At 41.1% G+C, this 72,089-nt stretch overlaps 1 protein-coding gene and 1 pseudogene across 2 annotated transcripts; one reads left to right on the top strand and one right to left on the bottom strand.

Annotated features, from left to right (window-relative positions):
* Positions 1 to 23,849: 23,849 nt before the first annotated feature.
* Positions 23,850 to 65,356, top strand: LOC307103791 (uncharacterized protein). Its single transcript, XM_079778316.1, has 6 exons — positions 23,850 to 23,969; positions 29,816 to 29,886; positions 38,155 to 38,251; positions 40,920 to 41,021; positions 45,753 to 45,911; positions 64,944 to 65,356. Exons 1-6 carry the CDS (start codon positions 23,892 to 23,894, stop codon positions 65,079 to 65,081), a joined length of 645 nt encoding a protein of 214 aa, XP_079634442.1. The 5' UTR covers positions 23,850 to 23,891; the 3' UTR covers positions 65,082 to 65,356.
* On the bottom strand, positions 30,746 to 31,429 carry LOC307103804 (ribonuclease H2 subunit C-like; annotated as a pseudogene). Its single transcript has one exon. The product of its transcript is annotated as a ribonuclease H2 subunit C-like (transcript).
* Positions 65,357 to 72,089: the final 6,733 nt, after the last annotated feature.

Below are 72,089 nucleotides of genomic sequence, written 5' to 3'. Positions count from 1 at the left end.
AGATTGATTGGGTTTTCAAATAGAGTCTAAGGTGGAGGGTTGTATGCAGGAGGATATATGGAGTATTCTGGGGAGATATTTCACCTGTAAGGTAGTGAAGACAAGTCTGGGCAGAGGGGGAAGCTGACCACAGTGCAGATACAAATGAGATTGATCTCAGCTGATCGATCCTGTGGGAGCTCTGAAGCTAGGATGGTCCTCCAGAGTTGCTCCCAACTGAAGCAAGGGGGGAAAGGTCTTTGTACACTCACATCAGCCAGGAGGAGGCATAACTTTGGGCAAGGCAGTTCCCTGCAGCAGAGGGTCGATCACAGTGAAGGACGCAGCCATGAGCCTTTGGCATCCCCTATTCCCAGCAGCTGGGGATGGATGTGCCAGCTCTGAAGAGGGGATCAGGGTGAGCTCCACAGCGTGTCAATGTGGTAGAGCACAGTGACGCCCATTCCACTTCCTTTCCAAAAGCATAATCAGCATACATTTTAAATAATTCAAAGATACAGCAGAAAAATAAAATCTAGTGACAAATAAGGGCTGCAAACTCAGACCTACTGGGCTCTGGGATCAGAAACAGGAACGTTGGCTACAGCATGGGGCTAGCGCGAGTAAGTCTGGACCCAGGAGATGGTGGTTCTGAGTACCACTCTATTCATTGGTAAAAAATAACAGAAAACTTAGCTGCCCGATATGTTCAGGACAACCAAAGGCCCACACTCAGTAGGAGTGGCAGTTTGAGTTACCCGCCAGGTAAATACATCACAGCTTGCTGCGGTGCTGGCTGAAAGCAAAGAAAACATGGAATTGGTATATACGCATAACCCATACACACAGACATGTGGTGATGGCCAGAGGGCTGGGTGGAGGTGAGCAAAGGAGGGCAGGGGAATGGGGTTATCTGTAATAGTGTCAACACTAAAGGGGGAAAAAAGCAAAAAAAAAAAAAAAAAGGTTATAAATACCAACTCTAATCTTATTGCCAATTGCATAAAGGAGGACTGTAGTAGTACACATATTTTTTGTATTTATACTTTTTCCCATTCACCACAAGTCCTTTTCTTCCAACCCTTACCCCCACCATGGTTTCACTCACTCATAAATTCATTAATAAAACATTTATGAAGGACCTTCCATGGGTTAGAAATTTTCAGAAGAAAAGATAAAGCAATAGGAACAGAGTTCTTCCCTAATGCCTAGGTTTTCACTGTCAATAACTTTATGCCACTGCCCAGATTATCAAAGTTTTATGGAAAGACTAAAAATAGTCATTTTCTGGGGTTTCTTTGTGTTCTAAAGGCTGTGAATCTATGACTTCAGACATGAGAAATCAAATTAAGAGAATGATTATAAAAAAAAAGAGAGACTCAGCCAGAAGGATGGGAGAGGTTCAGTGATTGAGCATTGACCTATGAACCAGGAGGTCATGTTCCATTCCCTGTCAGGGCACATACCTGGGTTGCGGGCTTGACTCCTAGTAGAGGGCATGCAGGACGCAGCCGATCAATGATTCTCTCTCATCATTGATGTTTCTATCTCTCTCTTCCTCTTCCTTCCTCTCTGAAATCAATAAAAATATATAAAATTTTTCAAAGAAAGAAAGAGAGATCTGTATAAAAAGAAATAATCTATGAAAGGAAAAGACTGAAGCCCTAAGTAACAGCTCAGTCTTTCCCCATTAGTATTTCCTCAGTCACATATAGCAGTTGAGTGCGGTCCAGGTAGAGCCAACACTTCCACAGACCCAAACGTGGCCCCACAATGTTAGCCATGTCTCCCCACAACCCCACTGTGCTCTGCTCAGGAAATCAGTTCCAGAGCTTGATGCTCGGACCACAGTTTGCCTTACATAACCCACCTGGGACCTTGGGTGCAGGCCTACACTGTGCTTTGAAAGCCTAGGTTTCCCAGTGGCAAAGATGGGTGTTTTGACTCCAGAAAGCCACTGTGAAGATTAATGACTTATGTTTTTCCAAGTGTTTGTAAATCCCAGATGAGAGCTGCTCATACAGCTGGCTGCTGCATGATTAGCATTTGCTTTTAAATTGGTTACTCCCACCGTATTTCAAAACCCCAAAAAGACCCAGATTAAAGACAATGCCCGGGAGTCCACTGATAGTTTTTAGATTGCACCTCCCAGAGGCTGATGAGCTGACAGAGACAGAACACTCTGATCCAGCCCCACCTTTACAGAGACATTGCAACTTCACTTTCAGCTGTGGGATCAAGAGCATAGCAGTCACATTTGAACCAACATCTGATGTCTCCCTTGAGGCCCTGCTGCAGACTGCCACCACACTGCTCTGCTTTTGGAATGTTTCCAGGCTAATAGCAAAATGATTTCTTATGGGACTTTCAGAAGGAAAGACTGAGTGGAGATTTATCTTGTGATTTAGAAAAATAATTAGTAAATAAGTTTGAGTGATAATCACAGATAATCCAAACTGGTTTAATATACGTGGCTTCTAATGATGTATAAATTGATTAGAAACTATACTTACAATCTGATTATCCTTAGATGGAGCAAAGGCCAGTTTTGGAATTCTATATTGTTGTCTACTTTAACACTGATTTTTTTTTTTTTGGGTTGAGAATTTGAGCAACTTATACTTTAAAACATAAAGATAAAGTGCATTAATGCGATAAGAAGAAAATAAAATTACTATATTGCTTTTTCCCTGCGCAGTATTTTCCACAGCCTTTCCAGATTTTTAAAGAATATTAAAAGCATCAAAACGAGAAAGAGGTATAATTTATAATGATGTACCGTGCACAACTCTAGAAGGTTCCCACAGCACCAATGGAACATATTTGGAAGCCAGCCTTGAAGTTGTTACAAGTGCAGTAGAAATCTACATTTGAAAAGTTCCACTGGCTTGAGGAGTCAGAGTTTTCACAAAAACAGACAGAGCTAACCTTTGTCCTACAGATAAATTATATTTTAAATGAATAGCTAGTGTGCTCACTTCGGCAGCACATATACTAAAATTGGAATGATACAGAGATTAGCATGGCCCCTGCACAAGGATAACACCCAAATTTGTGAAGCATTCTATATTTTTTTAAAAGAAAAAAATAAATAAATGAATAGCTAGTAATCATGCATGAAGTAGTCACATGAATGTTATTAAACAGTATTGACTATATGCACCAAATATAGAAGTACATTAGGAAAAATGGTGGCTTCATCATAGCTTTTTTTTAATTTGCAATTTTCTCAATATTTGGTTAAGGTCTAAGTGGCTTGAGGAATAACAATAAGTCCTATAGCCTGTGGCTTCCAGGTTTTCTCAGTTCTTGTCATTGAATCTACACTGAAAAAGAAAAAGAAAACCTTAAAGAAGGCCACCCTTTCACAACATCTTCCTGAATAAATTTAACAAATGACTAGAAGTAATATTAAATGGTTTGGCCCTCAATAAATAATTCAAAAATATTCTTTTGATCAGCTAAAATGGAACCAAGGATTGTCTGTTAGTGACATTTCCACCATTTAGAAGTATAGCTACATTCACCAAGATACAGAGGCTTAGAGAGTGAGGGACGAAGCTATGCCTGCTGCAATCTCCATTTTGCTTTCTATTCCCAATTAGAGTGCTGGCCCATAAAATAGGTAGGTAGGTGCCAAGGGAATGACAGATGGAACCAGAATAAGCATACAGTATTAACTAAGAATGTGGCTATTAGGAGACTGGTGGAAGGGACTTGAAACCTAAGAGCCAAATTTCTACTAGCCTAAAAGCCCTGGAAATTAGCCACCTTTTCTTGAGTTTCTACTATATGACAAACACATTGCAAACATTATTATTAACTCCAAGAGATTGGGATGATTAGCCCCATTTTACAGTTGAAAAAATCAAAGGCAAAGATATTAACTAATGTGCCCAAGTTCATGCAGTTACCACAGTGCAAAAAAAAAGCACAATTCAAACACAGGCAATTCTGACTTCCAAGTCCAAGTATCAGACTTCCTCACAAACCCAGTTAACCTGAATGGCATAGCTGCAAACACATCTGTATGCATCCCTATGTGTTTATATTCTTGGTCTGTGTTATGGGCACAGTCTTTACAAACAAAAGCACAGAAATTATATAAAATAGCGACCACATTTTACACAGTACATAGTGAAAGCTGTCATCTGAAAAATCATTTTTGTGTCATTTTCCAGGTGTGATAGTCTGCATGACATAATAGAGAAGATCAAGAATAATATCCCTAAACCAATCATAGGCAAAGGATACTGGATCATGACCAGCTTAGATCAGTGAATCTCAAAGTGTGGTCCTTGTTAGGAATGCCCCACCTAGATATATTGAATCAGATATTCTGGGAGTGGAGCTCAGCAATCTGTCTTAACAAGCCCTTCAGGTGAAGGTGACACATGCTAAAGTTTGAGAACACTGGCTTAGGCTTCAACCAATTCTGATTTGACTTCTAGGATGACAGCATGATCACATCCCTGAGTACACAGGATGGAAAGTGAACACCTAAATGAATTTGGGGCTCTAAGAGCAAGAAAGAGTCTATGACTGCCAGAGAGTCTCTATAAAAAATGATTTAGGAGGCCCTAGCCAGGTGGCCAGTGGCTCAGCTCGTTAGGCATCACCTCGTGCACCAAAAGGTTGTGGGTTTGATCCCTGGTCAGAGCGCATAGAGGCAACCAATCAATGTTTCTCTCTCACATCAATGTTCTCTCTCTCTCTCTCTCTCTCTCTCTCTCTCAATCAATCAATCAATCAATCAATCCATAATATCCTCAGGTGAGGGTTTTTTTTTTTCATGCTTCAGCGGATCAGAGAAGGATTACAGGCCTCACGGGAAGTAACATGTGACTCAGCCAGAAGGATGGGAGAGCTTCATAGGACCAAAAGGAGCATTTCCAAGAGTGAAAACAAAATGAGAGCAGGAAGTCGGTATCATTCCCTTAGCCCAGAACCACTTAAATGATTAGGATTCACAAATGAGATGAAGTAAAAACTCATTTCCCCAAATGTCAATCTAATACATATAAAAAACCCCAACCCCTTCTTTTTCAATTATAAATATGACTACAGGGGAATTGTAATTTTAAAGTATCTCAATGTGAAGAAAGCAAATAATTCCCTTGAGATTATTTTTCATATTTAGATTAACTTAGTGAGACTTTATATTACCCACATCATAGTTCCTCTGTTTACCTAAAGTATTATCACTACTTTTTTCAAATGGCCAGTACAAGTTTTAACAACAATATCTAGGGTCATATTTTTAACTACTGCTTTGGGGTTTTCTGATGTGAACAAAAAATGAACACCAAAATCTAGAAAATAAATAAGTTAAAGACAAGTCACAGGGGTGGGGGAGTGACGGAGGGCATATTTGTAACACATAGAATAGGAAAGGAGTTAATATTCATAATCTATAAAAAAAAAAGCTTCTACCAATAAAAAAAAGAACTCAATATAAAACTGAGCAAAGGAAACAAACCAATCATCATTCATTCAACAATTATTCTTTACTTTTTTAGATTCAGTATAATTTGAATCCATCCTTTCTAGTTGTGGCACCTTGATCAATTTATTTAACCTCTCTCTGTTTTCCCACCAGTCATAGGCAGATAATAATAGTGCCTACTTCATTCTCTGTAAATATTAAGATATATCTAAAGTACAAAAAGGCTCAGAAAATGCTACATATTGCTATTATTATTAATCAATTAAAAGACAAGCACTCTACTAAGCACTAGCAATTCTCAAATAAAGAATAATAAATGGCAAAAACATAGTAAAAGATGCCTACTATCAAATATGCACAAGTTTGTGGGAAAATAGCATTTTCATGCTTTGTCAGTATAAATTGGGGGCAAACAACAATGCGGTACCATCTCACACCTGTCAGAATGGCTACCATCAACAAATCAACAAATGACAAGTACTGGCGAGGATGCAGAGAAAAAGGAACCCTCATGCACTGCTGGTGGGAATGCAGACTGGTGCAGCCACTGTGGAGAACAGTATGGAGTTTCCTCAAAAAACTAAAAATGGAATTCCCATTTGACCCACTTCTAGGAATATATCCCAAGAAACTAGAAACACCAATCAGAAAGGATATATGCACCCCTGTGTTCATAGCAGCACAATTCACCATAGCTAAGATTTGGAAACAGCCTAAGTGCCCATCAGCAGATGAGTGGATTAAAAAACTATGGTACATCTACACAATGGAATACTATGCTGTGGTGAAAAGGAAGGAATTCTTACCATTTGCAACAGCATAGATGGAACTGGAGAGCATTATGCTAAGTGAAATAAGCCAGTCAGAGAAAGATAAATATCACATGATCTCACTCATATGTGGGCTATAATGAACAACATAAACTGATGAGCAAAAATAGAGCCAGAGACTAAGAAACACTGAACAGACAGTGCAACCTCAGAGAGAAGGCATGGGAGGGGGGGGGGGGGTGTAAGAGATCAACCAAAGGACTTGTATGCATACATATAAGCCTAACCAATGGACACAGACACCAAGGGGGTGAGGGCATGAGTGGGGGACAGTGGGGGGATAAGGACACATATGAAATACCTTAATCAATAAAGAAAAAATAATGTTAAAAATAAAATTCGGGGCAAAGACTGGGGAGTAGGTGTATAGTATCTACTTTAAATGCACATAACTTTTAATGTCAGAATTCTACCACTAGGAATTTACCTGAGGGTACTCACAAAAACATGAAAATGTTTATAACAACATTTTTATAATGGAAAAGAACCTGAAGATATCCTGAATATCCACATATGAGGACTGAGTAAAAGAAATCTGATACACTCATATAATGGAAAATCCATTAAAAAGAGTAAGATAGAAGGAACCAAGATGGCGGCGTAGGCCTGTACTCACCACCTCCCACAACCACATCAAAATTACAACTAAAATACAGAACTACCATCAACCATAATTGCTCGAAAGGTGACTGAATGTAAATACTACAACTAGAGAAGTAAAGGAGAAAGCACACTGAGACTGGTAGGATGTACAGAGGTGTAGAATGGGCTGGTCCAAAACCCATATGTGCCGCTTTTTTAATCAGGAGGGGGATCATCTCTGTAGAGACTGCCCATTAGGAGCAAGTGGTTCCAGAGCCCAGCCCAGGGTCCCAGAGCTAGAAAGAGAAGTCCCTGTAACTATGGGCTGTGAAAACCAGTGCAGATTGTGCCTCAGTGACACAGAGGCTCCTCCTCTTAAAAGGCCAGCACCACAAACTGAACTTTCAAGGTCCTGTTTCCTCTGAGCTCCAGCTCCAGGGCAAGGCTTTGGGGGACACAGAAACATATGAGGAGGAACTGGATTGTCTGGCATCAGGGCAGGAACTTGGGGGTAGCTTTCTCCCAGACAGAGGTGCTTGCAGGGATCACTGTTCCTATGTTGGGACCTCCCTGGTCGCAGGGCTGACTGGCAGCCACTTCTGTTTGCTCATCTCTGGTGATTCCCTGAAACCCTGCCTCATCCAATTTACAACCCCACCCAAGCTGAGTACAGTGGATTTTGCATATGAATGGCCTTTCCTTACTCAGGCTAAAATCTCTCAACAAGCTACAGCTGGGTCAGAGAGCCCCAAACCTATCAATAAAAGGCCCAAGACCCAGACCAGCACCAGACTGCCTTGCTTCATAGCTGGGCCTTGTCTGGGTACTTCCAAACCCAATACAAAGAGGAGGAACCTACAGATCTCTCTGTAGCTCCTACTGGGTGGCCCCAGCCAATGGCTGACTTTGCACCTCCCTGGAGACCCAAGAGCCAGTATACACAGTGGTCAGTGTCAGACCATACCAGATTACAACTCTACCCATTCAAAGCAACACACTCAAGGGGCAGACTCAGTGAGCACCAAAGCCCCACTGAAGCAGGTCCTGCTCCATAAAGGTATCTCCTGCATAGTTGCTCTCCCATTATAATCGCAGCTGGTGCTCAGAGCCAATTGGCCTGGAGGTCAATTCCTCCCAGTGACACCAACAGCAATCAAGTCTCAACTACAACAAGACTGTGCTCACAACCCAAAAAGTGTTGCACCAGAGTTCCCAGCTCAGGTGACTGGGGAGTCTGAGCCACTGGGCCCCATAGGACACCTACTACACAAAGCCCCTCTACCAACTCAAGGAGACATAGCAGCTCTACCCAATACATAGAAACAAACACAGGAAAGCAGCCAAAATTCAGAGACAAATAAACATGTCACAAATGAAAGAAATGGAAGAAAGTAAACTACTGGATATAGAGTTCAAAACCACAGTTATAAGGTTATCCAAGAATCCTCACAAGGGACTTGTGAGACTTTAAAGGGTCTTACTGAGAATGCATATAAAACCCCCCAACTCCTTCTTTTTGGAATGGTCCTTTTCAAAACAAACAAACAAACAAACAAAAAACAGCAAAGGACCATTCAGAAATTAAGCATACACTGACTGTAATAAAGAATAATATAGGGATTCATCAGTAGAGTAGAGGATCCTGAGAATCAAATCAATGATTTGAAATATGAGGAAGCAGACCCAGGGAACAGCTGCGAACCCAGGAACACTGGACCTCAAGCAGCACGAATACACGGACTCAGATGAGCTCTGCACCTTCTCACTGAAAGGTCAGATTTTGCCTAGGAAAAGGAGAAAGAAAACTACATAACCAGATAACCGGAGAAGAGAGATCATGGGGAGACAAAGAAACAGCCCGCATATGAAAGAAAAGGAGGCATCACCAGAAAAGGAAGTAAACGAAATGGAGGCAAGCAACCTGTCAGAGAAAAAATTCAGAGAAATGGTCATAAGGTCGCTGAAAAGAATGGAAGACAAATTCAACAATATGTGTAAGAAGCAAGAGGAAATGAAGAAGAACCAAGAAGAAATGAAAAATGACATCCTTGCAATAAAGAACTCAACAGAAAGCATCAAGAGTAGACTAAAAGAAGCAGAGGACCGCATCAGTGAACTAGAAGACAAGGTGGAAAAAAATACCCAAGCAGAGCAGCATCTAGTAAAAAAAAAAACTTTAAAAACAGGAGGAGAGCCTAAGGGAATTTTGGGACAACATGAAACGAAACAACATCCACATAATAAGGGTTACAGAAGGAGAGGAAACTGAGCAAGGAATAGAAAACCTGTTTGAAGAAATAATGACAGAAAACTTCCTTGATACCAGGAAGAAAAAAACTCACACAAATCCAAGAAGCTCACAGAGACCCAAACAAAATGAACCCCAAAAGACCGACGCCAAGGCACATTATAATTAAATTGGCAAACACCAACGACAAAGTAAGAATATTAAAAGCGGCCAGAGAGAGACAGAAAGTTACCTACAAAGGATCCCCCATCAGAATAGCAACTGATTTCTCAACAGAAACACATCAAGCCAGAAGGGAATGGAATGAAATATACAAAGTCATGCAAAGGAAGGGTCTGAATCCAAGAATACTGTACCCAGCAAGGCTATCAATCAAAATTGAAGGTGAAATCAGGAGCTTCACAGACAAAAAAGGACTAAGGGAGTTTATTACCACCAAACCAGCAATGCTAGAAATGCTAAAGGGTTTGTTGTAAAAAGAAGAAATAGGAAGTGAAGAAGGAACACAGGCATAAAGAATAAAAATGGCGACAAACAAGTACCTATCAATAAAAACTTTAAATGTAAATGGATTAAATGCCCCAATTAAAATACATAGGGTAGCTGAGTGGATAAGAAAACATGAACCATATATCTGCTGTCTACAGGAAACCCACCTCAGAAAAAAAGGACTCACACAGACTGATGGTGAAGGGATGGAAATAGGCTTTTCAGGTGAATGAAAATGAAAAAAAATCTGTGGTAGCAATACTTATATCTGACAAATTAGATCTCAAAGTGAAGGACATAACAAGAGATAAGGAAGGCCACTTCATAATACTAAAGGGAGAAATCCAACAAGAAGAAATAACACTGGTAAACATATACGCACCCAATACAGGAGCACACAAATACATAAAAAAAAACTTCTGGAGGATATCAAGGGAGAGATTGACAGCAATACAGTCATAGTAGGGGACTTTAATACCCCACTATCACCATTGGACAAATCCTCTAAACAAAAAATCAGCAAAGAAACTTCAATCCTAAATGACTCACTAGACCAGATGGAATTAATTGACATCTTCAGAACATTTCACCCCAAAGCCACAGAATATACATTCTTCTCAAGTGCACGTGGGTCATTTTCAAAGATAGACCACATATTGGGTCACAGGCAAAGTCTCTTCAAATTCAAGAAGATAGAAGTCATATCAAGCATCTTCTCAGATCACAATGGCATAAAACTAGAAATCAACTACAATAAAAACAAGCAAAAAATAAAAATAAAACACCTGGAGACTAAATAGCATGCTATTAAACAATGACTGGGTTACCAGAGAGATCAAAGAAGAAATAAAAAGCATCATGGCAACAAACGACAATGAAAACACAACAATCCAAAATCTATGGGACACAATAAAAGCAGTCTTGAGAAGAAAATTCAAAGCTCTACAAGCCTACAGCAAAAAAAAAAAAGAAAGAAAGAAACAATGGTAATAAATTACCTAACCCTACAACTCAGAGAGTTAGGAAAAGAGCAACATGAAAAGCCCAGTGTAAGCAGAGGAAGGAAATAATAAAGATCAGTGCAGAGATTAATGAAATAGAGACAAAAAAAAAACACTACATAAGATCAACAAAACGAAGACCTGGTTCTTTGAAAGGATAAACAAGATCGATGAACCTCTAGCCAGGCTCACCAAGAAGCAAAGAGCGAGGACTCAAATAAACAAAATAAGAAATGAAAGAGGTGAAATAACAACCGATCCCACAGAAATACAAATGATTATGAAAAATTACTATGAACAAACTCTATTCCAACAAAATGGACAACCTAGATGAAATGAACATATTCTTAGAAAAATACAACCTCCCAAAACTCAACAAAGAAGAATCAAAAAACCTGAATAGGTGGATAACTACTGAAGAAATTGAAACAGCAATCAAAAATCTTCCAGCAAACAAAAGCCCTGGTCCGGATGGCTTTACAGGGGAGTTCTACCAAGCATTCAAAGAAGAACTAAAACCTATCCTCCTCAGACTATACCAAAAAATTCAAGAGGAAGGCACACTTCCAAGCACTTTCTATGAAGCCAGCATCACCCTAATCCCAAAACCAGATAAATACTCGGCAAAAAAAGAGAACTACAGGCGAATATCCTTGATGAAAATACATGATAAAATTCTCAACAAAATTCTAGCAAATCGGATTCAGCAATACATTAGAAAGATCATACACCATGACCAAGTGGGATTTATACCGGGGATGCAAGGATGGTACAATATCCGCAAATCAATAAATGTGATACATCCCATAAACAAACTGAGAGACAAAAATCACATAATCATATCAATCTATGCAGAAAAAGCATTTGACAAAATCCAACACCCTGTCTTGATAAAAACTATCAGCAAAGTGGGAAAGAGGGATCATACCTCAACATAATAAAAGCCCTATATGACAAACCTACAGCCAACATCATACTCAATGGGCAAAAACTAAACTCATTTCCCCTAAGAACAGGCACAAGACAAGGATGCCCACTTTCACCACTCCTGTTCGACATAGTATTAGAAGTAATAGCCATAGTGATCAGATAAGAAGAAGAAATAAAAGGCATCCAAATTGGAAAAGAAGAAGTAAAACTGTCCTTATTCACAGATGACATGATACTATACATAGAAAACCCCAAACACTCCATCAAATAACTACTAGACCTAATAAAGGAATTTGACAATGTAGCAGGATACAAAATTAACACCCAGAAAACTATGGCCTTCTTATACACCAATAATGAACTCACAGAAAGAGAAATGAAAAAAACAATCCCATTTACCATTGCACCAAAAAAATTAAGATACCTAGAAATAATCTTAACCAAGGACGTAAAAGACCTGTTCTTGGAAAACTACAGGACATTGAAAAAAGAGATAAAGGAAGACATAAACAAATGGAAGAACATACCATGTTCATGGATTGGTAGAATCAACATCATTAAAATGTCCATACTACCTAAAGCAATCTATAGATTCAATGCAATACCTATTAAAATACCAAAGGCATATTTCAAAGATCTAGAACAAACTCTCCAAAAATTCATCTGGAACAAAAAAAATATCCCGAATAGCCACAGCAATCCTGAGAAAGAAGAACAAAGTTGGAGGGATCACAATACCAGACATCAAACTATATTACCAAGCCATAAGAACAGACATATAGGCCAATGGAACAGAATGGAGGACCCAGAAGTGGACCCCAGCCATTATACTCAATTAATATTTGACAAAGGAGACAAGAGCATACAATGGAGTCAAAACAGCCTCTTTAATAAATGGTGCTGGGAAATTTGGTCAGATGCATGCAAAAAAATGAAACTAGATCACCAACTTACACCATACACAAAAATAAACTCAAAATGGCTAAAGGACTTGAACGTAAGACGGGAAACCATAAAAATCCTACAAGATTCCATAGGCAGCAAAATTGCAGACATATGTCGTAGCAATATCTTTACAGACACAGATCCTAGGGCAAGAGAGACTAAGGAGAAAATAAACAAATGGGACTACATAAAAATAAGAGGCTTCTGCACAATAAGAGAAACTATCAACAAAACAACAAGAAAGACCACTACATGTGAGAATATATTTGCCAACTCTGGGTTCAATTTCTTATCCTGCCACCGGCATTATTTTGCAGTATTTTCCACAGGTTATATAATACTAGAGGCCCTGTGCACGAAATTCATGCACGGGGTGGGGAGGGGTGGCCCTCAGCCCAGCCTGTACCCTCTCCAATCTGGGATCCCTCTCACAATCCAGGACTGCTGGCTCCCAACTGCTCGCCTGCCTGCCTTCCTGATTGCCCCTAACCACTCCCCTGCCAGCCTGATTGATGCCTAACTGCTCCCTCCCCTGCCAGCCTGATTGCCCCTATCTGCCCTCCCCTACAGGCGTGATCACCCCTAACTACCCTCCCCTGCAGGCCTGCCCCCCCCCCCAACTGCCTTCCCCTGCAGGCCCGGTCACCCCCAACTTCCCTCCTCTGCCAACCTGGTCACCTCTAACTGCCCTCCCCTGCAGGCTTGATCACCCCCAACTGACCTCCCTTACAGGCCTGGTCCCTCCCAACTGCCCTTCCCTGCTGGCCATCTTGTGGTGGTCATCTTGTGTCAGGATCTTTGACCACATGGGGCAGGATCTTTGACCACATGGGGCAGCCATCTTGTGTGTTGGAGTGATGGTCAATCTGCATATTACTCTTTTATTAGATAGGATAGAGGCCTGGTGCATGGGTGGGGGCCAGCTGGTTTGCCCTGAAGGGTGTCCCGGATCAGGGTGGGGGTTCCCTTGGGGCATGGGGCAGCCTGGGCGAGGGGCCTGTGGTGGTTTGCAGGCCGGCCACATCCCCTGGTGACCCAAGCGGAGGCCCTGGTATCTGGGATTTATTTATCTTCTACAGTTGAAACTTTGTAGCCTGGAGCAGAGCCAAGCCTCCTGCTTGCTTGGTGGCAGCAGCCATTTCTGTTGGGATTTATTTATTTCCTATAATTGAAACTTTGTAGCCTGGAGTGTAGGCCTAGGCCGGCCAGGGCTGCAGAAGCTTGGCTTCCTCCATCACCAGGGGCAACCCTAGCCTCCTGCTCTCTCCAGCTCCGTGGCTGCCACCATTTTTGTTGGGATTTATTTATCTTCTATCATTGAAACTTTGTAGCATTGAGTGGAGGCCTAGGCTGGCAAGGGCAGGCGGAAAGCTTGGCTTCCTCCATTGCTGGGGAAACCCAAGCCTCCCTCCTGCTCTCTGTGGCCACAGCCATCTTGGTTGGGTTTATTTGCATATTCGCTCCTGATTGGCTGGTGGGCATGGCTTTGTGGGTGTAGCAGAGGTCCGGTCAATTTGCATATTACTCTTTTATTAAATAGGATGATATTATTATATTGGAAATTCAGTGAGCTGAACAAAAGACGCCGCAATCAGAGAGCTGAATTTGGTGTCTATATTTCAAAAGCCAGGGCCACGAGAGCGCTCATGCCTCCCCAAACCTAGCAGCCCTGAAATGAGCTTAAGGAGCCATCCGAGGAAATTCCTCCAGGGTTCTCATTCTTGCCGCATCTGCTCAAACCGTCATGGTCTGGCCTCCACGTGTGCCGCCAGTGTTTCTGTCAGTACGCGAAGGTCACAGGCTTCATTAAGTTGGACTAAGTGAACTTCCATGAATGGGTTGTTCAAGACATCTACCTTATGACAGAATGCTATCTTTTTGTACATAGAATAATAAAAAAACACCTTCAAATATAAAAAAAAGAATTCAGTAATCTATTGTTATAAAAATTATGCCAAACCAAAACTATTTGAGATCTCCAAATGAACACTTTCTTAACTAAAAAAAATCCTAGGTACATACATTATTTCAACTATATAAACTTTGAAAAAGTAACACTAAGGGGGGAAAAGGGTAGGCATGCAATGAAACACTTTTGAATTTCATCATGTCAGGTGCCAATCTGTACATTTTTCCTACTCTGTCTTCCTGGGTACAATACATGCACTGATCTGACTTTACTTGAGCTGTTGAAGCCCTCAACAAGAAGATGTTGAATATTGAGTCATCCTTCCTGTTAGAGGCCTAGGGAAGGAGTTGCTGGGATCTACAATTATAACCTGAGCTTCCTTTACTACAGCTCATACTCTGGATACTATCTCCCAAAATGACCACCAGTTTCCAGTGTGGACCCTGAATTTCTCTACTTTAAGTTCCTATCATTAAGTCCCTGGTTTTGAATTTATACAAATTTTTCTTTGGCCCCTACTTCAAACTATTATTCCTAAAATTAATCTTACTAGTCTTACCCACCCTACCCCGCACAAAAAAAAACCTACCCCCTAACATTTGGGCCAATAACCAAGGATGGCTAATAGTATATATTATAGTATTGTATAGGTTAAAAAAAAAAAGAGCATGTAAAACTGAACTGAAGTACTCGGTCCAACATAGCATAATCACACTCACACTCATTAATTTAAGCAATATGTGAAGTTACAATCTAGATTTAACATCAGGTTTTAAATCACACGTTGAATAAGAGCACCCTCATCAGGCCACAACTAATTTTTGAGTTATATTAACAGTGCTAAACTGTCACTTAGCTTCCAAGATGAAAAACTTGTGCAAAAATAAGCTAAAATTGCAGTAGCATATGCTGGCCATCCCATAATTGCCCCCAAAGTCATCCTACCCAAATCATCCTTTAATAAAGGCAATTTCTAGGCATTGTTTTGTGTATGGATAAGGAAAAGAACACTAAAGTCAAAATGTTTTAGTTCAAGCTTTACCACTAACTGTGTAAATGTACTACTTGATCTTGCCAAAATGAAGTGATTTCTCATGCTATATAATTCCAGTAAAGATAATAATGATATTTATAATTGCTTTACATTTTACAAAGTACTTTGAGATGATTCTTACTTGATCCTAGTGAGTAGACTTAGTGAGGGTTATACCCATCTTAGAGATGAGTAAATAGAAGCAAAGTAGTTCATTGACTTACTCAAGGTCACATAGCCCTGGAGCATGAGCATTTCGGGCTGGTTTCAAGTAAGCAATTAAAGGTTCTGAATAAATCTGTGAATATCTGTGAAATGATTCCAGTCCTGATACCTGCCCTACTTCTCTTCCTTTTGTACCTCATCATCCACTACTTGCATTTTACCAATGGGGAAGAGTGCATCTCACAGTGCATGCAAAAAAACCAGGAACCTGGCCCAGTAGGTCTGGGGTGAGAGCCAGGATTCCGCATTTTTAACAAGCTCCCAGTGATGCTGACCAGCAGACCGCACTTTGAGTAGGAAGGGTTTAGATAACGCTGTATGAGGAGTGTTAATTCACACAAGGAATCTTCTAAATTAAAAAAAAAAAATTGGATGATGTTTAAGGTTACCCAAATTAAGACAATCTCTGAAGTCTTTATTTCTGAGCACTGAACTCTAACCAGTAAGCAAGCAGCTTCATCTGCTGTGTTGGGAAATGGAATTATTACACCCCCTTGCAAAAAGACAACTATTATATGAACATATCTACCCTGAATTGCATTATCTTTTATACTTTAATAAAAGTAATGATGCTGCTCAGAGGAATGTACGCTGCATTTTGTTCCTGGCTACAAATTCATGAGATTCTATTTTCATTTACTTGGCTAATTACTCTTCACATTGCTTTATAAAAACAACTCTACCACCAAGTGGACAATGCAAAAATTAATTTATATGATACAATATTCAGGCTTCTTCCAATTCCATTCTCCAACTTCACAGGTTAGTAAAGTGTTATTAATCCCCAGCTAATTAACAGAGCCCAGCAGGATTCACTACTTGAAGATGGACAACCTCAAAAAGATAAGCCACATTGAAGAATCAGTTTCCAGGACCGTTTAAAGAATGGCACCAGAATAGAACTGACACTGCAATCAGGAAATATATAACAACAGGTAAATAGTTCCTCCATCGACACCAATGATTAGAACACTCGATTAAAGCGGTTTTCTAACACATGAACTCATGCTAAGGATTAATTCACAACCACAGATCTTGAACAATGAAAGCAATAAGGTTTTCACTGCTTTTACCCTGGATTTTTATCATTCAACTAGAGGCCCAGTGCACTGGGGGGAGGGGGAGTCCCTCAGCCCAGCCTGCACACTCTCATAATCTGGGACCCCTCAGGTAGGGTCCCTAGGCCTGGCCTGAGATCAGGGCCTATCGGGGCTTTCCTTCCCCCCCCCTCCCCCCCCCCCCCCCCCCCGGCTGCAGGCAGCTGGCCCCACCCCAGCTGCTGCCACTGCTTGCCATCCGTGCAGTGCTGCCCCCCTTCCCCTGCCACTGGTGGCCTCCTTCTGCAGGCGACAGGCATGGGGTGCGATGGGTTGGCTGGCCTGGGCCTCCCTCTGCGGGGCAATCACTGGACGGCTGCACACCTGCCACAGAGTCGTGGCCGGTGGGCTGGGCCTCCCTCTTTCTTTGCTGGGTGGCGGGGCCAGCCCTTCGAGGGGCTGTCTGCCTACCTGATCGCCCCTAACCACTGGTCTGCCTACCTGATTGCCCCTAACCACTCTACCTGCCTACCTGATCACCCCTAAGCTTGCTCAAAGCTCTTCCATGTACTAGTACATGGCCTTCTAAATTACCAGAAACATGTCAGAGCTTTTCAAAGTACCATGGACAGTGCATTTTAACCTTTTAACCTTTTTGTTAGTCTACTGTTTGCCCCAACTGTCATCCATCACCTGAGGCATCTGCAAAGTTAAAACCTTGCCTTAATTGTTTTTGACAATGCCCACCATTGTGGGGAGAAGTGGTTTTTTTAGCATTGAATCAACTCTGAGTTAGCATTGTAAATGAAGTCTTCCAGATAACTACTAGACAGGTCAGATAATGACAATTCTATGAGAATGACGTTTTGAAAGAATTCCAAATACATTCTGCCCCCTCTGGCGGTTGCCAAGCTGTCCCAGGACTGTGCACTATTATTTTTTTAAGACTATTGTAGCTGGAAAGAGGGGAGGGAGGGAAACTAGGGCAAATTAAAATGCCACAGAGCTCACTGTTCTTAGTAAGAGTCAGTCATTTTTCTTGAATAAATGATTCCTGAGTTATTGTAAGCCTTTGGTTAACCTCTACAGTTCTGAAAAGTTAATTCCAAAAATGTTGCCAGCTTTTTCTTTTAAAAACAAATATTTTTATTGATTTCAGAGAAGAAGGGAGAGGGAGAGAGAGATAGAAACATCAGTGATCAGAGAGAATCATAAATCAGCTGCCTCCTGCCCACCCCACACTCGGGATCAAACACATAACCCAGGCATGTGCCCTGACCAGGAATCGAACCGTGACCTCCAGGTTCATAGGTCAATGCTCAACCACTGAGCCATGCTGGCTGGGCATGTTACCAATTTTTTCATTGCTCTTACGGAGGGGAAAACTTTTGGAGTTCCTTTTTCTGCCAAAGGACATTTTCGCATAACCTTTCTTAAACCAAAAATAATCAAAACCATGGCTAAATGCAAAATCAGTAGTAGCCAGACAGCAGCAGCATGGAAATGGAGAGTTAGGAGCTGCGGAACAATGAAGACATAACAAAGAGCTTGTGTCTTCTGTGAAATTGCCCTGTAAAGCCCATTCAGAACATCCACTAAATTCCAGCACCTCTTCATCCTCTTTTAATTAAAACTGCTCTTGCTTAAACACCAGCACCAAGATAAATGAGAGTAAGCTAATTCAATCTTATCGATTCCCTGTTTGTTTAATCACCACAGTTACTATTTTGTTTAAGTACTATAGGTTTTCTACTATTTCTATTTCAAATACACCTTGACTCAGTTATAACATTTCTGCAGAGAAATGTACTCTACATTACAAACAATCACCTTATAAAATTTTTAAACCCAACAATTTGTTAACGAAGAATTAGCTGTATGCAATCAATGGCTAAAACCAATATTGTAAAAAAATAAGTGGTGTAAGCTGGTGGACTTTTCTCCAAAGTCTACTTCTGTAGAAAGTAACACTTAAACTGGATTTTGAAGAATAAAAGAGGAATTAGGAGAATGTGAGAAAGATAATATCACCAAAAGCTTCCAGTTTGGAATCAGCATAATATCTCAGATCAGTGAGCAGACTAATTGGCTATAGCGGTGATTAATATGAGGAGGATTAGAAGGTTAAAGTTAGGGAGATATCTAGTTTGGAGAAGACAATAGGAAATGTTAAACATCAGGCACAGAATTTTGGACTTGACTTGTAGGACAAAGGTTCACAACCATTTTCTCTCCTCCAATACACTTGAGAGATGCAATCACCCCCAGTAATATCAATGTTTTACAATTCAAGAGATCCTCAAATCTGGAGATGAGGTGGTAAGAACAGTATTAGAATCTCGGGGGGGTAAGGGGGTGCAGTAAGGGACATGAAAGATTTCAAAAAGCACCACTTGAGATTATAATATTCTCTTCAGCCCTCCACACCTCCGTCAATGGGAATGAAAAGCCACAGGAAACCTCTGAGGAAAACACTGCCCTTTTGAAAGTGCTTCAAGGGCTATATTTCATGGTGTAATTGCCTAATTTCCTAAACATTAGAGAAGTACATTTCCGTGTTTTTCAAAATGTAATTCATAGAATATTCATCTCCACAACAATATACAGATGATGCATTATAGAATTGTACACCTGAAACCTATATAATTTTACTAACTGACTAGAGGCCCGATGTACAAAGATTCGTGCAAGAATGGGCCTTCCTTCCCCTAGCTGCTAGCACCGCCTTCGCTCTGGCCAGAGCCACCTTTCCACCTTCCCACGCTGCCCAGAGGCCCGGAGCGGCTGGGGCAGAGCGGAATGCCCTGCATATGCAAAATAACCCGCCATCTTCGTTGGGTTAATTTACATACTCACTCCTGATTGGCTGGTGGGCATCACAAAGGTATGGTCAATTTGCATCTTACTCTTTTGTTAGTGTAGATATCACCTCAATAAATTCAATAAAAAAAATTTTTAAATACACATTCCACAGATCTATTAAAAAGGTTCAGTCCACATAAGTTTGGGAAATCTCACACAGCAAACACCCTTCTATCAGAGATTCACAAACTATATTAATTAGCTTACTAAAGGATATAAGAACTCCCACATAGAGAAACCTGTTCAATTTTTTAAACCCGGAGCTTGCATACATTTATTTGATCACAGATCTTATTCTCACACAATACTTACTAATATCCTAGAAGTCCTAGTTGGTAAACACTGGCCTATATTAACTCCTAGGGGGTTGGGGATACGTCAGATGTGGTTCAGTACCCGCCATAGATCTTACAGAAGACAATAACACAGGAAGTGGCATTGCCCCTGCCCATCCTATCTAGCTCTCATTTGCCTCTTAAGTTCCTCATGCAGAGAAGAACCCAGCCCCAGCCCTCTCTCCCACCCTTCAAGCCCAACACCACCACCCCCAAATGACTTTATTCAGTGGGATAATGAATCAAGGCTCCTAGTTTTTCTGAGACCCTCACCAATGTCCATGCCCTGATTGAGCTAAGTAACTGAGCTGGCTAAAAGAGAAACCAGCCTGGAAAAGGTGATGGCATTTGTGGGTCTTCCTGTGGAAAGAGTTGTGAAAAGCTGCTGAGAAGGGACAAAAGAAAAGATGAGACTAGGCCTGTCTGGGCCTGAATGGATCAGAAAAGAAAACAAGGCAGATGAGAATGAAAATGAGGAAGGACCTTCCTCCTATCTCCCATTTCCTTCCTCTGTAAAAACTCTGAGTGGCCTTTTTAAATTCTTCCCCAGTCAGCTTTCTTTTTCTTTTTCTTTTTCTTTTTCTTTTTTTTTAATTGAAGGCTTTCTCTTTCAAAGCTGTGCTCTGTGCTCCCTCTGCTGGCCCTGACATAGCAATTAGATTTAAAACCAACTAGAGTATGTGTTACTTGTGGCCTGCAGTGATGTTTGCCATCGACATATCCTCTCTTAAACTAATTTACAAAGTATAGGGGGTAATTAAGTCTATGATAAAAGTAATACTTCAAATTAGTGGGGAAAGGATAGTCAATAAATTGTATGAAACAACTCACTGTCCACCTGAGGAAATACAAATTCCTACCTCACAAAAGACACAAAAACAAATTTCAGGTGGATTAAAGTTTTAAATATTTTTAAAAAAATAAAATAAGATAACAGAATATTTACAGAAAATAAGGGAATATTTTTATCTGAGGCTAGGAAAGGAAGTCTTGCCGAAAATGACAGTAAAGTCCAACATCATCATTAAAAAATCATGTTTGTCTAGGTAAGAAGCAAAAATGTCTGCAAAAGGATTAAAAAAAAATGAAAAGAAAATAAGCTTCAGAGGAAACATTTGAAAAATATACCATAATCAGAGAAAACAACATTTATTATAAAAGCCAACTTTTACTTATTTATAGGAGACTGTCAATACTTAATAAAACACATCCTGAATTAGTGAGTACTTGAAAGTTTCGAGCTTGTGGAGTATTGACAAACTCTCAAGTAACCGCAGAAATAGGATGATTCAAAAATTAGTGACTTTTCTTTCTGAAAAGCTAATCTCTAAAAAGCAATGACAGTAAAATCAGTGAAAGTTGTCATGAGGTCTAAAATCTTGTTTTAAAAGAAATGGGAAATGGTGAAATGTCCCATTTCTCACCTGCTCCATCTTTCAGGTTTTGTCAAACTATCAAAGGAAAGATGGAAATACCTGTGATGTTTTGTATTACCTGCTGTGGTTTTTATTCTCGGTTATCCCTTTTGCATAAAAATTAAGAACAAAGAAAATGGAGGAAGAAGAGGAGGACAGAGGAGGAAGAAATGGCAGGGAAAGAAGAAAAAGAGTCTCAGCTCTTAATGTTTCAAAATAGATTTTGGAAACTCCCTGAAGAGCGAGTATATGGACAGCAAAAGCCAACATAAACGCCATAAATTGGGAAGAATGCCTGGGGTGATAGGAGGTTCCCAACTAGGCTTGCTGGAGTTTCCACAGGCTGAAGGAGGGCAGAGAGTCAGAAGGAAACAATCCAATTTGTCAGAGTCCCCACTGGAAGGTGAAGTGGATAGACTATAATGATGAGAAGATGCTCAGTAAATTGGGGATTCAAGAGCTGGCTTCCCAGGTGAGGTAAGGTCTAAGAGGTGCTCCCCATATGACCACAGAGTGACAGCACACCAGGAGGGCTGAAGCAGCATGGTGTGTGGGCCAGAGGCCTGAGGCAGCCTCTCCAGGCTCCCAACGCCTCAGAATGCAACAGAAAGTTTCCTTGCCCCACCAACAGGGCCACAAAAGTGGCTGAGAGAGAACCAGAGCACCTGAAGAGGCCTTATAGAGTATGTAACTGGTGATCGGAGACAGATAACAAACATTAGCAGCAGATGCCACCTTAGAGAGATGAAGGTCATGAATCAGAAGATTTCCCTCTCCACTAGGTTCCCACACACACATAGATGCCACCCCATGTAGAAAGAAGGGAAGGGGATGTCCTGAGTTAACTGAGAAAACCCAACATTAACTAGATTAAGCCTCAGATATCAGATAAAATGGGGCTCAAAGAAAGAAAAAGTTATATTATAAATTACAGCTTACATTGGTGTAGGCCTGAATTTGTGGATTGTGAAACGTGCACCCACCACACAGGATTGTTTTAATGACAAGGTGAAACAGAGACAAGGGAGCTCCCATATGTACCTCTTCAACTATCAGGTGCTTGTTATCATTACCACAGCTCAAGATTTCATTGCCCAGTCACTCTCTGCTCCACTATTTAATAAACAGGAGGTGCACTGCAATACGACCAAGTTTGTTCTGCTTATTTTTACTGTAAGCAAGAATATACCAACACATTACCTCCGAAGTAACGTATTTCATTTTCCCACAGATTAGCAATGTAACCAGAGCTTTTAATTCAGCCACCCCACCTGTAGCACAAGGCATTACCTCTAAGCTGGTAAGATACATTGGTTCAAGATTTTCTTTATATAGTAGGATAGATGATTCAAGAAGGCATCAGTCTCAAGAGCTTACAGTTCAGGCCAGTTCCAGGCTTGCTTGTTAAACCCAATTTGATTACCCTGGGTTCATATAAACTCAATTACTACCTGTCCTCACCTCCTGCCAGGCACTCCAGAAAGACAGTGATTACTTTATTTTTAAAGTTATACTATTTGGGAGCAATAAAGTAATTTTCATTCATGTATTTATCACAAAAAGGATTGCAATTGCTTACCTACTATATGCTAAGAATTTGCATATTTACTTAATTTAAACTTGACAACTCTCCTCATCTTATAGATTAGGATACTGAGTCTCAAAAAGGTTAAGTTACATTCAAGGCACAGAGTAAATAGCAATGTCTATATCTGGATCCAAGTTTTATCTGATTTCTTTCCACTCTTCCACAATGCCATACTAATGAAAAAAATTCTTGCCCAGAAATTCAAGGTCTAGGATAACAAAACTCATTCTACCACTACTACCACTCTCATCTCCTGCCCACCCACCTATCATACATACGCCTTTCCTCTGCCTCTCACTTAACAGGCATTCCTAGCCTTGCCTTCCTTCAAACTTTTAAGAGCTGTTTGTTCCCTCTGCTTAGACTGTCCTAGCTTTCCTTCCCACCTAGAGAATTCCAACCCATCCTCTAAGTCCGAGAGTGACTTTGAAAGCTTTGCTCCCTCTCCCAAGGATTACCTGCCTCCACTCCAGCTTCTGCAGCTTCGTTTCTCTTTCCATCACAGCGCACTCATATATACCACTTGTATATATATATCACTTGAGATTGGCATTTATCTGCATGTACCTCTGTAACCACTTCTTGAATGCGACCTCCTCAGTGAGGCCTACAACTTTGCATACTTGTTCATCTAAGGCAGTTAGCACATCGTGCGAGTTCAAACAATGCTTGTTGAGGTAATGAATGAATTTTATTTTAAATCAAGGCCTATATTTTTACATGTGTTAGATTGTGAATGAATTCTATGTAGGTGGGCACTTTGAAGTAAACTGGCTCTTAAGTGATTTTAACGGTGACCACAAAGAAGGGCTTCACTCACCCAAAGCTAGTTTTTCCGGAAACCTCGGCCCCGCCCCCCAGCTCATCCCAGACTCAGCCCAGACAAGAAATGGCCCCGCCTCCCCCACTGCCAATCAATCGCTCCTCGCGCCTGCGCACACACCGCCCCCCTCCAGAGCCCCGCCCCAGGCTCCGCCCCGAGGCTACCGCGGGCGGTTGGGTCTGGCGGGAACCTTCCCTTCACTGGCCCGCCCACAATGACGATCACCTACAGCTGCATTGCTAATGGCCGAGTGATCCTAGCGGATCTGGCCTGGACCGGCGGCTCCTATCAGGTACTCCCGTCGTCACCTCCGCCTTCGCGCGTTCTGGCTTTGAAAGGTGCTGCCTGCCGGACCCCGCCCCTCAGGAGGCGGCGCTGCCGGGAGGCCCGGAGGGGCGGGGAGTGGGGACGGGAGGCCCCGCCCCCGTGCGCGGCGGCCTGCGAGGCGGCGAGTCCCGGGCGGGGGCCTCTCGAGCTGCAGAACCGCGGGGCCGCGCGGGCGCCGCCGAGGGGTTAGGAGTGGTGCTGCACGCGACCCCGTGGGCGGTGATGAGCAGCCCTGTCCAATTCCCGAGACCCCTTCCGGGTCTCCTCTCCCAGACCAACAGGCACTTACTGAACGTGTATTAGTTGTATAACCCCGGGTTAAAGGAGTGAGGGGGGCGGCAATGAAGAGAAGACAGCACCTCAAGTTGTCGCTTGATGAGCTCAGGTCCCTTGATGTCCAAGGGCGGCGGACAGGTGTCCTACAGAGTGACAAGTATTTCCGTGCCGTTCGGGGTGGGTGGCTGCTTGCGACCACAGAGGAGGTGATGTGAGGGGGCTTGGTTAGAAGCCTTATAAGAGTTCGCCTTAGCCTGGCACAGGAAAGGGAAATAGGGACTCCGTGCAGAGGAAACGGCCCACCTCAAGGACCTCAGGTAGGGCACCGGGCCCTAATATGTAGGACATAAAGATTAGATCAGAAAGGTAGGCCGAGAATAGTTCATAAAGGGTCCTATCTTCTTCTTTTTTCTTTTTTTTGTCCTAGAGAAACTGGGACGTAATCTGTAATAATAAAAGTGTAATATGCTAATTAGACCGGTCGAAGCTGGACCTGCGAGGGAAGCCAGTGCCAGCAGCAGGGGGAAGGAAGACCTACTCTTGCATGAATTTCGTGCATCGGGCCTCTAGTTAAATATACAAAGGAATAGCATGATCTGATTTATCTTCTGGTACATTTGGTTTGGTTACAATCCAGAGGTGGATTGGGGGGAGAGAACCAGTAAGGATGGTACTATTACAGTTTACTAGTATGTAGAAGATCTAAGGGCCTGAGCTAAGGCTATGACAGTGCAGATAGAAAGGAGGGGGCAGATCCTAAGAAAGACTTTGTAAAACTAATCCTCAGGAGTTAGTGACAGGGTCATGGCTAGGATGCTTCTTAATTTTTTTCCCCCAGCTCTATTGAAATAGAATTGCCATATAACTGTGTGAGTTTAAGGTGTACAGTATGATGATTTGTCTTTTTGTCTTCTCCCCCTCCCCCCTCAGGTGTCAGTAAACAATATAGAAACTACAGGTGGAGGAGGAGGATTGTGGAGGAGAGAGAGGGAACGCAGGGCAGGAGAGTACAGTTTGGGACAGGTTGAATTTTGTTGCCTATTGGAAATGGCCAATCGATTTGTGTATTTATTCCTCTACCTATCCTCAAAAGCTTTAAGTGATCAAATGCCCAATGTAGCACTCAGAGGGTCAGGGCTAACAGTTGAAGATAGTAGAAGTGGGTGAGAGCAGTGGTGTCCTGAAAGCCAAGAAAAGAAAGTTACAAGAATGTTTCATGGCCCAAAGAAATTGAACAAGATCTAAAAGGTGTTCGTTGAATTCTATCGTTAGGAGATGGTTGCTGACCATACAGTTAGCAGTTTGGTAGAAGTGGTAGAGGCGGAAGCCAGATTGCTTTAAGCCAGGTGAACGGGAGATGAGGAAGTAAAGAGACTGAAGTTAGATTGTTCTTTCAAGAATTTAGAAAGGGCTGAAACCAGTTTGGCTCAGTGGATAGAGCGTCGGCCTTCGGACTCAAGGGTCCCAGGTTCGATTCCGGTCAGGGGCATGTACCTTGGTTGCCGGCACATCCCCAGTAGGGGGTGTGCAGGAGGCAGCTGGTCGATGTTTCTAACTTTCTATCCCTCTCTCTTCCTCTCTGTAAAAAATCAATAAAATATATTTTTTTAAAAAAAGAATTTAGAAAGGGAATGAGATAAGGTGAAAGCTAGAAGAAGCATGGTCCAGGAGGGGGCCTCATGTTTTAGTACAGAGAAAACTTCCACATGTCTGTAGGCTAATGGGAAGAGTTTGGAGCTATAAGAGAGGAAGGGGCTGTTGGTAGAGCAAGACTAAAGGAGCACAAAGGAGTGGAATCCAGTGTGGCAGTGGGATGTGAGCCTTGGATTTGAGGAATGCCCTCTCTCTGTGTTCCTCAGGGTTCTAGTAACTTCAATCCTCTTTTCACTTGACACATTCATTCACACACAGAACAGCTTTACTTTGATCACTCTCAAATCCACTTCCAAAGTAATTCCTCTCCACAGAGTGCCTAATAGAACTAAATTAATTCTTTCCCAATTCCTCCTTGTGTATTTCTAATCTTGTTGAGTAGCTCTACTGAGCCATTCAAGCTGGAAACTGGGAGTCACCTTCAATTTTTCCTTCTTCTTCACCTTCACATTTGTTCTTTGTCACCAAGTTCGATTAGTTCTGTCTCCTGACTATGTCTTGAACCCATTTCCTTGTTTCTGAACCATGTTGTCATCTAGGCCCTCAATTCTTGTCACCAAGGCTTATTGAAAGTGCCTCCTGCTATTGAAAGTAGCTCAGGTGGTAAGAGCATCATCCCAGTACACAAAGGTTGAGGGTTTGATCCGCTCAGGGTATATACAAGAATCAACCAATGAATAAATACATAAGTAGGTGGAATCTCTCTCTCTCTCTCTCTCTCTCTCTCTCTCTCTCTCTCTCTCTCTCTCTCATAAAGAAATAAATAAATACATAAATAAATACTTTTAAAGTGCCTCCTAACTGATCTCCCAGACTTCAGCCTTGTCCCTCTCAAAATCAGCCTCCACACTGCTGCTCAAGTGGCTGTTGCTAAAAGCAAATATGATCATGTCACTCCCTGCTTAAAATCATTTGGTGGCACCTGATTACATACAGAATAAAGCCCATACCACTTAGCCTGGCATTCAAGGCCCTCCCTGGTAGGACTTTTCCATGATTATCTCCTCTTCCCCCACATATTTTTGGGCTGCAGCTATCCTGACCTTCATGCTGTTCTCCAGTCTCACCAGGGTCTCAGTTTATCTCCTCTTCCCTCTCCCTGGAACCCACTTGTCTTCACTTTTTAGCAGTATAACCTCTTCTGTGCTTTGAGACTTTTCTCAATTCCTTCTTGAAGCCTTCTTATGCCCAGGCTCATTTATATCCTTTTACCAAACTACTTACCTGGCTGAATAAGATTCTTCTTTTACTTATTTGTCTCTGCTGTCAGACTCCTTCAGAACAGGCACTTCATCTCTGTCTTTATATAGTAGGTTCTCAATAAATGTTTAATTAATTAAGAAGAGGGAGAGACAGAAAGTTGAAGGGGTTCATAAGCCAAATGACTTCTCTTTATGAAACATGCAGGAAGGTAAGAAAGTGGGAAGGGGTGGAGCAATTGGAAGAAAGGATTAAAGGTTTAGAATGATTGCTGTACAAAAAGCTGACCGGGGAGAAGGAAAGGAATGACACAGTGCTTTAAAGAATAGTTCTACCATGTCTTTTCTCAGTGCTAAATATTAATGTCACAACTATTTTATAATCACTAGAAAAGTATTAGTACCTACTAAAGCTTAATCATTAGATCAAATCAATTGCTATTTAGAGTCCTAGAGTTGGAGAGGATCCTAGAAATAATCTTGCCCACTTCATTCTTCACACAAAGAAACAACCCAGACAAGTCTCTTTCTTAAGTCCTGCAGTACTTTTATAACAAAAACACTAGTGACCCGGGGCACAAAATTCGTGCACATTAAAAGGGGATTAATTAGAGGAAATAATTTAATATTGCTATTTTCCCTTTCTCTATAATAGAAGTGTCAGAGATGAAAGAAAATTAGTAAAATGTATATGAAAACCTTCCTCCTGTCAGAGTCTGGGGCTCACCACGGGACCCAGAGTCAAGTCCCCGCCCACCCACATGCACCTCAAAATCGCGTGAGACCCAGACCCGGCTGCCCCGCACCCCCCCCCCCCCCCATTGGGCTAGATCCAGACCCAGCCAGTCCCACCCTTGTCAAGCCCTGCCAGGCAGGGGACATAGCCTCAGGTCCCCTGGCCCGGTACCAGGACGGGGGCGTGGCCTGAGGTCCCCCAGCCCAGACCGGGGCCGGGGGCGTGCCTTTAGGTCCTCCATCAAGCCCCGCTGGGTGGGAGACATGGCCTGAGGTCCCCTGTCAAACCCCGCCAGCGGGGGGGGGGGGGGTGCAGCTTCAGGTCCCCCAGCCCAGCACCGGGAAGGGGGGGGGGTGCAGCCTCAGGTCCCCCGTCAAGCCCTGCTAGGCGTGGGTGTGGCCTGAGTTTCCCCAACCCAGCACTGGGGGTGCACCTTCAGGTCCCCCGTCAAGCCCCGCTGGGTGGGGAGCACGGCCTGAGGTCCCCTGTCAAGCCCAGCCAGGCAGGGGGGTGCAGCCTCAGGTCCCCTGGCCCAGTGCTGGGGCACGGGGCGCAGCCTGAGGTCCCCCGTCAAGCCCCGCCAGGCGGGGGGTGCGGTCTGAGGTCCCCCGGCCTGGTGCCGGGGTGGGGGGCATGGCCTGAAGTCCCCTGTCAAGCCCCACCTGGTAGGGGGCACGGCCTGAGGTCCCCCCACCTGGCGCTGGGGCAGGGGTAGCAGCCTGAGGTCCCCTAGCCTAGCACCAGGATGGGAAGTGCACCTTGAGGTCTCCTGTCAAGCCCTGCTGGGTGGGGGGCATGGCCTGAGGTCCCCTGTCAAGCCCTGCTGGGTGGGGGGCGCCGCCTGAGGTCCCCTGTCAAGCCCCACGGGGGTGGGGGAGGGCGTAGCCTCAGGTCCCTGCTGATTGCTTGCTAAGGCTCCTTATGGGAACTTGGCCTCAGCTGTGGGTGCAGCCATCTTTGTGACAGAGTGATGGTCAATTAGCATATTCCCTCTTTATTAGAGAGGATAACTAGAGCTCAGTTTGTCACACTTTTATAGCCTCATGTTGCCATTTGCTTTGTTTCAAATTTTGCTATCATTTCATTGATTATTTACTCTAAATGAGACGTGGGGAAAGCTAGGGGAATATATTCCAGTGATGATAACAGAGTAACTGAAAGCCTAGGTACTCCCTTAATTTTTCTTGTTTCTTCGGAAATTCTTTCCTAGAGAATACTGCTCAGATTTTTCAAGCAATCCCACAAATTTCAAGCTTTACTCTCACCCATTAATAATAAGCTTTAGCCCTTGATAGTGTGGCTCAGTTGGTTAGATCGTTGTGTTGTACCATGAATCAAAAGGTTGCTATTCAATTCCAGTCAGGGTACATACCTAGGTTGTGGGTTCAATCCCTGGTGGAGGTATGTATGGGAGGCAACTGATTGATATTTCTCTCAACTCATACATCAATGTTTTAGTGTTTCTCTCTCTCTTTTTTCTCTTTCTCTAAAATCAGTAATATATATCCTTGGTGAAGATTAATTTTTAAAAAATTAAAAATAATAATAAGCTTTATTTATAGTTTTATTCATTAAAAGGTATTTGATTAGATAGTGCTTCCCAGCCTTGAAGCCATATATATATATATATATATATATATATATATATATATATATGATGTGACTGTAAAAATAAGACTGATTATCTCGTACAAACCATATTTCCACACTTATATGTATATGCACAGGGTATGTATATTTCAGTAATTTTAAATTTTTCCTTCAGATTCACATGAATCTGAATATTCATAACTTGCCTCTTATCATGAATTATGAATAACCACCCATTAGTTCTCCTAGTAAACAGTTGTCCCTTGATAAACTAATCAGAACATAAGTAAATTTAGGAGAAAATAATGAAAAACACTGCAATCTTCTGCAAAGTAAATGCTGACAATTTATTTTTAGGAAACAGCAGCAACGGTGCTTAGACTAGTGCTTCTTAGAGCTGAACCAAAGACCACAATTCAAATGGGAAGGTAAGGTATATTCTAATGAAACTACTTTTTAACAATTATCAGCTAATAATTCCAATGATAATGGCATGAGGAAAAAATATATTAGTTCTACATACTCTTGATTGAGCCCTCAAAAAGGAGAACTTCTATATGTAAAAGCATAAAATTGTGAATGGGAATGAGAAACACCAAATTTATGCAAGTGCTTACCTTGGCAAAGTGATGGGAGAAGAATTAAATTGAGGAAGGGTACACAGGGGACATTACAGGCAGTTCTCCAGTCACATCGGACTCGATGTTTCATGGTTACGTCACCCTCTCCCATTTACAGTATTTATTTTTTAAAAAAAAGTTCCGTCATTTCGACGTATGTACATATGTGCTTTATGTCTTTTATTATTTATTTACCACAAGTAAAGGTCAGGAATTGTTATCTTTCTTTTAAATTCTTTTACTGTTTCACTTCATTACTGCTGTGTATGTGCTCCATGTGAGTGACGTAGGTGCTTATGTAGGTGGGTTCCGACTAATGGCGAAAATCGAGTTACGTCGCCGTAGGAACGGATCTCCGTTGTAACCCAAGGACCTACTGTAATTGTAACATTTTAAATAGATTGGTGGGTCTACAAGTGTTTTTGTCCTTATTCTCCATACTTTTTTGGTATACCCAAAATATTTTATTAATAAAAAAGGAAACTTCCACTTTAAAATATCTTCAACTAGAGGCCCAGTGCATGATTGAATCATGCACGTGTAGGGTCCCCTACACGCTTTCGCTTTTCACGGTGGAGCTGGGTGCCTGTCCACTCGTGCACCAAGCCTTTCAGAAGCCTCCGGCTCGGCGGAGGCTTCTGAAAGGCCTGGTGCCAGAGCAGACAGGCACCCAGGTCCCCCACTTTTGTTTTTTTTGTTTTTGTTTTTGTTTTTGCTGTGAAAGAGCTCATTTATTGGGGTGGTGGACTCAGTGGATCCAAAGTGGAGAGCTGGTGAAGGGATCGGTGGCTTCCAGTTTCAAGCGCTGGTTCTCAGTCCTGCGGCACCTGTTTATGGATCGCTTCGGCGAGGCTGGGCCAGGTCAGGGCTGCACGCACTTTGGCATCCGGGCCAGGGATGCTCTCCAGGCCCCACAGGGTGAAGCGGCTGAAACTGGCGGAGGCACGAATAAAGCGGTCGAAGTCCCACTCCAGCGCCTCCGGGGGTTCCACCAGCTCCTGCTCCTCCTTGTCGAATCCTGCTGAAAAGTCCTGCTTCCCCACCGACTGCTCTTCCATCACCATCACGTATCCCAGCAGGCCAGGCGGCACCTCCACCTCCTCGCACCTCAGACTGCGGCCCCGAAACGACACTTGGAGTCCATCGGGACCCTGACGGATGGCTGGGGTGAAAAAGCGCCCCACAGGGGCGGGCGGTTAACCCGGACTTCACAGGGCAGGAGGTGCAGCGTGTGCGCAGAGTGACCGGGCGTAGGTGGATGCGGTGCTTCTCCATGTCTTCCTCGTCGCTGCTCTCCATCCTCTGCCGGGTTTCCGTGGTTTCCGTGGCTCGCTGACTGAGGCCAGAGCTCGCTCCCCCACTTTTGATGGTTCGCGGCCGCTGAGGGGGGCTACCCTGCTGTTGAGAGGCGCAGAGGGTGGGACCCCCTCAGCGGCCAGGATCTGGCCGTTGAGAGGCACACGGGGCGGGAGTCCCGCCCCCTGCGCCTCTCAACAGCAGGATAGCCCCGCTCAGTGGCAGCGGATCCGTGCCTCTCAATGGCCGGATAGGCCACCCTGAGTCCCGCCCCCCAGCCTCCGCCGCCCAATCGTGGGCGTAGCGGAGTGATGGTAATTTACATGGTACGCTATTATTAGATAGGATAAGACCACTCTAAAAACAAAAACAAAAAACAAGTTGATAGATACAGAGAACAGGTTAGTGTTTGCCAGATGTAGGGGTCGGCGGGTAGTGGGAGAAATGGGTGAAGGGGGTCAAAAGATTTTTTAAGAAAACAAAAACCACATCAAGCAAATGTATAATTTTATGAAGTTTTACAAGGGAACTCCCCTACCAACTGCAACTGCCACCTATGCCAAAAAATAGAACACTGCCAACTACCCCCAAACTCCCCACCATGTGTCCTGTTTGTTCAGTTTCCTTCTTCTCCCCCATCATTCCAACTTTTATAGCAGCCACTTATCCTGTTTCTTCATTGTTTCAGCACCTAAATATACACGTGAGATATTAGAGCCCGATACTGCCTACTTTTTAATTTGATGTTATTTAAATTTATTTAATCTACATATTCCCCCTCTATTCCTGTCCTATCCTTACAATTTATTGAAGAACCTATAGAGTTTCCCACAGTTTGCTGATTGTATACTGAAAATGCAGTTTACCATGCTCTAACCAGCTGGATCAAGAGGCTTGATCCCTTTGGAAAGACTATAGTTGTTTTTTCATCTGCTTATACTTCCTTTTTTTCAAATATATTTTATTGATTTTTTTTTTTTTTTTTTTTTTTTTTACAGAGAGGAAGAGAGGAGAGGGATAGAGAGTTAGAAACATCGATGAGAGAGAAACATCGATCAGCTGCCTCTTGCACACCCCCTACTGGGGATGTGCCCGCAACCAAGGTACATGCCCCTGACCGGAATCGAACCCGGGACCCTTGAGTCCGCAGGCCGACGCTCTATCCACTGAGCCAAACCGGTTTCGGCTATACTTCCTTCTGACATGCTAGCAGCCATTGATATTCATTGTCTACACCCTAGAGCCATTAATTTATTGGGTTTGCAAACTAGTGATATTCTAGTTTTGCTTTCACTTATTAGCAGGAATGATTTTTTTTAAAAAAAGATGTGCTTACCTGTATTATACATTCTAATTTGAATCTTTTGAGGGCCTCTTTTGAGGAACTCCAAATGTATGTATCCAGCTGCCCATTCTACATCTCTATTGGATGTCTGATAAGCATCTCAAACTTATGTCTCAACCAACCCTCCTCCTGCAGTGTTCCACTTTCCAGTTCCTCAGACCTAAAACCTTTATGATCCTTGACTTTTGTCTCTTTTACATCCAAATCCAATCCATCAGCAAATTCTGTTGACTTTACCTTCCAAATATATCCAGAATCTGACAACTTCCACCAATACCATAGGAACCACACTACCATCATCTCTTGCTTGGGTTACTTAATATAAATTTGGCTTTGTTTTTTTTTCATTTTGTTTTTTATTTTTAAAGATTATATTCAAAATTGGATTTAATAACATTTTATAATAATGCAAAATTATATGGTTCTAAAGTCAAATATACAAAATACGTTTCCTTCAAGAAGTCTAATTTTTATTCCTTTCCCGTCCACACTGACTCTCTCCCTATGTAGGTAATCATTTTGAATAAGTTTTTAGTTTATCATTTTTTCTTTTTTTTTTTCATATAAGACACATAATATATATTTGTACTTCCCTTGGTAGCATATGAGAATGATAGATAATGGTAATACATCATACATACTTTTCTCTACTTTGCTTTTGTCAGTTAATAGTATATCCTAGCTGAAACCGGTTTGGCTCAGTGGATAGAGCGTCGGCCTGCGGACTGAAGGGTCCCAGGTTCGATTCCGGTCAAGGGCATGTGCCTTGGTTGCGGGCACATCCCCAGTAGGGGGTGTGCAGGAGGCAGCTGATCGATGTTTCTCTCTCATCGATGTTTCTGACTCTCTATCCCTCTCTCTTCCTCTCTGTAAAAAATCAATAAAATATATATTTTTTTAAAAATAGTATATCCTGGACATCAGATATTCAAGTTTGTTTGTTTTTAACATTTAAAGATAGTTTGTGAATGATACTCAGTAATAACATACTAAGCAACATTTAAAATATCTCTTTTCATAGCAATTATCAATTTACTTCATATATAACTTCACATATATAACTTTCAGAGAGATGGTAGAATTAGCAACTTTTTCAGCAAAGACTCCTCCCAACTTAGAAATAAAAATATTTTCCAATTTTAAATAATTTTAATAGTTCCTTATGTTGTGCTGGATTATTTTATTAAGTTTATACTTAATTAAAATATATATACATGTTGAATTTCTAGAGCAACCAAGAGTAAAATAGAAATAGAGTGTTTACATTCTAACCCTTACCTATCAAGGGTCAAATAGTAAATATTTTAGGACTTTTTGGGTCAAGAGGCAAAATCAAGTACTAGTAAAATGACAGTCCATCTGAGTAAAGAAAAAGTAAGATCCCTTATATTATACTATAAAAACTGAATTTCACGTAGATTAGATATCTGAATATGAAAAGTATGTCTATAAAAATATTCTAAGAAAATTAATGTGTAAGCTCAGGGTAGAATCAACGTGATGGAGCCAATAACATAAAAGTCCTGAAACAAAAAAAAGTGACAGATTTTTAAAAACTTTTCTTGATAAACTATAAATATCCATACAGAAAGAGCACAAATCCTAAGTGAGTAGCTGGATGAATCGTCACCAAGTAAACACTCCTGCTACCACCAGGTCAAGAAACAGACTATCTCCAGCTTCCCAGAAGCCCTCTTCATTCTTCTTCCTAACCACTTCCACTGCTCCAAAGGCAGCCATTATCCTAATTCGTAATATTTTAGTTTAACTTTGCCTGCTTTTAAACTTTACGTAAAATCATACATAATGTATTAAAAAACCCAAACATTTTCCAAGTGGGAGTTTTTTGTATCAATCAATATCATCATTAAAAATATTTGTAGCATGCCCTCGCCAGTTTGGCTCAGTGGGATAGAGCAGCAGCCCGGCACACTGAAGGATCCCAGGTTCAATTCCAGTCAAGGGCACATACCTCGGTTGTAGGTTTCATTCCCAACCCTGGTCAGGGCAGGAGGCAACCAATCAATGTGTCTCTCTCATATCGATGTTTCTCTCTCTGGTTTATTTTATTTTATTTTTTTCTCTCCATTTTTTTTTATTAAGGTATTATATGTGTACATATCTTACCATTGCCCCCTCCACCCCACTCCCATACATGCCCTCACCCCCACCCCCCCTGTGTTTTGCATCCATTGGTTATGCTTATATGCATGTATACGAGTCCTTTGATTGATCTCTTATCTCCCCCCCCCCTCTCCCTAACCTTCCCGCTGTAATTTGACAGTCTGTTTGATGCTTTACTGCCTCTGTATCTATCTTTTTGTTCATCAGTTTATAATGTTCTTTATTATCCACAAATGAGTGATATCATGTGGAATTTTTCTTTCATTGACTGGCTTATTTCACTTAACATAATGCTCTCCAGTTCCATCCAGGTTGCTGCAAATAGTAAGAATTCCTTCTTTTTATGGCAGCATAGTATTCCATTGTGTAGATGTACCATAGTTTTCCGATCCAGTCATCTGCTGACAGGCACCTAGGCTGTTTCCAAATCTTAGATATTGTAAATTGTGCTGCTATGAACATAGGGGTGCATATATCCTTTCTGATTGGTGTTTCTAGTTTCTTAGGATATATTCCTAGGAGTGGGATTACTAGGACAAATGGGAGTTTCATTTTCAGTTTTTTGAGGAAACTCCATACTGTTCTCCACAGTGGCTGCACCAGTCTGCATTCCCACCAGCAGTGCACGAGGGTTCCTTTTTCTCTGCATCCTCGCCAACACTTGTCGTTTGTTGATTTGTTGATGATAGCCATTCTGACAGGTGTGAGATGGTACCGCATTGTCGTTTTGATTTGCATCTCTGGGATAATTAGTGACTTTGAGCATGTTTTCATGTGTCTCTTGGCCTTCCTTCTGTCTTCTTTTGAAAAGATTCTATTTAGGTCCGTTGCCCATTTTTTTTATTGGATCATTTATCTTCCTTTTATTAAGTTGTATAAGTTGCCTGTAGATGTTGGAGATTAAACCTTTATCAGTGATAACATTTGCAAATATGTTCTCCCATGCAGTGGGCTTTCTTGTTGGTTTGTTGATGGTTTCTTTTGCTGTGCAAAAGCTTTTTATTTTGATGTAGTCCCATTTGTTTATTTTCTCTTTAGCTTCCATTGCCCTAGGAGCAGTATCAGTGAAGAAGTTCTTTCGGCATATGCCTGAGATTTTGCTGCCTGTGGATTCCTCTAGTATTTTTATGGTTTCCCATCTTATGTTTAAGTCCGTCTCTGGTTTATTTATTTATTTTTCTGGTTTATTTTAAATACATATTCAGCCCAGCTGGTATGGCTCAGTGGTATTGACCTATGAACCAGGAGATCTGGGTTTGATTCCTGTGGGCTTAATTCCCAGTGTGGGGCATGTAGGAGGCAGCCGATCAATGATTCTCATCATTAATGTTTCTATCTCCCTCCCTCTCCCTTTCTGAAATCAATAGAAAATATATTAAATAAATAAATAGACATATTCAAATTTTTAGCTTTCATTATTTAATACTAGAGGCCCGGTGCACGAAATTCGTGCATGGGGGGTGTTCCTCAGCCCAGCCTGCACCCTCTCCAACCTGGGACCCCTCGAGGGATGTCCGACTGCCCGTTTAGGCCCGATCCTCCAGGACATACCTCTCACAATCCAGGACTGCTGGCTTCCAACTGTTCGCCTGCCTGCCAGCCTGATCACCCCTAACCACTCCCCTGCCAGCCTGATTGATGCCTAACTGCTCCCCTGCCAGCCTGATTGCCCCTAACTGCCCTCCCCTGCAGGCCTGGTCGCCCCCAACTTCCCTCCTCTGCCGGCCTGGTCACCCCTAACTGCCCTCCCCTGCAGGCTTGATCACCCCCAACTGCCCTCCCTTGCAGGCCTGGTCCCTCCCAACTGCCCTCCCCTGCTGGCCTGATCGCCCACAACTGCCCTCCCTTGCAGACCTGGTCCCTCCCAACTGCCCTCCCCTGCTGGCCATCTTGTGGCAGCCATCTTGTGTCCACATGGGAGCAGCCATCTTGTGTGTTGGAGTGATGGTCAATTTGCATATTACTCTTTTATTTGATAGGACTAGAGGCCCGGTGCACAAAATTCGTGCGCGGAGGGGGGTTGTCCCTCAGCCCAGCCTGTACCCTCTCCAATCTGGGACCCTCAAGGGATGTCCAACTGCCCGTTTAGGCCCGATCCCAGCGATCGGGCCTAAACGGGCAGTCGGACATCCCTCTCATAATCCAGGACTGCTGGCTCCCAACTGCTTGCCTGCCAGCCTTCCTCATTGCCCCTAACCACTTCTGCCTGCCAGCCTGATCACCCCCTAACCACTCTGCTGCCAGCCTGTTTGCCCCCAACTTCCCTCCTCTGCCGGCCTGGTTACCCCTAACTGCCATCTCCTACAGGGTTGATCACCTCCAACTGCCCTCCCTTGCAGGCCTGGTCCTTCTCAACTGCCCTCCCTTGCAGGCTGGGTGCCTCCCAACTGCCCTCTCCTGCTGGCCATCTGTGGTGGCCATCTTGTGTCCACATGGGGGCAGGATCTTTGACCACATGGGGGCAGCTATATTGTGTGTTGGAGTGATGGTCAATCTGCATAGTACTCTTTTATTAGATAAGATAGAGGCCTGGCACAGGGGTGGAGGCCAGCTGGTTTGCCCTGAAGGGTGTCCCTGATCAGGGTGGGGTTCCCTTGGGGCGTGGGGTGGCCTGAGCGAGGGGCCTGTGGTGGTTTGCAGGCCAGCCACACCCCCTGGCAACGCAAGCAGAGGCCCTGGTATCTGGAATTTATTTTCCTTCTAAAATTGAAACTTTGTAGCCTGGAGCAGAGCCAAGCCTGGGGCTCCCTCCAAGGCCCGCAGCCATTTGTGTTGGGGTTATAATTGAAACTTTGTTGCCTTAAGCGGGTGAGCCTGGCCAGGGTGTGCGGAAAGCTTTGCTTCCCCTGTTGCCGGCGGCAACCCTGGCCTGCTCTCTCAAGCTCCATTCTGCCGCCATTTGTTTGAATTTGTTTACCTTCTATAATTGAAACTTTGTAGCTTGAGTGGAGGCTTAGGCCTGCAACGGCTGGCAGAAAGCTTGGCTTCCTCTGTTACCTAGGAAACCTTGTTCTCTGTGGCTGTAGCCATCTTGGTTTGGGTTAATTTGCATACTCGCTCTGATTGGATGGTGGGCGTGGCTTGTGGGTGTGGCTTGTGGGTGTGTCAGAGGTATGGTCAATTTGCATATTTGTCTATTATTAGATAGGATAATTTAACTTTTAAATATATGAAAGATATTCTAATTCTGATTCTAAAAGTTATCTAGATAGTTCTTATACTATTAATGAGAACTTAAAGAAGAAATTAAATTTGCTACATAGATACTTAATTTCTTTAATATTATATAAATGAATGTATTCTTTTCAAAGCTTTGTCTATCATAGTCTCTTCATTGATGGGATCATTTACCTATGTGCCTCAGACAATGCATTGGATATTGTAACACCATCTGCATTTCTTAAAAATGTAAGTAATTTGTTATACTACTTTAACAACCTTTACCTTTTCTGAAATTATGAGGTTTCTATTTTATAGTTTATGAGCAATAATGTCACTAAACAAAAGCAAATCATTCATCTGTCTATAAAGCAGAGCTATTAATGACCTCCAGAGATTTCTTACCCTCATCCCTCATTTGTCTCCTGCTTCCACACTCCCCTGACTCTGAAGGAAGATCTGCAAAGACAATCTACTCAGATCTATTAGGATCTGTCACAAAAGAAACCATCAACAAAATAACAAGTAAGTTCTCACTGCATGGGAGAACATATTTGCCAATGTGACATCTGATAAGGGTTTAATCACCAACATTTACAGGGAACTCATACAACTTAACAAAAGGAAGATGAACAACCCAATAAAAAAATGGGCAAAGGGCCTAAATAGACACTTTTCGAAAGAGGACATTCAGAATGCCACGAGCCATATGAAAACATGCTCAAATTCACTAATCATCCGAGAGATGCAAATCAAAACAACAATGAGGTACCACCTCACACCTGTCAGAAAGGCTATCATCAACAAGTCAACAAATGGCAAGTGCTGGAGAGGATGCAGAGAAAAAGGAACCCTCCTTCACTGCTGGTGGGAATGCAGACTGGTGCAGCCATTGTGGAAAACAGTATGGCGTTTCCTCAAAAATTTAAAAATGGAACTGCCATTTGACCCAGTAATTCCACTTCTAGGAATATATCCCCAAAAAACAGAAACACCAATCAGAACAGATATATGCACCCCTATGTTCATAGCAGCACAATTTACATTAGCTAAGCTTTGGAAACAGCCTAAGTGTCCATCAGCAGATGAGTGGATTAAAAAACAGTGGTACATCTTGACAATGGAATACTACACTGCTATAAAAAAGAAGGAATTCTTACCATTTGCAACAGCATGGATGGAACTGGAGAGCATTATGCTAAGTGAAATAAGCCAGGCAGTGAAAGAAAAATACTACATGATCTCACTCATTTATGGATAATAAAAACATTATAACCGGATGAATAAAAAGATAGATACAGAGGCAGAGAATCATCAAACAACCTGTCAAATTACAGCGGGAAGGCTAGGGAGTGTTGGGGGATTGGGGGGGGGGAGGTAAGAGATCAACCGAAGGACTTGTATGCATGCATATAAGCATAACCAATGGACACAAGACACTGGGGGGAGGGGGGGAGGGCATATGCTGGGTGGTAGGGGAGGACGGGGGTAGGTCAATGGGGAAAAAGAGACATATGTACTACTATTTGTAATACTTTAAACAATTAAATTAAATTAAATTAAAAAACAGTGGTACATCTACACAATGGAATACTACGCTGCTGTAAAAAAGAAAGAACTCTTACTATTTGCAACAGCATGGGTGGACCTGGAGAGCATTATGCTAAGCAAAATAAGCCAGTCAGAGAAGGATAAGTATCACATGATCTCACTCATTTATGGAATATAATGAACAATGTAAACTGATGAACAAAAATAGATCCAGAGACATAGAAGCATTGAACAGACAGTCAAACCTCAGAGGGAAGAGAAGAGAGGGTAGGAGGGGGGTGAGTAAGAGGTCAACCAAAGGACTGGTATGCATGCATGTAAGCATAACCAATGGACACAGACAGTAGGGGGGTGAGGGCATGTGCTGGGGGGTGGGAACAGCCAGGGAGAAGTCAATAGGGTAAAAAAGGAGACATATGTAATACTTGCAACAATAAAGAATTTAAATTTTTTAAACATTTTGTCTTTATATTTATTGTGTTCTTTAAAAGTAAGAAAGAAATGAAGTTTTACTAATATTTAAAATACTTTCTCAATAGCATATCTATTTAATGTATACATAATTATACATATGAATCATGCATGTATTTTATTTGTATAGTGTACCAACTTGCTTTAACACAGCTCAAACTATACTCAAAAATAGAATCAAAGGTTATAAGACCTAATATTGTCACTCTACAGTGACAGTTATGCCTAGACAATTGTTAGAGTCTTGATGCTAAACACTGTTAGCCATTTAATTTACTATACTCTAATTTTTTTTTCTCTCTGCCATTATGACAAATCATCCCAACTTTACTACCTTTCCAAAACCAGATGACACAGAATTGCTAACCATATTATTTTTACCACTACTTCTGGGGAATACAACTTTTAGTGCAAACAATTATCAGAGTTTCTTCTTGAAACTTTGAAGTGTCCTGTAGCAACCCTATAAGTTTTGAAAGGTAGAATCATGACTTTTAGTTGGGATTTTTTTTTTTTATCATTGAGTGGATTTTAAAGATAGGAGCAGGAGGGAGAAATAAGTTCATATTTAGGAAATATCATGGACTCCCTATTTCCCTGTTTGCCAGAGGTAAACATCTGTTCTTTCCCTCAAGTCCTCAGATATACCAAAGAATTAAGGATCTCTCAGTATGAGGTTGTAATCTATACTAAGCAGTGGAGAAGACTGGGCAAGCAGTTTTTATAAATACTGTATCTTTAAATAGAAAAGACACCCTGCTACCAAAAATCTTGAAATGTCCTAGTTTCTTTTATTTCAGGTTTCTGCCAGACTTGGCTTCATATAAACATTAACTCTGCAATTATCCAGTTGAAATTACCTATATAGTTTAAATATTTCCATTCATTTCCCCAGGTTAGTGATATTTTTCTGAAAAATCCTTTGATGTCACAAGAACATTTTTCTCCTTCAAATGCCATTGCTGCCGATTTTCAGCAAGTATTAGGAAAGTATATGGTATGTAACCTCCAACTGTATTTCTAAACATTGTTAGTATTGCAGCTGTCAAATCAGTTAGGAATTGAGTTAAGAGCTATAAAGATGAATTTGACTGAGAACTTCTATCTCTATATAATGTTAAGTAATGATATCTATAACGTATTGATAAATGAATAAGATAAAGTCTGTATGGTATACTGTTACTTATTTACATATGCAACCATTTAAGGAAGAGGGAATAAATACAAATATATGTATTTGTTTGCTTATAGTATAAAAGAAAAAAAAAGTGCTGGAGGTGTGCAAGGAAACGATAAATCAAAAACATTCTAATGGTTGCCTGTGGTAAAGATGGGCAGAAAACAGAGACTGGAACTCTCTGAATAAAACTTGTTTTACAAATTTGACTTTGGAACCATGTATATATTTTACCTAATTTTAAAATACTGTTAAATTAAATATTTAAATAATAGTTCTGACTAAGTGAAATAAGGCAGTCACAAGAGGACAAATATTATGTGATACCACTTATATGAGGTACCTAGAGTAGTAAGATTTATGCAGACATCAAGCAGAATGGTGGTTGCCAGAGCCTGGAAGGAGGGGAGGAAGAGGAGTTATTATTTAATGTGTACAGACTTTCAATTTGAGAAGTTGAAAAATTTCTGGAGATAGGTGGTGGGGATAGTTGCAAAACAGTGTAGATATGCTTAATATTACTGAAGTATAACAGTTAAAAATTGTCAAAATTGCAAATTTTATGTTATGTATATTTTACAATTATAAAAATGTTTAATTTAGAAAAGTAATTCCTAAAACTCAAATTAAAAAAGAACCCAGATGTGTATGGAGTGTCCTCACCATGGCTGCTTGCTTCTTCAAGGCCAACAAAGGAATCTCTGTCACTCCAATATGCTAAATATTACATAATTCTATATAATAAAGAGCTAATATGCAAATGGTTGTCATGCCCTCACGCTGTAACGGCTCAGACACTCAACACTGGGGAGAGAGGAATGAGGCCCAGCCAGGCACAAATGAGCTTATGAGAGAGGAATGGGGACCAGCCAGGCTGCAGCCCGGGAGAGGGACAAGTCTCCCACCCCATGGTCTCGGGCGCTAGCGGCTGCAACTGCGGCCCGGGAGAGGGACAAGCCGCCAGCCCCGCGGTCCCCTGTAGCCGGCCTGGGCGAAGCCAGCCTGGGTACTGGGTGCCTGCGGCTGGCCAGAGGGAGGGAAGCCTGGGTCCTGGGTACCTACGACCGGCCGGAAGAGGGAATCCTGGGTCCCGGGTGTGGGGCGAGGTAGAGGCGGTTAGGGGCAATCAGGCCAGCAGAGGAACAGTTATGGGCGATCAGGCCGGTAGGGGAGCAGTTAGGGGCGATCAGGCAGGCAGGCAGGCAGAGGTGGTTAGGGACGATCAGGCAAGCAGATAGAGTGGTTAGGGGCGATCAGGCAGGCAGGCAGGCAAGCAGTTAGGAGCCAGTGGTCCTGGATTGTGAGAGGCAGTCGGACATCCCCCGAGGGGTCCCGTATTGGAGAGGGTGCAGGCCAGGCTGAGTGACCCCCTACCTCGTGCACGAATTTCATGCACTGGGCCTCTAGTGTAACATAATCATGGGACTAACATTCTGTCACCTTTGCATCTGTTAGAAGCAAATCACAATCAAGGTGAGGGGGTTTTACAAGGATATATATAACTCACTGGGGTTCACCATAGGATGTGTTGACCACAATGTCTGACAAAATAACTAAAAGCTTTTATATTAAATGCATCTTATGAAGAATTCTGCATATTCAAGATAGCCAAAATATATTAACATAGCTCCCTGAAAACTAGTTACTATGTGAAAATAAGCACATTTTAAGCAAATAAATCTGATATCAAAGAATTTTCTGATTAACATTTATAAGCTAACCTGGTAAGCTTTAAGTCTGTAGAAAATTGTAAAAGTTGTTGAATTTCTTATACTATATAACAAAATGCACACAGTGAAAACAAAGAGTTTTGAGATATAAATACCAAATGTCATTGAATGGACTATGAATATGTTATTTTGAGTCTGAATCCTTATTTTGCCTTCAGCTGTATAATATTGAACAATTTATTAACCACTCTCAATCTCAGTTTTCTTATTTAGAAAATAAAAGATGATTGGCCTGGCCATCATGGCTCAGTGGTTGAGCATTGACCTATGAACCAGGAGATCACGGTTCGATTCCTGGTCAGGGAACATGCCTGGGTTGTGGGCTAGATCCCCAGTGGGGGCCGTGCAGGAGGCAGCCTGGCAATTAATCTGTCTCATCATTGATGTTTCTCTCTCTCTCTCTCTCTCTCTCTCCCTCTCTGAAATCAATTTTTTAAAAAAAGATGATTAGAGTACTACTTTACATGGTGGTTTGAGAATTAAATGAGCTAATACTTATGAAGTGCTTAAAACAGTGCCTGGCACATATTAAATGTTCAGTGAGTTATTAATATTGTTCTGCAGCTGCAGCTCACTTTTTTAATGTAACACTCTATCTTAGAGATTATTTTTGTTAATATGGATAGAGGGGAAGACTAAAATAGGAACAAAGAACTAAAACAATAAATAGAAAACAGTAATAAATATGGTAGATATTAATCTAACTACATCAATAATCACTTTAAAAGTTAATGGTCTAAATACACCAATGAAATGACAGATTGCCCAGGCCGGGTGGCTCAGTTGGAGCATCATCCCGTACAACAAAAGGTGTGGGTTCGATTCTCAGTCAGAGCACATACCTAAGTTGCGGGTTCAATTCCTGATCGGGGTGTGTGCAGGAGGCAATTGATTGATGTTTCTCTCTCTCTTTCTCTCAACATATCCTCGGGTGAGGATTTTAAAAAAAGAGAGAGATTGTCAGATTGGATTAAAAAAATCAAGAGAATGAGAAGACAAGTCACATACTAGGAAAAAGTATTTGCAAAAGACAAATCTGATAAAAGGCTGTCATTCATAATATAGAAAGAACTTTTAAAACTCAACAATATGAAAATAAACAGCCTAATTAAAAAAATGGGTCAAAAACCTGCATAGATGTCTCATAAAAGAAGATATAGAGATGGCAAATAAGCATATGAAAAGATGCTTTACATCATATGTCACTAGGGAATTGCAAATTAAAGCAACACTGAAATATCACTACACACCTTTTAGAATGACCAGGATTCAAAATACACCAAAGGCTGACAAGGATGTGGAACAATAATAACTCTTATTCATCGCTGGTGGAAATGTAAAATGGTACAGCCACTTTGGAAGACAGTTTGGCAGTTCTTTACAATACTAAACATACTCTCACCATACAATCCAGCAATCACACTCCTTGGTATTTACCCAAAGGAGTTGATAACTTTTGTTCACACAAAAACCTGCATACGGATGTTATAGCAGCTTTATTCATAATTGGCAAAACATGGAAGCAACCAAGATATCTTTTCACAGGTGAATGGATAAATAAACTGTGGTACATCCAAATAATGGACTATTATTCAGCACTAAAAGGAAATGAGTTATCAAGCAATGAGAAGACATGGAGGAACCTTAAGTGCATATTATTAAGTAAAAGAAGCCAATCTGAAAATGCTACATACTATGTGATTCCAACTATATGACATTCTGAGAAAGGTAAAACTGTGGAGACAGTAAAAAGACCAGTTGTAGCCAGGGCTTAGGGAGAAGGGAGGCATGAATAAGTGCAGCACAGAGGATTTTAAGGACAGTGAAATTGTTCTGCATGATACTGTAATAGTAAATACACGTCTTTTTACATTTGTCCAAACCTATTGAATGTACAACAGTGAACCCTCATGTAAACTATGGACTTGGGGTGATAATGATGCGTCAATGTAAGGTCATCCATTATAACAAATGTACCACTCTAGTGCAGGATGTTGATAGTGAGAGAGGCTGTGTCAGGCTTAACAGGCAGGTGGGAACTCTGTACTTTCCACTCAGTTTTACTAAGAACCTAACACTGCTCTTTAAAAAAACAGAAGTCTAGCCCGGCCAGCGTGGCTCAGTGGTTAAGTGTTGACCTATGAACCAGGAGGTTGAGGTTCGATTCCTGGTCTGGACATATGCCGGGGTTGTGGGCTCAATCTTCAGTAGGGAGTGTGCAGGGGGCAGCCGATCAATGATTCTCATCATTGGTGTCTCTCTCTCTCTCTCTCTCTCTCTCTCTCTCTCCCTCCCTCCCTCTCTGAAATCAATAAAAATATATTTTTTATAAAACGCAAGTCTAGATAAACAATTTAAGTAAAAAAACAATTCCACTACTGATTCAATCCCTTTACCACCAACCCACCAAACCTTTTTTCTTTTTTTTTTTTGCAAGATTAGGTGGGACAGTTTGAGGCTTAGTTGATTCCTTATGCTGAAATACAAGTGAGATATTGCCTTTTTTCCCCCAGATATTTTATTTATTTTTAATTAAACTTACTGGGGTTACATTGGTTAATAAGATATATAGGTTTCCAGTGTACAATTCTATGATATTTCATCTGTATATTGCATTGTGTGCCCACCACCCAAAGTCAAATCTTTCGTCACCATATATTTGACTCCCTTTACCCTTTAAATCCGCCCCCCACTTCCTTCTGGTAACCACCATACTGAGATATGCTTTTGACACTTATATTCTAATTTGTACAACATATTATACCATATTAGATTTTATTTCTAGAAAATAAATTTTGCATTATATTTCACTTCTATATAGATGAAATACAATAAAAATAAAGGTGACAGCTCGATATCCACACTGAGGAGTCAAGTAACTGATGTAAAAATTATTATGACCCAAAATATTGATAAAATATTGGAAAGCGAAGAAAGATTGAATAGCTTCACTGACAGAACAGATAATCTCCAAACAACTGTAAGTGATGCACACTTGTCTTGATATCCAAACAGTAATCTAAACCATAGGGTTAACCCACTTGAGGCAAATTGCCTAAAGCAAAACTATACCATGGGTACTGTGAAATAATCCTATGTTACCATTTAATGGCTTTATCAAGAAATTATTGGAATACAACTAAAATATTAAAAGAATGATTATAAAACAATCCAGATTTTTTCAAATTAATCAAACTTTTATTTTTTATAATTATTGAATTTTTTAGGGTGACACTGGTTAATAAAATTATATAGATTTCAGGGGTACAGTTCTATAATACGTCATCTGTATAATGTATTATGTGTTTACCACCCCAAGTCAACTCTCTTACCATTACCATTTATCCTTCATACCTTCCCTACCCCTCTTTTTCTCTGGTAATCAACATTTTGCTTAAATTTTTTTTAATTAATTTATTTTTTAAAATCTTTATTGTTTAGATTACAGATGTTCCTCTTTTTTTCCCCCATAGCTCCCCTCCACCCAGTTCCCACCCCACCCCAGGCCCTCGCCCTCCCCGCCCCCCGCACTGTCCTCATCCATAGGTGTAAGCTCTTTGTCCAATCTCTTCCCGCACCCCACCACCCCCTTCCCCCTGAGAATTGTCAGTCCACTCCTTTTCCATGCCCCTGATTCTATTACATTCACCAGTTTGTTCTGTTCATCAGATTTTTTATTCATTTGATTTTTAGATTCACTTGTTGATGGATATGTATTTGTTGTCGTTTTGTTGTTCATAATTTTTTATCTTTACCTTTTTTCTTCTTCCTCTTCTTAAAGTATACTCTTTAACATTTTATATAATACTGGTTTGGTGGTGATGAACTCCTTTAGCTTTTTCTTGTCTGTGAAGCTCTTTATCTGACCTTCAATTCTGAATGATAACTTTTCTGGGTAGAGTAATTTTGGTTGTAGGTCCTTGTTATTCATCACTTTGAATATTTCTTGCCACTCCCGTCTGGCCTGCATAGTTTCTGTTGAGAAATCAGCTGACAGTCGTATGGGTACTCCCTTGTAGGTAACTAACTGTTTTTCTCTTGCTGCTTTTAAGATTCTCTCTTTGTCTTTTGCCCTTGGCATTTTAATTATAATGTGTCTTGGTGTGGTCCTCTTTGGATTCCTCTTGTTTAGTGTTCTCTGTACTTCCTGGACTTATAAGTGTATTTCTTTCACCAGGTAGGGAAAGTTTTCTGTCATTATTTATTCAAATAGGTTTTCAATATCTTGCTCTCTCTCTTCTTCTGGCACTCCCATAATTCGGATGTTGGTATGCTTGAAGTTGTCCCAGAGGCTCCTTACACTATCTTCATATTTTTGGATTATTTTTTTTTTCTCTTTCAGTTGGGTGATTTTTGCCTCCTCATATTTCAAATCTTTGACTTGATTCTTGGGATCCTCTAGTCTACTGCTGAATCTCTGTATATTATTCTTTATTTCAGACAGTGTATGCTTAATTTCTGACTGATCCTTTTCCTTTTTTTTTTTTTTTTTTTTTTTTTTTTTTTTTGGCATTCTCACTAAAATCCTTGAAGGTCTAAGTTCCTTGGAGGTTTCTAGAAAATTCTTGAGTAACCTTATAACTGTGGTTTTGAACTCTATAGCCAGTATTTTGCTTTCATCCATTTCTTTCATTTGTGACATTTTTCGTTGTCTCCACATTTTGGCTGCTTCCCTGTGTTTGTTTCTATGTATTGGGTAGCTGCTAAGTCTCCTTGAGTTGATAGAGTGGTCTTGTGTGGTAGGTGTCCTATAGGGCCCAGTGGCTCAGCCTCCCCAATCACCTGAGGTGGACACTATTGGTGCACCCCTTTGTGGGCTGTGTGCACAGTCTTGTTGTAGTTAAGCCTTGATTGCTGTTGGTATCATTGGGAGGAATTGACCTCCAGGCCAATTGGCTGTGAGGACCAGCTGTGTCTACAATGGAAGAGCTGCTGTGCAGGAGACACCCTTATGGGGCAGGACTTGCTTCAGTGAGGCTTTGGTGCTTACTGAGTCTGCCCCTTGAGTGTGTCACTTATGGATGTGAAAAGTTGTAATCTGGTATGGTCTGACACTGACCACTTGTTATTCATCACTGGCTCTTGGATCTCCAGGGAGGTGCAAAGTCAACCATTGGCTGGGGCCACCCAGCAGGAGCTACAGAGAGATCTGTAGATTCCTCCTCTTTGTATTGGGTTTGGAAGTGCCCAGATGAGGCCCAGCTGTGTAGCAAGGCACGCTGCTGTGCTGCCTGTTTGACAGGTTTTAGGCTGAGAAAGGACAGGCCATTCATATGCTAAAGCCAAGCCGCTATGGGCAGCTTGGGTGGGGTTGTAAATTGGATGGGGCAGGGTCTCAGGGAATCTCCTGGGCAGAGCAAACAGCAATGGCTGCCAGTCAGCCCTGCACCAGAGAGGACCCAGCGCAGGAAAAATGACCACTGCGAGCACCTCCGTCTAAAAGAAAGCCTCACTCCCATTCCTGTCCCAATACCAGACAGTCCATTTTCTCCCCATATGTGTCTGGATCCCCCAGAGTCTCGCCCAGAACTGGAGTTCAGAGCAAGAAGGAGCTTGTATCTCCCTCCCAATTAAAAAAGCAGTGCACCCGGGTGCCAGCCTGTTCTGCGCCTCCACACCTCCTACCAGTCTCAGTGCGCTTTCTTCTTTACCTCTCTAGTTGTAGAACTTCCACTCAGCGAGCTTTCCTGCAGTTCTGGATGATAGTTGTTCTGTCTTTTAGTTGTAATTTTGATGTGGTTGTGAGAGGCAGCAAGTACAGGTGTTTACCTATGCCATCATCTTGGTTCCTCCTTTGCTTAATTTCTTCAACTTTTTACCAAACCCCCAACTCTCTTCCCTCTGACAGCTGTTAGTCTGTTTTCTGTATCTGAGTCTGTTTCTATTTTGTTTGTTTATTTTGTTTATTAGATTCCACATATAAGTGAAAATCATATGGAAATTATCTTTCTCTGACTGGCTTATTTCACTTAGCATAATACTCTCTAGACCCATTCATGCTGTTGCCAAGAGTAAAATTTTCTTCTTTTTTACAGCTAAGTAGTATTCCATTGTGTAAATGTACCACAACTTGTTTTATCCACTCATCTACTGATGGGCACTTGGGCTGCTAGCAAATCTTGGCTATTGTAAATAACTCTATAGCAATCCAAAATTTAAAAAACAGAGAGAAAGTGATTATTTTCAAAACAGAAGTAATTCTTATATTAAGAAACACACAGGTTAGTCAACAAATAAACTGAAAGGGGAAAAAAAGAGAGGGAGAACTTACCAAAAAATGGATTTAGAGGGTATAACAATTGCAATATGCACTCCTTATTTGGATTTTGATTCAAACTATAAAAATGAAAATTTACATGATACACACTAAAATATTTATGAATAAAATTATATAACATCTGAGATTTGCTTCAGAATAGTTCAGGATTGGGGGAGTATGGGGTATAAATTAAACAAAATTGATAATTGTTAAAACTGGATGTTGAATATTATACTATTCTGTCACCTTTATTTTTTAACCTTTAATTTAATTTAAATTTTTCCATCACCTTTTATTTCCTCTATGCACTCTACTATCTCCACCCATCCCCCTTTACCCCCCAATCACCATCCTGTTGTCCATGTCCATGAGTTCTTTTTTTTTTTTTTGGCTCAATCCCTCCACACCCCCAACCCCACTCCATTCTGTCACCTTTTGCATGTGTTCAAAATTCTCTGCTAAAAAATAGTTTTAATTCTTTTGATTTTTACACATTCTATTATGCTGGTATATTTCTATATCCTTGGGCCAGTACTTCACCATTTAGTTACTGTGGTTTTATGTCTTAATATCTTATAAGAAGTCTTAATATCTTATAGTGCAAGTTTGTCTACTTTTTACTTTTGAAATGTGTTGGCAATGCTTGCTTCTTTCTCTTCCAATGAATTTTAGAATGTATATCTCAAGTTATACACATACACCCACAAAATGTTGAGGTCTCAGTTATAATTACATTAATGTGATTAATGAAAATCAAACATCTTTAAAATATTTTTTTCCCATCTCTGAACATGCTATCTCCTCATTTTTCTGGGTCTCTTTCAAAATATTTTTAATATATTTTTATTGATTTCAGAGATGAAGGGAGAGGGAAAGAGAGGTAGAAACATCAATGATGAGAGAGAATCATTGATTGGCTGCCTCCTGCATGCCCCACATTGGGGATTGAGCCCACAACCCGGGCATGTGCCCTGACCGGGAATTAAACCATGACCTCCTGGATCATAGGTGACACTCAACCACTGAGCCATGCCAGCTAGGGTCTTTCAAAATCTTTTAATAGAGTTTTATAATTTTTCCCATAAAGGTTTTGTACATCTTTGGTGAGATTTATTCTTTGATATCTTACCATTTTTGTTGCTATTATAAATGACTAGAGATCTGGTGCATGGATTTGTGCACCAGTGGGGTCCTTTGGCCTGGCCTGCAGGGATCAGTGGACCTCCGTGCCACCGCAGCCCGGCCTTACCCACCAGCTCGTCAGGCTCCAGCCCGCTGTCCGTGTCAATCCCAAACAGCACGAAGTAGTGGACAAAACAGCAGGTGGCTGAAGAGGAGCCCAAGCCCGGGCTGGGTGCCACACTGCTCCCGCTGATTACCAGCCCACTGCGCCTGCCACTGCCGCTGCTCAGGCGCGCAGGGGGCGTGTCCATAGGAGAGGCTCGAGCCGCCACAACTGCGCTCGCCAGCTGTAAGCCCGATGTCTGGTGCCTGTCTGTCAGCTGAACGGCGCTCCTGCTGTGGGAGCACACTGACCACCACGGGGAAGCTCCTGCATTGAGCATCTGCCCCCTGGTGGTCAGTGCGCATCATAGCTACCGGCCGGTCATCTGGTTGTTTGGTCGCTTAGGCTTTTATAGATAGATAGATAGATAGATAGATAGATAGATAGATAGATAGATATTTTTTAGACTAGTATTTTCCAAAAACCTTATTGATTAATAGGAATACAATAAAATTTTGCATACTGATTTTGTATCCCAAACCTTACTGAACTCTGATAATATTGTTTGTCTATGGGTTTCTTTGCATTTTTCACATAGAAATTCTATCATTATATAAATGACTGGATTTTTAAAAATCCTTTCTTATACATCTACTAGAGGCTCAGTGCACGAATTCGTGTATAGGTAGGGTCCGGCCAGCCCGCCCTGATTGGGCTGGGCCTGCTGTGGGAAGGGTATGCAAGAGGTTGGCCAGCCGGCCCCACCCCTGATTGGGGGGGGGGGGAATCAGGAGGGGACTGCGGGTGGTTTGTGGGCCATCCCCACCCCATGGTTGAACTCCTGGTCAAACTCCTGGTTGAGGGGACAATTTGCATGTTAGCCTTTTATTATCCTATATAATAAAGATGTAATATGCAAATGGTCATTATGCCATGAAGCATAATGACCGACTGCATAACAACCGGATCACAGATCAGGACGGTGGGGCAGTGAGCTACAAGCAGGTGGCGGAGAGCTACAGGAGGCGGCAGGGCAGCAAGCTATGAGAAGGGGGCCAGGGGGGCGGAGGGAGCTACAGGAGGGTAGGGCAGCAGGCGGAGAGCTACAGGAGGGCACAGCGAGCTACAGGCTACAAGCGGGTGGTGGAGAGCTACAGGAAGGGGCAGGGCAGCAAGCTATGGGGGGGTAGGAGAAGGGGGTGCAGGGGGAGCTACAGGAGGGCGGGCAGCGAGCAGAGAGCTACTGGAGAGCAGCAGCGAGCTACTGGCACACAGATTCATGTGCAGGGCTACTAGTATAGTATAATTTTGTTTTACTTGCCTCACTACATTAGGTAGGACCTCCCGTAAAATATTGAATAGAAATATTGATATCTGAAATATGTTTTGTTCCTGATTGAAAATGAATTATTTCTAATGCTTCCCAGTTAAATATTAAATTTATATTCAGATTTTGATATATACCTTTTAACATGTTATAAAAGTCCCTTTCTGTTCCTCATTTGCTAAGAAACTTTATCATGAACAGGGTTGAATTGTATCAAATGCTTTTTTTCTACATTAATTGAGGTCATGATTTTTTTCTTCTTTAACTTATTAATGACTAATTGTACATTAAATGTTTGTATATGTTGTTGCATTAATACGTTATAGTTTTATCATTATTGCCTCAAAAAAACGAGTTCATCAATGTCTAAAAACTATAGACTACATATCATGTGCAGTTGACCGGGAATTGAACCCCAACCCTTTGGTCTGGGGCCAATGCTCTAATCACTGAGCAAGATAGGGCTCATATAATACTTTTAGTCTGTCCTGTGCCTATTGTTTTATTTTCTCATTCCTAGCCTCTCTTTATTTTTTAATCAAGATTTTTTTTTGTCTTTTCAATGACCAGACTTTGGTTTATTTATAGTTCCTTTAAAACTTAGTTGATTTCTAATCTCTTTGCTTTTAATAATTTCCAAGTGCTTATAGCTACATGTAAAATTATTTTCTAGACATATTTCTTTGCTTCCTTGCCCTCATGCCTCCCTTTCGACTTAAAGGCATTACCTTCCCTCCAGCAGTGTACTAGGGTTCTCTTTTCTCCACATCCCCGCCAGCAACTCATTTGTTGATGGTACCCATTTCGACAGGTGTGAGGTGATACCTAATTGCCATTTTAATTTGCATCTCTCTGATGATTAGTGACCCAGAGTATTTTTTCATATGTCTCTTGGCCATGTGTATGTCCTCTTTGGAGAAGTCTATTTAGGTCCATTTTTTTTAATCGGATTGTTTGTCTTCCTTTTGATAAGTTGTATGAGTTCTTTATATATTTTGAAAATTAACCCCTTATCAGATATATCATTGGCAAATATGTTCTCCCATATAGTGGGTCCTTTGCATTTTGTTGATGATTTCTTTTGCTGTGCAGAAGCTTTTTATTTTGATGTTGTCCCATTTGTTTATTTCCTCCTTTGTTTCCCTTGCCTTAGATGTATCAGCAAACATATCAAGAGATGTCTGAGATTTTGGTGCCTATAGTTTCTTCTAGGATTTTTATGGTTTCACAACTTACATTTAAGTCTTTTATCCATTTTGAGTTTATTCTTGAGTATGGTGTAAGTTGGTGGTCTAGTTTCATTTTTTATTTTTATTTTTCATTTTTGCATGTACCTGGATTGCAGACTGCTGTAGCTGCCATGGAAAACAATATGGAGTTTCCTCAAAAAATTAAAAATGGAACTACCATTTAACCCAGTGATCCCACTTCTAGGAATATATACTAAGAATCCCGAAACACCAGTCAGAAAGAATATATGCACCCTTATGTTTACAATTTACAATAGCTAAGATCTAGAAACAGCCCAAGTGCCCATCAGTAGATGAGTGGATAAAAAAGACATTTACACCATGAATACTATGCAGCTGTAAAAAAGAAGGATCTTTTACCCTTTGAGACAGCAGAGAGGGACCTGGAGAGTATTATGCTCAGTGAAGTAAGCCAGTCAGAGAAAGACAAGTATCCCATCAGTAATGTAGGAGGGTTTTAATTTCTCCCTATCATCTCCAACACTTTTTTTCCATTTTTTTAAGTTATAGCCATCCTACTTGGTAAGAAGTGATGTCTCATTTTGAATTTGCACTTCCTTAATGACTAATGATGTTGAGCATTTTTTCATGTGCTTATTGGCCATTTATATATCTTCTTTGCAGAAAGTCTATTCAAGTCCTTGTCCCATTTTTTAACAGGTTTGAGGTTTTTTTGTTATTGAGGAAGGGCAGAATCTTAACAGGCACTTGTCATTAAAAGGTCTTCCTAATCTTCTTTCCTATTGCTTGGGCAAAAAAACCATTAACTTATTCAGTCTTTCAGTGTTCCAAATTTCTGCATCCTCTCTATCCCTTTTTTCTTCTTGCAAACCAACCAATTGTTGCCTTGTTAAATGCAGCCAGTAACAAGAACTCACACTACTTCCCTTCTGTTTTCCAACCTTTTCTTCTAAAGTGGCAGACTCAATAAGTACTTTGTCTGCCTTCCAAGTTATCACAGGTGATAGTTTTAGCAAATATTTTACCCTCCATAACATAGGTCTTTGTCTTTCCAGCCTCTAATATGTTTCTTCATTGTCTACCATGTGATGGTTAAGCCACATTTTAGAGTTTCGTAATAACATAGCCTACTCCCAGTTTCAATATTAGAGAAACACTCACTGTAATAACAATCCTCAGGTTTTCATTGTTTTAACTCAATAGTGTTATTTCTTGGTTGTGTAACAGTGTGAGCTAGGTTTTCATTGGGCAGACTTCCACATGGTAATCCAGTAACCCAAGCCTTTTCCATTTTGTGACTGCCATTGTCTTGGGCCTCAGTATTTAAATTTCAAGTGGCAGTTGGTTAAACAGGGAATGAAGGAAGCACATTTGCTTATAGCCCCTTTAAGCCCGTAAGTGATACCCATCACTTCCACTCACAGTCTATTGGTAAGAATTAATCTTATAGCTTTGTGTAGGTGCAAAAGTTAGAGAGGCACAGCATGGAATGGGGTGAGGGAACTGAGAAATGTAGTCTGTAATTAGAGAGTCTCTCTCTAGCAATAAACTCCTCTACATTATGGAAGGGAACTCAAGTCTTCATTAGATAGCTGGCTGTCTTTATTATATCTGCACTAAAGGAATTCTAAAAACAGTATGTCAGGTAGATGAAAAATGATCTCAGATAAAAATTCTGTCTCAGCAAGAAATAAAGATCCAGGCTGGGTAGCTCAGTTGATTAAAGCATCGTCTCAATACACCAGGGTTGTGGGTTTGATCCCTAGTCAGGACACATATAAGAATCAACCAATGAATGCATAAATAAGTAGAACAACAAATCAATGTTTTTCTCTTTCTCCCTTCCTCTCTCTCTAAAATCAATAACTAAAAAAATAAAATAGCCTGGCTGGTGTGGCTCAGTTGATTGGAGTGTTGTCCCATACACCATATGGTCACATACCTAGGTTTCAGGCTTGATACCCGGTTGGAGCATGTACGGAAGGCAACCAATTGATGTTCTCTCCCACATCAATGTCTCTTTCTTTCCCTCCCTCTAAAAAATAAAGATCCGAGAAAGTGGTAAAGGTGTCAGTAACACTAAATGAATATTGACTGCAATATAGGTGGTGAGAAATAGTTGGATTGTGGATATATATTGAAGGTGGGGCGAATTTGAAGTTGTTGACAGATTGGAGGTTTGGTGAGAGACTCTAAACTCCAAAGTTTTGAGCCATAGAGTTCATCACTTTCCTCATGTAAGCCCCAGGCTTAGCCTGCTGTCCCTGTGTACACTAAAATCCTATGCTCTGGGTGACAGAGGCCAACATCATCACCCTCCCAAATGCAGAGGAGCTGCACCATTAGTGCAATTTCTCACTGCTCTCCTAGGTTCCTGCACATGGCCTTACTCTTACTTTCTTCCAAGTTCAGTTATGCATTAAAGATTTGCTTCTCTTCTTTTATCTAGCATTTCTGAGTAAAAATAGAGGCAGGATTATTGGATTACATAATCCATCATATTATCAGGCCTATTACTTTTAAAAAATATTTTTGTTGATTTCAGAGAAGGGAGAGGGAGAGATAGAAACATCAATGATCAGAATCATTGATCAGCTGCTTCCTGCATGCCCCCTACTGGGGATGGAGTCTGCAACCCAGGCATGTGCCTTTGACCAGAATCGAACCCAGGACGCTTCAGGCCTTAGGCTGGCACTCTAGCCACTAAGCCAAACCAGCTAGGGCTATTACTTTCTTATTAAATTATATATGTGCCTTTATTATAGGAAAAGAGACAACACCTAAATCTCAGAATATTATACTGCCTTACCTTCCTAACAAATCCCACTTTTATGTATACATTGTATTTTCATGATTACATAGAGAAAAAAATGACTTCCTCTTTGAAGCCAGTTGAGTAGAAGCAGCTCAATAAAAGATAAAATTTTACTGAAGTATTTTAGAGTTTTCTCCCTTTTCTCTGGGTCTTTTTAAATATTTTTTAAAAATATATTGTTATTGATTTCAGAGAGGAAGGGAGAGAGAGATAGAAACATCAATGCTGAGAACCATTGACCAGCTGCCTTCTGCACGCCCCACACTGGGGATCGAGCCCGCAACCCAGGCATGTGCCCTGACCAGGAATTGAACTGTGACCTTCTGGTTCATAGGTCGACACTCAACCACTGAGCCACACTGGTTGGGCTCTCTTGGTCTTTTTGTAAAAGACTCTACTGAATATTATTTTTTGTGGTTGTTGTTAATCCTCACGCAAGGCTATTTTTCCATTTATTTTTAGAGTGTGGAAGGGAGTGGGGAAAGAGAGGGAGAGAGAGAGAGAAAAAGAGAGAGAGAGAGAAACATCAACATGAGAGTTCCCCGACTAGGGCCATGGATCCAACCTACAACCCAGGTACATGCCCTTGACTGGGAATCGAAACTGTGACCCTTCAGTGCATAGGCCTATGCTCTGTCCACTGAGCACCACCGGCCAGGGCTCTACTGAATTATCTTAAAAAGCAGATTTGGTGGTGGGCTCTTCTCTGTGGGCCTCTCCTAGTATACTCATGCCATAGTAAGTTGCAGTCTCAAATTGCCCAGCCTCCTTGCCTGTAGGCCGTGAGCACTGAAGGGGGTTATACAGTGTAAAAACAAGCAAACAAACAACAAAATACACAAAAGCAGATTTGGTTTTTAAACACAAAGTAGGCCAATAAGCTTTCTGTCAGTCTGCCTACAGATAAAGATGGGTCAGAGATTTTAACCTGGTAGATTAAACTTACACATTTATCTTGATATCCTCTCAAAAATCCAATAAAAGAATGGGTAAAACAATAGAGAGGCTTTAATGTGTAAACCACTAGGATATTAAAAAAAGAAAGAATAAACAAGAGAAAAGACAACAGGTAAGAAATGTCAACAATTTTAGAAGCTAGGAAATGGATTACTAGTAATTATTAGTCCCAGTAAAACAGTAGAGCAGTAAAAAGCTTGAAAACATAAACTAGTAAGCAGGAGAAGACATTAAGATGCAAACTGATCTGGGCCAAAGAACCTTGGAAAGGATCAGAAATTGGAGACCTGTAGTATAAGGTCTAGAAAGAAGAGACTGGGTAAAAAGTCTTTAAAAGAAACATGTTACCTGTAGAGCCACTTCCCTACTTTTTATTGCCATATTGCTTCCTCTGCTTATCACTGACAAAGGATAATAAATTTTATTATGTAAAGACAATAGACCAGAGATGTTCTAAACTTAGACACCAGGTGCAGTTGAGGCCAGAGTGCTCATCATTAATATCAAGACTAAGGGGTAATCTGCATCCTGAAAATGGTGACCACTCCCCAACCTCGCTCCCAGTCAGCTTCATCAAGGCAGGAAATTAGAGGGACTCTCTCTAAGAAAGCTGACTAGACCAAGGGGGGAAAAATACAGATTATTAACCTACAGATATTGAGTCATTCCCCCAATGAAATGGTCAGGTCAATGCCACATGGGCTATCCTACCGGGAAGCCCACCAAATAACAGCCCTAACTCACTTATACTGGGTTTCCAGTCATTTTAGAAAATCAGCAACACAGATAATGAGATATTTGAGGAAGTCTCTATAATTTAAAAAATACATTTAAATAGGAAAAAAGGAACTCAGACAAAACAGATCATGCAAAAGCAAAAGTAAGTGCCCTTTTATAATTGATAAATGTTTAATTTAATGAAAACCATAAAGCCTGAGTTCTTTTATAGTGTTGCTTCTCTCAAAAATTCAGAATATATTGATAGACTTAACTGTCCCAAAGACTTTTCCTCAAATAGTAGTTCTATTAGGTAAGAAAGTGTCAAGGTCTTTTGGAAATTAAAACAATAGTAAAAATTTTAAATTCAGTGGTATTATTGTAATATAAAGTTGAAAAAAAGAAGGAGTTCTTACCATTTTCAACAGCATGGGTGGAGCTGGAGAGCATTATGCTAAGTGAAATAAGCCAGACAGAAAAATATAAATATCACATGATCTCACTCATTTATGGAAAATAATGAACAACATAAACTGATGAACAACAGATCCAGAGACAGAGAAACATCGATCATAATGTCAAACCTCAGGGAAGGTAGCGGAGGGTGGGGGTAAGGGGGAGAGATCAACCAAAGGACTTGTATGCATCCATATAAGCGTAACCAATAGACACAGACAAGAGGGGGGTAAGGGCATGAATGGGGAGTTTAGGGGGTGGTGGGGGTAATGGGGGAATAAGGACACATGTAATACCTTAATTAATAAATAAATTTAAAAAAGAAAAAATATTAAAAATAAAGTAGAGAAAGAAGAGAAAGAAAAGATGAAGATAAAAGAATCAGTCTAAGACATCCACATATGAATAAAGGAATGTCAGAAAAAGAAAATGAATCAGAGAGGAGAAACTCAAAGAAATACAAGAAAAATTCCTAGAACTAATTGAGTTTCCAGATTCAATGAATAAAACAAGGACCACAGTGTGGCATGTAATCTTGAAATTAAAGAACATTTGAAAGGAAGAGAAGAATCTAAAGAATGTTTTTCAGAGTGAGAAAAGACAAAGACTTGCCAATTAGAATAGCACTAGATTTCACAATAGCAATATATGGGTGTTCAAAAAATAGAGGAATGCTTTCAAAATTCTGAGGGAAAATGATTTCCACAGTAGATTTCTATACCCAATCAAATTACCAACTCAGTGGAAGGAGAGAATAATGACATTTCTAGGCATGTAGGTTCTTAGAAATATATCTCACACTTACCCTTTCTAAAGAAGTTTTTAGCAAATATTTTTCACCAGTAGAATGGGAAAGATGAGATTGATAAAAAACAGAAGGCCCTGCCAAAACCGGTTTGGCTCAGTGGATAGAGCGTTGGCCTGCGGACTGAAGGGTCCCAGGTTCGATTCCGGTCAAGGGCATGTACCTTGGTTGCGGGCACATCCCCAGTAGGGGGTGTGCAAGAGGCAGCTGATCGATGTTTCTCTCTCATCGATGTTTCTAACTCTCTATCCCTCTCTCTTCCTCTCTGTAAAAAAATCAATAAAATATATTAAAAAAAAAAAAAAAAACAGAAGGCCCAACACTAGAGATGGACATTCTCAGGATATTGAAGAAAGGCCCAAGATTAAAGCTATATGGTAAACCTGGAGTCCAACCAAGCCAGATTGGATCAGGTCAAAAGGCTCTGTGATGAACTTCTTCAAGAGAAAACAGGTAGATCCAAACCCAGCAACAATCAAAGGAAGAATGTTTTTCAGCTCCTTTGGAGAGTTTGGGAATGAATTACTGGTTGATAGATTAAAAATTAACAATTGAGTCCGGCCAGCATGGCTCAGTGGTTGAGTGTCGACCTATGAACCAGGAGGTCATAGTTCAATTCCTGGTCAGGGCACATGCCCAGGTTGTAGGCTCTATCCCCAGTATAGGACGTTCAGGAGACAGCTAATCAATGATTCTCTCTCATCATTGATGTTTCTGTCTTTCTCTCCCTCTCCCTCTCTGAAATCAATAAAAATATATTTTAGGAGAAACCAAGATGGAGGCATAGGTAAACACCTCAACTGCTGCCTCGCACAACGATTTCATAACTACAACTAAAAGACAAAACGGACATCATCTAGAACCACAGGAAGGCTGGCCGAGTGGAAATTCTACAACTAGAAGGAAAGAGAAAAGCACACTGAGACAGGAGCTGTGTTAGGCAGAGGTACAGAGGCACACGTGTGGAGAGGGCTGGCAACTGAGTATGCGGCTGGCTTTCTCAATCGGGAGGGAGACACAAGCTCCCGACTGCTCTGAACTCCAGTTCTGGGCGAGACTCTGGAGACTCAGACTCATACGAAGAGAAACTGGACTGTCTGGCAGTGGGTGAAACTCTAGGGCGGCTTTCTCTCAGAGGTGCTTGCAGCGATTACCACGGGACACTGAGAACCAGGGGCCTCTTAGGGCAGGACTGACAGGAAGCCATCGCTGTTTGCTCCACCCTGAGATCCCGCCCCACAAAGTCATTGCTGATTGCTCTGCCCTGAGACTCAGCCCCATCCAAGCTGAGCGCAGAGGCTTTTGCATAGGAATGGCCTAGTCTTTTGAATTTCAAACTTACCTAACAAACTGCAGCTGAGTCAGTGAGACCCAGAACATCCAAAAGAAGGCCCAAGGCCCCACAGCAGCTTGCACTGCTTCACAGCTGGGCCTCATCTGGGCACCTCCAAAACCCAAACAAAGAAGAGGAATCTGCAGATCTCTCCGTAGCTCCTGCTAGGTGGCCTCAGGCAGAGGCTAAATTAGCACCTCCTTGGAGATCCAAGAGCCAGTGTACCCAAGGGTCAGAGTCGGACCATCCAGATTACAACTCCTCAGATCCATAAGGGGCACACTCAGGGGGCAGACTCGGTAAGCACCAAAGCCCCACTGAAGCGAGTCTTCTCTCATAAGGGTGTCTCCAGCACAGAAGTTCTCCCATCGTAGACACAGCTGATCCTCACAGCCAACTGGCCTGGAGGTCAATTCCCCCCAGTGATACCAACAACAATCAAGACTTAACTACAACAAGACCGTGCACACAGCCCGTAAAGGGGTGCACCAAGAGTGTCCACCTCAGGTAACTGGGGAGGCTGAGCCACTGGGCCCTATAGGACACCTACCACACAAAGCCAATATATCAACTCAGGGAAGCAGCCAAAATGCAGAGACAAAGAAAAAGGTCACAAATGAAAGAAATGGAGGAAAGCAAACACTAGATATAGAGTTCAAAACCACGGTTATAAGGTTTTTCAAGAATTTCCTAGAAAAGGCCGATAAATTTAGTGAGACCCTCGAGGATATGAAAAAGGACCAACTAGAAATTAAGCATACACTGACTGAAATAAAAAATAATATACAGCCCTAACTGGTTTGGCTCAGTGGATAAAGTGTCGGCCTGCAGACTGAAGGGTCCCAGGTTCGATTCCGGTTAAGGGCATGTACCTTGGTTGCGGGAACATCCCCAGTGGGGGTTGTACAGGAGGCAGCTGATCGATGTTTCTCTCTCATCGATGTTTTTTAACTCTCTATCCCTCTCCCTTCCTCTCTGTAAAAATTAATAAAATATATTAAAAAATAATAATATACAGAAATCCAACAGCAGACTAGAGGATCGCAAGAATCAAGTCAAAGATTTGAAATACAAAGAAGCAAAAAACACCCAACTGGAAAAGCAAAAAGAAAAAAAGAATCCAAAAATATGAAGATGTGTAAGGAGCCTCTGGGACAACTTCAAGTGTACCAACATCCGAATTATGGGGGTGCCAGAAGAAGAGAGAGAGCAAGATATTAAAAACCTATTTGAAGAAATAATGACAGAAAACTTCCCCCACCTGGTGAAAGAAATAGACTTACAAGTCCAGGAAGCGCACAGAACCCCAAACAAAAGGAATCCAAAGAGGACCACACCAAGACACATCATAATTAAAATGCCAAGAGCAAAAGACAAAGAGAGAATATTAAAAGCAGCAAGAGAAAAACAGTTAGTTACCTACAAGGGAGCACCCATATGATTGTCAGCTGATTTCTCAACAGAAACTATGCAGGCCGGACAGGAGTGGCAAGAAATATTCAAAGTGATGAATAGCAAGAACCTACAACCAAGATTACTCTACCCAGCAAAGCTATCATTCAGAATTGACGGTCAGATAAAGAGCTTCACAGATAAGAAAAAGCTAAAGGAGTTCATCACCGCCAAACCAGTATTATATGAAATGCTGAAAGGTATTCTTTAAGAGGAAGAAGAAAAGGTAAAGATAAAAATTATGAACAACAAATACATATCTATCAACAAGTGAATCTAAAAATCAAGTCAATAAAAAATCTGATGAACAGAATAAACTGGTGAATATAATAGAATCAGGGGCATAGAAAGGGAGTAGACTGACAATTCTCAGGGGACAGGGGTGTGGGGGTGCGGGAAGAGACTGGACAAAAATCGTACACCTATGGATGAGGACAGTGAGAAGGGGGTAAGGGCAGAGGTTGGGGTGGGAACCGGGTGGAGGGGAGCTATGGAGGGAAAAAAGAGGAACAATTGTAATAATCTGAACAATAATGATTTATTAATAATATATATATATTTTTTAGAAAAGCAAAACTAACAATTTAAAAGATGTTGTTTAACTGTATACCTATTATTAGCTCTAGAGAAACCAGAACATTTGTACATTATAGTCAATGTATTCAAATACACTCCATGGCTCAGCAAATATTTACAATGTTTTCGTTAAAAAGAGAGGCTATGAAAGAAAGTTGTGTGTTTGGGGAAGGAGGGAGTTAGAGATATGGTAAGAGTTATATACTCTTTTCCATAATTGTAAAGTGAAAAATCAAGAAATATATATGTATGCTTTCTAGTAACACAGAAGAAAACAAACACCAGGAAAAAAATAAACAGCTAAGTAAGTATTAATTGAGCACCTACTATTATGTCAGACACTGTTCTAGGTCAGGGTTTCGCAACCTTGGCACATTATGGCCTGATCAATTTGTTGGGAGGTGGGTGGGTAGGGGGACTGTCCTATATGCATTGTAGTATGTTTAACAGCATCTCTGGCTTCTACCCATTAGATGCCAGTAGCACCCCCTATAGTTATGACAATCAGAATGTCTCCAGACATTGCCATATGTCCCCTGGAAAGCAAATCGCCCCCAGTTGAAAACTACTGTTCCAGGTAATAGGGATATAGCAACAAACAAAACAAAAAGATCTGAAATTGATTACCTCTAAAAAATAGGATCAGGGGGGGTACAGGAAAGGAGAATGCTGTTTTTAGAATTCTGAATTTTCAAACTATATATGCATATCACATTAATAAAAGAGAAAGCAAATAACCTAAGAGACAAAGGTAAAGTCTGCTTATACCTTAAACATTTCTACACAAGGCAGTATAGAGTCATGCAACCCTAGATCTGAATTCTAACTACACCACTTATGAGGTATATACCCTTAGGCAAGTAACTTCAAACTTTTGAGCCTCATTCTCTTCAGTGCTGTAAAATAGGAATACTCACGCAAGATTATTATGAATATTGCATATTATTATGCAATACCACATATAACGTATGTCATATAGTACCTGAATTTAAAGCACTCAATGAATTATAATGTCCTGGAAAGTACAACTAGTCACTAGTGTCCATATACTAGATCCTTGGGAATAATGAACAGCATCTTTGGTATATAAACCTGAGGCTCCCTGATCTTGTCATACATGAGTTATGTCATTTTTTTGCATGCACTGTAATCATGTACCTTGACTTTGCTCTAGAAAAGTCACCACATACACTGAGAGTAAAGATGATCTGATTATGAATAAAGTCAATTGAAATACTTTAAAGTTTTACTTCTAATCCATGTGGCAGACAGCACAAGTCCAAATAAACACCAAGCAATTTATTTGTATCACAGCCATATGAGAAGCTGTTATCTATGTTTAAAAAACAAAAAGAAGTGTGGACCAAATGGAAACAATAACACTTTTTGCAGAACAAAAAAATAAAAATAATTTTGATTTTGTATGAATTTGTTTTATTTCTTCTCAATGCTGCTTTAATTATTTCAATATTTTGTATGTTAATAAGTGAGCTTTTTCTTAGGAGGAGACTTTTTTTAAAAATCCTCACCTGATATGTTTTTGAGTCTAGAGAGAGGAAGAGAGAAACATCGATGTGAGAAACATCTATCAGTTGCCTCCCGTACATGCCCCGACCAGGGATCAAATCCACAGCCTAGGTATGTGCCCTGACCATGAATGGAACCCACAACCTTTTTGGTGTATGGAATGACACTCCAACCAACTGAACCACCAGCTGGGACATGAGCTATTTTATTTAGGTTAAATTACATTAAGATATGAAACTATGGTATCATAAAGTACTTCAACTCCAACTCATTATTCATAAAACACATATATATATCATATATGTGTGTGTGTATATATATATATATATATATATATATATATATATATTGAAGCCTAAGTGACTGGCCAACTGGTCGACTGGCCTGTAGCTATGATGCGCACTGACCACCAGGGAGAAGATGCTCAACGCACAGGCATGGAAACCTGGAACAGACTGATGAATCTGAGAGGGGAGAGCAGGGAGGGCGGGAAGAGATTAACCAAAGATCTTATATGCATACTAGAGGTCTGGTGCACGGATTCGTGCACTGGTGGGGTCCCTCAGCCTGGCCTACAGGGATCAGGCCGAAACCAGCTGACATCCCCCAAGGGGTCCTGGATTACGAGAGGGCGCAGGCCAGGCCGAGGGACCCCACCGGTGCACAAATCCATGCACTGGGCCTCTACTAATTATGATAATAATGGCATAATTTATTTTTATATGGTGATTTGGATATACCATAATCACTATCTCAGTTAATACTCACAATCTGGGCTACTATGTGGCAGATATTATCCAGATTTAATAGATTTATTAATTCACTCATCCAACAAATATTCACTGAACCACTGATCTATATCAGGCAGTAAGGAATATAGCAGTGAATGAAACAGAAATTCCCACATCCATAGTTTACATTCTCTACAAACAATAAGTAAATTTTACATAAATGTTAAATAGGACTTTGGAGGAAAATAGCATACTAAAGGGGAATAGCGCTTCTGGAATGGAGATTGGGGAGAGTACCAATTTTAAATAGGGTAGTAAGAGATAGTGGCATTTAAATAAAATCATGAAGTGAAGATGAGGAAACTGAGGCTCAAAAGGTTAGTAACTTGTTCATGGTCACAAAATTAATAAAATTAATTTAAGTACGGCTTAACACAATAAGGAAGGCACCTGGAATCTTGGTGCATCATTTTATAAAAGCGGTTTTGTTAAGCTTCATTGAGACTTTATGGGATTGATCAAAACCAAATTAAATCTGTTCTTTTAGATATCTCTAAGTATTTGAGTGTGCCCATTAATTCAGACATGAAAACATTACATTTGTGTTTATTTTTATTTCAGGCCAAAGACTCCCAAGAAACAAGAAAGATTCTTAGGAAGATATGGTGGCAACACCTCAAAAAGATTATAATCATCACCGTGGCAATTCTCCTTTCAATCATCATCATTCTTTTAAGTACAAATATAATACCAACCTGACCCTTTTTCTCTCCATCCCCAATAGGTACCAATAAAGTGTTACATGTAATTAGAGTTCTGCAACCAACAATTATGAAAGTACTAGAGGCCTGGTGAATGAAATTCGTGCACTTGGCGGGGGTGTCCTTCAGCCTAGCCTGCACCCTCTTGCAGTCCGGGAGCCCTCAGGGGATGTCTGACAGTTGGACATCCTTAGTGCTGCTACAGAGGTGGGAGAGGCTCCCGCCACCACCGCTGCGCTCGCCAGCTGTGAGCCCAGCTTCTGGCTGCACGCCGCTCCCCGTGGGAGTGCACTGACCACCAAGGGTCAGCTCCTGTGTTGAGCGTCTGCCCCCTGGTGGTCAGTGTGCGTCATAGCAACCAGTCGTTCTGTCATTTGGATGATTTTCATATTAGCCTTTTATTATATACGATTCTCTAGTGGTAGGACTGGAGGAAGCGGAGGCTGGAAGTATTTCCTTGTCCCTTGACTCATCCTTATACCTATTCTATTTCTATAATCGCCTGTTTTTTCCAGCTGCTCCACTAATTCCCAGAATCCTTTTCTTTAAAAGTACAAACCCTGAATCAGACTGCCAAGGTTCAACTCTCCACATCCCATCTGGGTGACTATGATCAAGTTAGTTAACCTGTGTCCATTTTCTCATCTGTAAAACGGGGCTAATAACACTACTGCATATTTTGTCATGTTTACCACATAGTAAAAGCTATTTAAGTGTCAACTAAGAACAGATGATAGAATTAATGCCATTGATTAAATCCCTATGATCCCTTCTCCTTACTCAGAAATGACCTTGTTCTTAAAATTCCCTATAAGAAGCTGAACAGTAGTACAGAGATACACATTTTACCTCTTGTAAATATTCTTTCATTTGAAATGAAAAGTCAAACCATTGTGTTTTATATTAGGCATTTCCTTGGGTAAAGACAGAAACAATTGGGAATCTTATCATTTCTCTAGCAAATCACAGGTCCTGTCTTCCTATCTTACCACCCTAATGGGCTTTTTCTATTTTTAGTAATCTAATAACCTCAAATCACTAAGATTGCTAATATCCAAAGCATCCAACTTCACTTTGCAGTTTGTAACAAAGTTTCATGAATCCTATTTCCTAAGTGGGAACTTGAGGTCTAAAGTCAGTTTTAAAAATCATTTAGTGATCCATGGAGAATAAGATTAGAACAGGGGTTCCTGACTGCTAGATAACTCAATATAATTCTGATAATGATCAAATATCAACACCAATTTCTCTAGCACAGGGGTCCTCAAACTTTTTAAACAGGGGGCTAGTTCACTGTCCCTCATACCGTTGGAGGGCCGGACTATAGTTAAAAAAAAAAACTATGAACAAATTCCTATCCACACTGCACATATCTTATTTTGAAGTAAAAAAAACAAAACGGCAAAAACACCCGCATGTGGCCCGCGGGCCGTAGTTTGAGGACGCTTGCTCTAGCATCTTTCCACTCATAAAATATTTTAAAGGACTTTAAATGCTAACTTTGGAGTTTCTATAATTTATAACCTGTGTGTGTGTGTGTGCGGGGGGAGGAAGAATAGGTGATGTGGTGAATATTTGCTCCGATATAATATTCCAAGTGCTTTGGGGGATGGGTGTAATTTAATTTTACAATGACTTGAAGAGATCAAATCTATTGTTAGCATTAATATAAAACTCAAAGATCAGGCTGGCACATAAGTACTATGAAAATATTAGTTCATTTTTTAAAATTGATTTCAGAGAGAGGAAGAGAAAGGGAGGGATACAAACATCAATGATAGAGAATCATTGATTGGCTGCCTCCCACATGTCACCTGCTAGAGATTGGGCCCACAAATCTGGCATGTGCCCTGACTGGGAATTGAATCATGACATCCTGGTTCATGGGTCGATGCTCAGCCACTGAGCTATCTGGGCATAATTCATATATATACACATATATATATATATACACATATACACACACACACACACACACACACACACACACATGCACATATATATACACATAAACATATATATATTATTGATTTTTTACAGAGAGGAAGGGAGAGGGATAGAGAGTTAGAAATATCGATGAGAGGGAAACATCAATCAGCTGCCTCCTGCACACCCCCTATAGGGGATGTGCCCGCAACCAAGGTACATGCCCTTGACCGGAATCAAACCTGGGACCCTTCAGTCCACAGGCCGACGCTCTATCCACTGAGCCAAACCAGTTAGGGCCATAATTCATATTCTTATTGTACAGAGAAGAAAATAGCAAGGCTAAATGACATGTTCAAGATCACACAGCTAGAAAGCTGAGATTTTCACTGATTCATGTATATGGCCATGAATCCCATGTTTAGTTCAGAGTATACTAGTATTATCTGACCCCTTAATTACGGACCAGACGAGTCACATTAGTAGTATCTTACCTTCTGCCAGGTTAGGTTGTTTTTGTGACAGGAATCTAAGGAGTATTGTGAACTTGTCATATATTTTGCTGCCATTATTTTTTTCTATTTCTTAAAAATATGGTGTTGTTTTAATAGATTTGAGAGCAGAGGGAAACATCGATCTGAGAATGCAACATAGATCAGCTGCCTGGAATCAAGCCTGCAACCCAGGCATGTGCCCTGACCAGGAATCGAACCTGTGACCTCTCGGTGCACTGATAACGCTCAAATGAGCCACACCAGCCAGGGCTGCCATTATTTTTGAAGCTCTACAAATTTACCTCCTAACATTTCTGTAATTTATAATTATGTATAAAATATATTTGTATCCTGTTTGCCAATGAATACTAGCATATTTATTGCTAGAAGACATGGAACTTAAAGATCACCTACTCTAGCTCCACCTCCCAATTTTACCTATTAGGATTCCAAGACCCAGAAGCTCAAAAATGAATAATGTGCCTTTGCAGGCTATTCTCCACTTGCAGCATATTGAATTCACAGGCTATCACCCTGCTTCCAGGCAACAGGTCCACGCAATGCCTGTTTTCCTAGTCATAAGAGTTTAGGAGTTTTCAAGATGACGTTCGGTACATCTTTATAAACTGGCGAAAGCTGTCGGAAAGAAAAGCACTTGTTTAAAGAGTTTAGTATTTCTACTACATATGTCAGAACAACTGAGTAGGAAGAAACAAATATTAAGGCAATCTTAGATCTTTCATTCATTTATGCACTCAAATTTTGAGCCCCTACTCTGAACCAAAACAGTTCTAAAACATTAAAATTTATTCTAAATTACCACATTGACAGAAATAACCAAAGTTTGAGAAATTAATGGCTATGTATAGAAGTGCAAGAAACGGTCCTAATCCTAAAGGGAAGCTTATATTCCAGTTGAGGAGGCAAGACCAATAAAACTGTGCCCTGGCTGAGTGGTCGTTGGTTGGAGTGGTGTCTCTACGTCAAAAAGGTTGCAGGTTTGATGCCCAGTCAGGGAGCATACCTAGGTTGTAGGTTTGGTCCTGTCGGGGCACCTATGGGAAGCAACCAATAGATGTTTCTCTCTCTCTCTCTCTCTCTCTCAAAACCAGTAAGACCTGGCCAGTGTGGTTCAGTTGATTGTGTCATCCTGTGCACTGAAAGGTCACCAGTTCGATTCCAAGTCAGGGCACATGCCCAGGTTGCAGGCTCGATCCCTGGTGTGGGGCGTGCAGGTGATTGATGTTCTACTCACATCGGTCTCCCTCTCTCTTCCTGTCCCTTATTCTCTCTAAAAATCAATAAAATTATCTTTTTAAAAATTAAATATCAGTAAAAACATATCTTCAGGTGATTACAAAATCATCAACAGCCCGGCCAATGTGGCTCTTGAGCTTCGACCTATGAACCTAGCGGTCAGGGTTTGATTCCCAATCAGGGAACATACCTGGGTTGCCAGGCTTCATCCCCACTAGGGGGTGTGCAGGAGGCAGTCGATCAATGATTCTCCCTCTGAAATTAGTAAGAGAATATGTTTTAAAAATTATAAACATGTTTAAACAGAATTTAGTGAATTTAGTAAAGGTAATGGTCAGCACCAACTCCAGTCAATAGATTTTCATGGGTTTTAAGTGGGAAGGATATCATATCTTATTAGAAACTAGAGGCCTGGCACATGAAGTGCACTGGAGGCGGGGGAGAGGGGGTGGTGGGGAGAGGACCCTCAGCCCGGCCTGTGTCATCTTCTGGCAGTCCGGGAGCCCTAAGGGGATGTTCTTAGTGCTGCTGCAGAGGCAGGAGAGGCTCCCACCGCCGCCACTGCGCTTGAGCCTGGCTCAGGGCTTCTGGCTGAGCAGCACTCCCCCTGTGGGAGCGCACTGACCACCAGGGGGCAGCTCCTGCATTGAGCATCTGCCCCCTGGTGGCCAGTGCACGTCATAGCGACTGGTCGTTCTGCCATTTGGTCTATTTGCATATTAGCCTTTTATTATATAGGATGTAATTTGTCTCAACAGGTAAAGATAGTCCAGGTAACAGTAAAAATTAAGTTATTGAGCCCTTACTATGTGCTGTAACTGTTTACGGCCTTTAGATTTTCATTTAATCTGCACAACCACCCTGATGTAGGTACTATAACTCTCTATTTTACAGATGAGGAAAACCAAAGGACATGTCACTTGCCCAATTCCACTGGGCTAAGAGGAAAGAGGATCACTGTGAATGGTGTGGCTCAACTGGTTGAGCATCATTCTACTGCATTGACAGGTTGCAGGTTCAATTCCCAGTCAAAGCACATGCCCAGGTTGCAGGCTCCATCCCCAGTAGGAGTGGCATGCAGGAGGGAGCTGATCTTTCTGTCTTCCTCTCTCTTACTTTCATTCTTAAAAAAATTTTTTTTTAATTAAAATGTTTATTTTTATTATTTTTTAAATATATTTTTACTGATTTCAGAGAGAGGGAGAGACAGAAACATCAATGATGAGAATCATGGATTGGCTGCCTCCTGCACACCCAACACTGGGAATCGAGCTCACAACCTGGCCATGTGCCCTGACCGGGAATTGAACCGTGACATCCTCGTTCATAGGTTGACGCTCAACCACTGAGCTACAATGGCCAGGCAAAAACATTTTTTAAAGAGAGAAAAGAGGACCAACAAATGCAGACATTGCTTGCTGCAGTGAACTTAGGCTTTGGGAGTTTAATCATGCAACCATTAATTCAAATGGCCTTCAGCAGAGCTCAGCCTTGGCTCTCTTTTTCCCACCTTCTCCAGGTGCTTTTCTTCACTAACTTATGTAGACTTCTCCAGCAATAACCTCTCTTCTGAATACTCAAAACACCTCAAATTTTTAACCCCAAAACTATATATTCCTCCTTTCCCCACAAAACTTATTTGACCTATATCCTATCTCTAAAGGGAATCACAGTAGAGCTGTCTTAGCCTAGCTTGACTCCTCCCCCTTACCCATCTCATCTTCCCAAATTTACGCACCAAAATCACAGAGCTTCTAAGTCAAATCTTCAGAAGGTTCAGAGCCAGAGAAGCCCTGAGGAATTACAGAAGCAAAAGTAGTGAGTCCATGAAGGTGCCCAAGCTTCAGATAGGGCACTCACTGCATCATGGTGGATGGGGGTGTCTATTCCTCACAGCCTTGCCATAGCATACTCTTCAGACTGTCCAGCACATACAGGCATTAACATTTGATACTTTTTCATATGCATGATTTCCATTATTTCTTAAACACGATCATAGCAATAAGTATGAAGCTTGCATTTTCAACCCTCAGCATCAGAACCGTCTAGGGATCTTAATATAGATACCTGGGCTCCACCCTTGAAGATTCATCTTAAGGTTGGGCTTGTGGAGGGGGCGGGGCATAGAGTATGTGTGTTTAACCCCAGGAAGAAGTTGAAAACTACTAACCTCAAAGCACTTTTCACATGTCCATACCTAAGGAATATAGAATTTTACAGTTGGAAAAACTAATGCCTTAAGTTAAATTCTACTTGCCCAATATCACAGGGCAAATGACAAAGCTGAACCTAAGGACCATTCATTTGAAATTATCTATTCCACTGAATATATAAAAACTAGAAAAATTTTAATCTAAGTAGAATGTCCCACACATTTCAATAAATTTGAAAAGGATTAATTTGTTTCAAAAGTTCATGTTATCTCATTATAGAATCTTGGCAGAATGTAGAAAAACAAGACCCATTTAACCTTTTGCACTCGGATGTTGAGTGTGACTCGACAGTTAGCATCGGTAGCAGCTCTTTTTATACTCTTTGAATGTATCAATAATTTGAAATATAAAAAAATCCAAATAAATAAGTTTGTATGAAAAGAAACTCCAGTTTTTTATTCTACTGCTGCGCTTTGTAAAATCAGGGGTATTTAAAAAATTAAATCCCGAGTAGAATAAAGGAATTGAGAAAAAAGCAAGCAAGTGCAAAGGGTTAATTCCATCTTCTGATTTTCAAAACAAAGACAAATCACAAGCTGGTTAGAAAGTTCACTGTGTAGAAGCAGAAGACCTGCTCAGCATCACACCATGGCAACCTCCCAATGTCAGGCCAGCAGTATGAATGACCCACATTCCTTAAAAAGTTCTCAAGGGTCACAAACACAGGAAGTGGAATAGTGAAACAATACTGTTAGGATTTCTCTGTATTCAGGTCTTCGTCTTGCAGTTAACACTATTACTATCATAAACGCCTAATTCAATTTGCCATTTTCTAAAAAACTTTTAAGTCTATCAAATAGTAAATATTCACCTGCGATTTTAGTTGTCTCACATTTTACAGTAAACCCAGTAGAGGCCAAAAACTGAACATCCCCATATAGAATCTTACTAGTAGTACTCTTAATATCCTTCCTCATGAACATTCTAGAGCAAACTGGAAAGTGCTTTTCTTCTATCAAACTCAGTTTCTCTTCAACCTGTAATAATACTATTTGACCAATTATGAATAAACTATCTTTCAAAAGAACCCATCATTTAAAAATCTTGTCATTTTAAACACAATAGTAGTTACCTTACCTTTTCAACTAAGAAAATAAGATATTATTTCAAGGTATT

The sequence above is a fragment of the Cnephaeus nilssonii genome (assembly GCF_951640355.1).
Source record: "Cnephaeus nilssonii genome assembly, chromosome: 1".
NCBI classification, from domain to species: domain Eukaryota; kingdom Metazoa; phylum Chordata; class Mammalia; order Chiroptera; family Vespertilionidae; genus Cnephaeus; species Cnephaeus nilssonii.
This window is presented reverse-complemented; position numbering and strand designations above follow the sequence as displayed.

What these genes read in the sequence shown, in the direction of transcription:
- LOC307103791 (XM_079778316.1), top strand. Translation starts at nt 23,892, where the DNA reads ATGACGATCACCTACAGCTGCATTGCTAATGGCCGAGTGATCCTAGCG. An exon ending in AAGTATTAGGAAAGTATATG is followed by an intron (nt 41,022 to 45,752) that starts GTATGTAACCTC and finishes ACTTCTATATAG; the next exon opens with ATGAAATACAATAAAAATAA. An exon ending in CAGATAATCTCCAAACAACT is followed by an intron (nt 45,912 to 64,943) that starts GTAAGTGATGCA and finishes TTTTTATTTCAG; the next exon opens with GCCAAAGACTCCCAAGAAAC.